Source organism: Nesoenas mayeri, assembly GCF_963082525.1.
Source record: "Nesoenas mayeri genome assembly, chromosome: Z".
Lineage (NCBI taxonomy): Eukaryota > Metazoa > Chordata > Aves > Columbiformes > Columbidae > Nesoenas > Nesoenas mayeri.
This window is the reverse complement of record NC_137542.1, coordinates 2551838-2623926: the sequence shown is the minus strand read 5'-3', so window position 1 is coordinate 2623926 and position 72089 is coordinate 2551838.

Sequence of the window (72089 nt, the reverse complement as noted above, 5' to 3'; positions counted from 1 at the left end):
CTTCTAAAGCATTTCATTTATACTCACTTTTACTTAAGTTCAGTGCTGCTGTCTCAATTTAGACCGGTTCAGGGTCTGGCTCACAGTTAAGTCACCTTGCAAAGAGACTAGCTGGAAAAGTTCACAGAGGTCCTGAAAATATCTATAATTGGTAGATCCGCAGAGTCAGGGTAACACCACTGTGAAAATCATGGGCAGTGACATTCTGCCATCGACCTCAATAGCATTTCCCAGCTCTGAGATGATAGGACTCAAGGTGTATTTCCCTTTACTGTTATAGCCTTCTGTACTAGAGATATATAAACCATCCACAGATATTAAGGATGATGTAGTAATTGAAATTCATGTTGAATCTTACAGTATTTGTCCACTTTTTTCTTTTTTTTTTCTGTTTAACATCATGGTGTTTTCGCTTCAGAAACGCGGACAGTGTGGTACCCATGGAGAGAGGAGAAAGACACTGTGATTTGCAGGCTGGGGTGAACCATAAACTACAGCCCCATCCCTTCCGAAAAATCTTCTGTAGGACATTGACTTCTGGCAAAACACCTTGGGCCATAACCAATCGTATGTGAAATAAAGCATATTTATTCTACACAACAAGTCACCAAGACGTTACTAAAACACAGGCCATAAAAGAGCCAAAAATGAGGAGTGTAAGCTCTACAGTAAGCCTTGATCTATCTCCTTACAGGCAGAGGTAAAAACACATTTTAGCAGGGCTAAAGTTAGAAGTATGGTCTTTTTAGGTGAAGTGTAGCTCAATTTTTTTTTTATTTTTTATTTTTTTTTAGTATAATACCTTTTCTAACGTGACCTGCACATGTTAAGAACCATAGCTAATTTAGCCATTCTTGTTGTTTTCCATGGGCAGTTACATAGCATACAAGGTACGCTACATAAAAAGGTTACCCTGGGTTCCTTTGCTGCTGGATATAAATGTACATTATAATGCACTGAATAGGCTAATTAGGAATTAAATATTCCTTTAAAATCATTTTAAACTCAAATTATGCTGACAACTGAATTTTTTTTAGCTCTTTCTCTAATAGTTGTGTTAGACATTGAAGAGCTGTGCTCCAAGTCTTGACACATTGTTCTGACTTATGCTCAATAGCAAAGCATGGCTCTAGGGAATAGTTTTGAACCAAAGTACCTGCTTGTGACAGGTGAACTCCAGTTCTCCCGGTTTTTAACTACAAGACCAGTATTCTTTTCCAGAGTTTTCAAACCCTTCCCCCGCCCTTTTCCCTGTAAAATCTGAGACTCCCCAGGAGTTTAGTGCAGTAATAGAAAAGGTGACAACCTTACATCTAAAATTTTTTTCCCTGCACTTTGCTAGATGTGAATTAACTGACAAAATTATCAAATGAATGTTGAGCAGTCGTACTAAGTGAGCATCGGATGAAAAGCAGAGGTTAAATGGGTAAATAAAAACTGATTTTACGGCCATCTCCAGTAATCCTATATATAATATTTCAGATGAAGATTAAAAGCACTAGCTGAAGAGAAAACATTTTCAGTGTCAGTGAAGTTAAAACATGTCAGCAGCATTTTCTTCTGTGTATATTGTCTCACATACAAGAAAGGATGGATTGAATTCCTATCTGAAACAAGACAAGATTTTCCATCTGACCTCATTATGTGTTTCTCTGGAGTGCATCCCCGGTTTTCTGCCTGGACTAAAATGCGTGTGGTGAAAAGCGAATACAAAGCAGCTCTGCACTGCTGTTACCAAATCATTTTAATAAGATGGAGGTATTTATTGTTTTGCCACAGTCATATCTTAATTCTAAGAGTCATTAGCACACACTAGATCCCTTTGTTAAAGCAATCCTTGTAAGCGGAGGCGTGAACTAATGAGGGGCTTTATGCGTTCCAGCGCAGTTGGCAGCAGAGATGAAGTAGCATTACAGTATATCAGAGAGATTTATACTGAGAATTCTTAATAGAAAGATTTTTGGGAACTTGGCCGTCATCTCCTTATAAATAATTAAAATTAACAAATTATCATTGTAGTAATTCAGGCAGTTTTGCTTTCTGTCAGCATCCACAGTATAGTCAAGGTTATTTTTCCTTTGTTGTAATTTGCAGGATTTTTCATCTTCTCGGAATATTTGTCCTTCGTACCTGCAGCCTTTTCAGAGGTCAAAACCCAGTGTAGATGCTGCTCTTGCAGTGGCAGAGTTTTTAAATACTTAAACCTTTTCCACTAGGCGTAATGATGATGTCATCAAGCATTTTTAAAAAATTTGTAGTTTAGTGTAGCTCAGAATAACACTTTTTGCTCCTGCTGCTGTGATACCACATTAATGCCCCCTTACCTCCACTTCACAGAACATAAACAAAGTGTTGAAATTATTCATTTCCAAACTGTGCATGCCTTCATCTATCCCTATATATTAAAATTACATTTTGAAGCTGCATAATTTTTCTTTCCTCAAATGTGCCGGACGGCTACAATTAATGTTTAAGTCAGATTAGAAGGGAGTCATCAAATGGTAATTCTCCATCAATCGTGGCACACCGTAATTTGTTCATGATTTTTTTTCTCTTTGTATTTAATTGATATTACCAAGTGTACTAATAAAACTGGAGACAGTTTTCAAAACCACCTGGCTGACTTCTGAGAGTCCACAGGTAAAGAAAGTCTTTATGTAACTCCACCTCACTTTTCCCAAAATATATATATCCAAGAGTGGAATAGCTTGTTCTTATACATCAGAAGATATAAATAACATGATGTATTCCAATTTCTTATCCTGAACCTAGCTAAGGTTTGTTCTGTTGTAACTAGCTCAGTTAAAAACACCATTATCCCTAACAAAATAGTTATACCTGAATAGCAAGCGGCATCCAATTCTTTTAGGAGTCTATGTCTCAACAACCTACAGTGGCTTTGGCTTTCCAGTGCTTAGCGCATGTTTAAAATTTTAAAATCATAACCACATCACAGTGTTATTAGAGAATAATATTAATGATAATAATATCCAGTACCAAGCTACAGCACGCCAATAAATTGATATTTAAAACCAAGGAAAAGATGGAAAGACATTTCAGAGGGAGGTGGAGAGGAAAAGTTTCACCCTGACAAAGGAGACTCTAACAAAGACCTATAGGTGCCCTCAATAGAATTTACACAACGAGGACTCAAAAATTGTTAGATTTCAGATATAGGAAACAGGGAGGGGGCTGAAATTGATCCCAGTATTTAAATATTTGGGAGAAAAACAAAAAAAAACAACAAAAAAAAAGAGAATAATAAGTTTGTTTAATTAAATAATCAGCTGTTCCCTGAACAATGAGGTGGCAAGAGTCATAAATCAAACCATAGCCATAGTACATGTGGTAAGAGTCTCTATCTCGATCTTTGATCATGATGTGGGATCAGAATTTCTGCAGGAAACCACAACTGAGGAGTTGTTCAGGTGACATAATATTTCTTTTCCTTCTTAACTTAGGCAAGAAAGTCTTAATTATCATAAAACTGAAGAAATTCCGTTTTCTTGCTTTTCCTCCATAATTCTTATTAAAAAATAATAAATTTGAGCAATTTTCCTGCTGTTTTACTAAAAAGACTTGTCGGTTCCTTGGAATAGGAACTTCATGCTGAAGAACTGAATCAGTGTAAAAGGACCTAAGTTATCTAATGAAGATGTGTTGAAGAAAAGGGTCTGAAATCTCATTCTTTACCATCAAAGTCGAGCTCATTAGCAGCTGAAGAGACTGAAGCACAAGTTGCTTAGGTCCCACATGCGCAGCTGCTATACCGTTTAACACATGTATCCTCTTAACTTAGTTTTAAGCTCTGAAGTTGTATTAAAGCACTTTCTTTGGGACACAAATTAAGTGACTATTTTGTGACCAGAAATTCCCTTTTATTTTGGCACAAGTCCCACTTAAAAGGGTTAAAACATCTGAGAAGGTGTGAGATTAGGCTAGTTGTCCTGAATTCACAAATTCTGAGGAAAAGATGAGCCTGAATCAAAGTTTGGTGAGAGCACCTCCAAGATCAAGAGACTTTTACTTTGAGATAAGATTAGGAATTGTTTTCAGAATGAATAGCAATCCACTATTTAACACTTTCCTCCTTTGAATATTGTTGGGATGTGGATTTTTACTTCTGTTTTACAATTAAATTAATCTCATGCAAATGACTGAACTCCTGACATGAATGTTTTCACCAATGCTGATGTCTCTCAACAGCGGGTGATCTTACAGTTTATATTGTGTGTGCTGTGGTCCCAGTAGAGATAGGTAAGCTGAGGACAGAGAAGCGAGCCTAAATTTGAAATACTCGTGCCTTTTTTTCTGCTTAAACCAGAGCTTTAACTTCACCTTATGCCAGCGTTTTTGTGTTTATAGCTGTTGGCGAACTTGGTGTTGTAGGAGAAAACCTTCTTCTCACTTCTATTAGGAGCAAGCAGGTTAAATTAGGTGCATCAAAATGCATTGCTACTCTACTCAGGGCCCGGGCAGGGCCACAAAACAATAGCACGAGGGGAGTGAATGCTTATCAAGAGAAAGTTTACTTTCGGCGTTAAGAATTAATTTAGCCGAATTGGTGCAGTGGAAGTGGTAAACACAATCCCCCTCGCTGTTGTTTGTCAGGGTGTATTATATCACCTTGGATTGCTTTGTCAATAATCTGCCCGGCCTGCAAGCTACAAATCTAAGATTGCCAGGATGAGTGACAGGCTGGAGATAGCTGATAATTCTAAGGAATTGGAGGTGTAAAATCTTTAAGGACCATGTCTACAGTATAAATGCCAGGGTATCTCCACATCACTCTGTACTTACAAAGGCAACAGCATTGTTAATGGCAGCCTGTCTGTCCATCAAGTTTGCTACAGGAGGATTTATCCCTTTTTCACTCCTTATCTTTCCTTACTGTGTTTATTTCTAAACCAGCTGCAGAATAAATTGCCTCTTGTCTTCACCTCCTACACTGAGTACAATGATATGTTCTGTAAAGCCTTAAACCATGGTGTTTTTCAAGCATTTCTTTTTCAGAACAGCAATTTCTAAATTTGTTTGTGTACAAGTACACTCAGGCCTTTCCATTTTAGGCACTGTAAACACAGGTTGTTTGTGGGTTTTTTCCCCCTCTTTTTACTTTACTACTTTCAAGATTCATAAATCTGTGCTTTATTGCTAAGATGTTTGAAATACAGAAGGGAAGGCATAATAGAACTGGTTCAGCTGATTAATATGATGTGGATGTAATATAGCAAAAGCAATTCTTTTGTACAACACAAAATATATTCAGAAAAATGACTGTAAAGATATCCTGACATTTCATGTTTGTTGTGTCTCAGTGACTTCTTTCTCAAGTAGGTACTTTGTAAATAAAACAAATGTTTTTTCTACCTGTCAGCCTCTTGAATAGAATCTGAAAGTCAAGTTACAAAGCTGGTGGCCATGTAGTCATACTAAATGTTCCAGATTTGGCTAATTAGTCCATTGATTAGGGCACAAGACACAGTGTTAAAATGCTGTCTCTTACTTCTGCTATAAAATGTGCTGAAAAGTATTTTGTAATCATAAGGCTACTAAGGTCAGAGGTTTTTTAAGTAAGATGTCATTTACAGAATCTCTATTTATCATAGCAGCTAGTGCACACACTGACCTGGAGATGGTTTCGATTGCCTCAGCATCTGCTTAAAACCAAATTAATAATATAATTAATATATAATAATTAATAATTATTATTAATAATAATTTAATTTAAAGGCTACTAGTTGGAAATGCTGGGTTATATTATTTTGCCTATTTTTTGATATTTCCAGACATACAAGGTTTTTCTGTCTAGTGCTCCTAATTAAGATCAAAACTAGAAATTGAAGAACCAGAACATGAAGAGGAGGATATTGTCATTAAAACTTGGTTTAATCAGATGCAAAGATTAAATCATGAAGTTTTTTATTAACAGATTTCACCAATATTATGTAATAAATAGCTGTTCGTTTGCTTAGTTAAAACCTTTAAAACTGTAAATAATAACCTCTCAGAAAACAAAACAAAACAAAACCACAAACACCACACCACAGAACTTAGCATTCCAGTGTATTGTGTTGGCAATATTAAACTATATTTGTTTGTTAAATCTACTTGGCTAAGCTATGATAAATAAACATGAATTATATCTCTGTTTCGCCTTAACATTCATTCTTCCATGAATACCTATATTCTTCTGCTACATTTTCTCATTCAATGAAAAATGGTAATTGTCAACAAAGCCCTTATTTTCAGTTCCTACAATGAAAACAAAATAGTTAATTGATAATTGCTGAATAAAATCCTATTAGCCAGACATACACATGGAGGTGGGCTTTTTATTTCTTCTGAAATTCATCACCGAACTCTGTGGTCAGAATTTATTTCTGACAACATAGTTGTGTGTTTACAGGATGCAGAGTGAGGCAACAGTCAGATGAACCTTTTGAGAAAGTGTAAGCGGTCATAGGGCCAAAAAAAATAACAAAACAATCCTGTCCTCCCATTACTCCTCATTTCCACCTCTATAGTGCTTTTACAGGTATTTTGCAGTCTTAGAGTGGACAGGACTGAGGAATTACTGGGAATTACCTGAATTAACCTAGAGGTGGTTGTTGCTGTTTTAATTATTTCATTATTCTTCTTACTTAATAACAGCCTATTATTTACTAACAATAACAATGACAATTAATAGTATTATTATTAGTAATAACTGTAAAAATAACTGGTTTTTTTTAATTAATTTTTTGTTTTGTTTCACACAGACTGTTTCACTGACCTAGCTCAGCAAGTGGTCACCAAAGCTCATGTACCCGCCAAAGGGAATGGATTATGAAAAGGTGACAGATCAGCCAGAAACAGGGTTAAAGACTAAGCTGCTTCTTTTGATAGTGATCTCAGTTTATGTTGGCATAAATTGCTTATCAGACTGTATTCTAAGATGCTCATATCTCACTCATTTGTTCTAAATGTAGTATTAGATGGTAGCCCAGCAGCTAGACTGGAAATTGTTATCTTTTATACCTATATTTCATGGAGACATAAAAGATGCTTAACACAAATAAAGTATATCTGAGGACCTGTGTCAGTAACATACTGAACATCAGTGTTAGATTTCATACCGGTCAATCATTTATTCAGTGGCTGTGGTATGGTCCATTGACGACATCATCACTGATGACATCATGACAGCAGTATCAAGTAGCACAATTCAGTTGATCATTATTAAAAAGTATTTTGAAAGGTAAGGTGTTGAATTTGCGAAACACATCCAAAGTGCCATAGATCTTGACTCAAAAAAAAAGGTTTATTTACCACAGTCCAGCTATTCATATATAACACCAGCTTAACCATCTCTTTGTAAGAGTACGTCTCTTTCAGGATTCAGGTTGGAATAAAATATAGCAGTAATCTCACTAGAGTATTTGTATCTACGATGTATTTATACCTATTGGCTCAAAGTTGCATGTTTATGAGAATTTACAGGCATATATAAAATTAACACAACATCTAAAGCATTTAACATCCCTTGATTCAAGGTCATAAGCATAGTTAAGAAGAAAAGGATCTTTTTTTTTTTCTCTATAGATACAGTTTAATTTAAATTGAGCTTTGAGAAGCCAATAGTGTGTTTGTTGGCACCCTCTCTTTTACTGAAAATGATTTTCAACTCTTTTTTTTTTTTTTGTAGCAAGCATTTATTCTTTTCTGGAATAGGGTTTCCTCCACTAGTGTGACTACATTCCCAGTGAGCTGAGCTTGGTCTCAGAAAAACCTTCGGTAGAGTTAGTTGCTTGCAACTCTTTATTATAACTTTTTCTTGCTATTTCTTCTACTTGGCTATTGCATTTACCCTCCATCTGCCTCTCTGCAGAGGTTTGTGCATTGTGCAGCATCTGATGCTCTTTTTCCTCAGAGGATGTATTTGTTGCCTCTTTTGTGTGCCAGGACCTCCTCTTGATGTTGTGCCAATGACTGTAAGTCACATTCTCGAATGCAAAAATGTCTTGTCTTCAGATCACAGCTCCTGCCTCTTCTCCCCGCTCATGATGCACCATGAAAGACAGGAGGTGAAGTGTTCGCAAGTCACTGAAGTTAAACAGAAGGGCTTTCCAAAATTAAATAAGTCCTTGATTTGAAAGGTAGGATTCATAACTACATCAGTTATAAATAATGCAGTTTAGGATTTTTGCTGAAAATACTTCTAATCCCATAACATGGAAATAAGATGTGTGTCCTTTGTTGTTAAGTCAAAATACAACCTATGTTTTATCTAACTTCTGATATATAACATGATTGTCCACTATATCTTTGTAAGACCCCACCTAAAAAGGAAGCAGTGAAAACTATTTTTTTTGGCAAAAACTCTCGAGTTACTGCCCAAATTTGGAGCTTACAGTCATGCTGACGATGTATGGTTTTAGTCCCACTAAGAACTCTGTGGAACAATACTAGAACTATAGCAGCATTGTGAGTAAAAGTGAAAACATCAGCAACTCCCCAACATCCAGCACGTTCTTCAGGTGCAGTGAGCTGCAGGGGCCAAGCATGTGTTATTTTTCCCCTTTATTTCTGAGAATACAGAGAAAAGAGTGTTCACCAAGAGTTTTCACAGACCTTGAACTATATGCACAACCCTTCCCAAGTCATATGGTGCCTCAGAGGATATATATTCACATCGTTTTCCCTGCATATTTGGATCTGTAGGAAATTTTTTTGACCTATGTTTTCACTTCAGTCAAAAAGTAATAGATTACAGTGTTCAAGGAAAACTGCAAAAATGGCAACTATAAGGTTTATAGAAAGAAAGATGATGGTCATTTAGATAAAACTTCTGTATAACTGTTTTTATGTGAAATAAATTCCACCAGCTGAGTAAGTCTTTTGTGAGACATTTGACTCCAAAGCAGAACAACCATCATCAGTCTAAGGAAGCGTTGCTGCAGATGAGGGCATTTATATGTAGCTGAGATCCAAATACAAGATGGATTTGAAGTGACACATCTTTGAGCAGGCAAGCTATTAACAAGATTGTACTTTATCGAGGACATTCAATAACCAGATCATCTATAACAAGATAATCTTGTGTGAGAGATAAACTCAGCATTTGTCCCATGATGAAACAGTCCAGAAAAAGTAATAAAACACTGAGGAAAAACTGTGAACAGATCAGAATGGGAGTACTGGATAAAAGCACAATAAAGGCCCACTGAGTACCTGTGCTTTTGGTTTCTTCTTGTGTTTATTGCTCAGACACATTCAGAGCTTGACAGTTTTGGAGGGGATTCTATTGTTAAATAGAAAATTGAGACAGAAAACTAGGTTTGCAAGATGCTCATGTTTGGAGGTAGCATCAAAAGATTTATTCGGTTTAAATGTGCCTTTGTTATAAAGTTTTCTGTTCTCCTAAACAATGTAATTTGTGTCTGCTGAAGCAAAATCTTTGTGGTGTATCTACATCTGTATCAGATTCATCCACAGCAATAATTTTGAGAGCTAAATATGTATTGTATTTCTTACAGCAAGAGTTGTTGTCGTGGAGGTTCTCTCTCTGCAAATGCTGGGGAAACAGGAAATCTGGAAACTGTCATATAGATTAACATTCCGTGACTTTTCTAAAAAATATGTAACAATCTGTGTCATAACAATGGTCAGCATCTGATGCTCTAATATTGTTATAACACAGTGGACTTTTATGGGTTTACATTTCACTATCAAAGTGCTCTAAAAAGATTATCAAAACCAATCATTTGAAGATCCAAAAGAGGTAGATAATCATTGTTTCTGTGATAGAGATAACTCAAATGATCGGCCCATGGCTGTGGAAGGAGTCAGTGTCCAAAACAGTTACAGAAATCAGAATTTCCTATTTCCCAAGTTCGGTTTGGTTTGGGTTTTTTTTTGATATTAAAATTTGAAATGTGTTTTCTTCTTCAGAAGGTAGTCAGTTTGTCATAAACATGAATATTGGTGTCCCTTGTAATTTTATTCTAATGATACTCTTTATTGAAATAATCCTTTAGAAATCAGCATTTGCCACAATAATATTCTGTAGCAGGGAATGCCACAGATTAATGATGTCTTTATATAAGTCAATATGAGAGTAATGAGGAGCTATCGCTTCTTTATATGGACATTCTTTTTTTATTTCAATAAACCTGTTATTTTATGTTACTACAATTGCAACTACCATGCAACAAGATTTTTCTCTTCCTGGCAAATCCCAAATGAAGAGTTTTCTTCGCCCTTTTTGATTTGATTTCTTTGTTTTGTATCTTTACTAAAACTGAGAATGATTATCATGGCTTGGGTCAACCCTATGCCAGAGAAAACTGTTGCTAAAGCAGTAATATATGTGCTGAGAAAAAATCATTATAAAATTGATTTAGGAATAGCTGGACACATTAACTCCTGTTTCTACTCCGTTGGCTTTTTGTTGGGTGCTGGCATGCATGTGTTAATCTATAATTTAAACATTGTGCTTACAGAGAGTGGCTTGCAAGGTGATGAGGAAGAAGAGAGGGATTAGGAGGAAGAGACCTTCTTTCCATACAGAACGCAGGAGTAGGAACTTCCTTGCTGACTTCAGTGCAGGTTGTACCTCAAAGCAATGCAAGACTGGAGACAGCAAACAAAAGACAAGACCTGGTCAGCTACAGGGTGGGAAAGATCCTGAAAAAACAAGCCTAATGACACTAGAAAATGGAGTGACAGAAATTTCCTGGTGGAAAAAATTATTGTGCTGGAAAATGCTGTTTTGAGGAAATTTAAATATTCTTTGGAAACATGAAGATTTTCTCATATTTTCTGACAGAACCCAGCACTATTGCTGCCAGCTCACCCACCTCCCCAACAGCTTGCCTGGCAGCCCTGGGAGACCCAGCATCTCCAGGCTGCAGATGCAAGAGGTTTGGAGGGGACCTGATTGCTGGTGTTGCCAAGCTCCCAGTTGTATGGCAGAGAGCCTTGGAGCAGGTTCTCAGCTCTCTGGGCAACCTGAGCAGGTTTAGGGGGATCCTGCCCCTCTGCTCTGCTCTGGTGAGACCCTCCTGCAGTGCTGGTCCAGCTCTGGGTCCTCAGTACAGGACACACATGGAGCTGCTGGAGAGGGGCCAGAGGAGCCCCAGGAATGATCCGAGGCTGGAACAGCTCTGCTGGGGACAGGCTGAGAGAGTTGGGCTGTTCAGCTGCAGAAGAGAAGGCTCCAGGGACACCTCAGTGCAGCCTTTCAGGGGCCCATGAGAAAGATGGGACAGACTTTTGAGCAGGGCCTGTTGTGACAGGACAAGTGGTGATGGTTTTAAACTAAAGGAGGGAGATTCAGGCTGGACATGAGGAAGAAATTGTTGCCCCTGAGGGTGGTGAGAGCCTGTGCCAGGTACCCAGAGAGGTGGTGGATGAACCATCCCTGAAGACATCCCAGGCCAGGCTGGACAGGGCTCTGAGCACCCTGAGCTGGTAAAGATGTCCCTGCTCATGGCACTAGATGAGCTTTGAAGGTCCCTTCAACCCAAGACAAGTGATTCTGTTATCCTGTGACTGATTTATGCTGAAATATCAAATTGATAGGGTTGGGTTTGGTCCCCGCGTTTGTGCTCATTGGTTTGTTTGGGGATTTTTTGTTGGTGGTTGTTTCCCACAACCTTAGATTCTTAGAGAAGATTTAAAAATTCTCATACCCTGGAATTTTTTATTCAGTGCTGGATTTTGACTCTGCTTTAGAGTTTCAGGCTTTCCTGCAGAGCTAGAAATGCAGGTTCTGATCTGCCCTGAACCTACTCATTTCTCACCAGGAGAGATTTTACTTTCCACCTGTGGAAAATCAGGCTCCTACCAGAGAAAGAAATTACTATATCTCAGTGCAATGATTTATTCAAGAATCTCAGAGGGGCAAGAGGAGAGTATTACTAAGAGGAAAAATGCTTTGTGGGACTGTAATACTTCAGGATGAGAAAGCTACATTGGCATGCCAAGAGGAAATATTTTTGTTATATTTTGGTTTTATCACTACATGTGTGTGGGTGGATGGAAGCAGCTCAGCAGTTCTGTTGCCGTCATATTTTCTACTTTATGTTTATTTTTTATTTAAAATTTTGGTGTTTAGTTCAGAAGCCTGGAGAGGGAGACATCCAAGAGCAAGGGGTTCATGATATTGATCTTTTCAGGTTGCTTTTCTTCTTCTCACCTCTCTTGCTATTGGGTTGGTAAGGATGTGAAAGTGTTGTCATAAGCTGCTGGGACAAGTCACCACATTTTCAGCTGTAAAAGTCAAGACTTTGTTTTGAGTTGTAAGTTCATAACAAATGAGAGCCAGGTGTTCAGTCTTTGATTTGGCCACTGCTCAGGGCTTTTTGCCTGTATTTTATTTGTACAATGGTGAGATTAACTTGGCTATGGAGTCAGTACAATACCATGGACTATATTTCTTTGGTTTCCTTCTGAGTCCTTAATAAAGGCAAGAAATAAAGGGAAATATACAAGTAGCTCCCAAATGTGAGAAAGACAGAGCCTCACTTAATGCAGAGTTATTCTAGTTTCAATATGTCTTCCTTTCACACTATCTCTCCTCTTTCATCCTTTTCCTCTAACATTACCAGCCATCTGATTTTCATATCCATATCTTTGTAGCTGATTCAAGGCTCTAATAATTCCCAGGGCAAACATTAAATGTTACTAATGGGATAATCCTGATCTCAGATTCCTGCTGATTTCTCACACATTAAACATTCCCAACATTGGGCAGTATTTTTATGAATTGTTTTCTGCAGCACATGTAAAGAGAACTTTTGGTAGCTCTACTTAGATACAAGGAGGAGAATAGCCAATCTTAATAGTTCTCTGTAGGAGAAATGCATTGAATACTCTGTTCACATCTGAACTGCCCTTTGTAAGCTGCATTCCATGCAGAAGCAGGTAGTGCTACCGGTCACACACAGCAGCCCCACTTAAACCACCTTTTACAGGCCGTAGAAATGGTCTTTGGAGGTTTAGGAATTCTGGCCATTACTGGAGGATTCCTGAAGCCGTGATTTGCCCTTGTCATCTCCTTGTCTTGGAGGGAGGTTTGAGAAGATGCCCAGGAGGGATACACGCAGGTTCATTGAGGAGCAAGGAGATGCAGCTGCCCAACCTTTTGGAAATCAGGAAGACAGCCACATAGATTTTTTTCCAGCTCCATGCACCTTGTTGATGTACATGAGAACTGGGCACAGTCTGACCACAGGTATAAGAGACCGGTAATATAAGGAGAACTACCCTCAAACATCCACTGACCCCCATTTGCCCGGCCTCAAACGTGGTATTAGCATGTCAATGAATTCCTGTTATTTTAATCTACACGTTTTGTAAGATCAGTGCAGCTTTTCTCGGATCTGCAAAACAAAAAGAGCCTGTGCTTGGAATATTAGTAGGAGTGTTAAAGATAAAGATTTAGTTGCTCTGGCAGAGACATGTGGAAAATCTTGCACAATGCCTGCCTGAGCTTTGTCTGGCTCTAGATAATGCTATTAGTCTCCCACATACATGAGCATTAAATTCATTTATGAATATTTAAAATAAAAATAAAAATGTTGGCAGTTAAGTAGGAGAAATTATTTGTCATCTACACAATTTTTCATTAATCAAATAAAAGATCCGGGAGGAAAAGATAAAGGAGCAACAGAATGATGCTAGCTGATTTTTTCTTTTGTTTTCTTTCCCACAGCAAATTTCAAAACCTGTTGAACCTGTCCTCGTCACGCACTCTTCAGCTGCTCTCTTCCATTTATCATTTGTAGCACTGAGAAAAGATATTTCTAAGCTATTTCCCAATGGTAGTTAACATTTCTTAGGTGTGAAGTTTATTTCATTATACTGTCTGTTGAGGAAACCTCAGCATGAACACACCAAAGGGAAGAGCCATTCCCTGGGCAGTAGAGTTAGTGAGGTTTTGTCTAATTCTTGGTACTTTTGCCACCCCATAAACCCCTGATCTGTTTTCTAAGCCTGAACTCGCCTCTTCCAACCAACCAAGCAAACAAAAAACCTTAAAAGCTATAAATAGAATAGAATAGAATAGAATAGAATAGAATAGAATAGAATAGAATAGAATAGAATAGAATAGAATAGAATAGAATAGAATAGAATAGAATAGAATAGAATAGAATAGAATAGAATAGAATAGAGAGATAGAGAGAGATATAGGTAGGTAGGTAGGTAGGTAGTTAGGTAGGTAGGTAGATAGATAGATAGATAAATTAGTACCTGCTTCCCTGGGGACCAAAGAGGGGAAGGTCACAGTAACTTGCTGGTTTACACAGTTGGCTGTCTTCCAATTGCAAACAGTAATATAAGTGATGGCTATTTAGTCCCTGGAAAAACAGAATCTTCTGTGTTCTAGCTTATCCTGCAGTATGATACTATGGTTTAGCCATTTCTTTTTTATCTCTGAGTAAGAAGAAAGGATTTAGAATGGAAATGCACTCTCTTACCTTTCACTTACTGCAACACTTAAACTTGCAGTCTTATGCAAACATACACTGAGCTATTTCCTCCATAGCTGAAAACTATGCAATGTGATTTCATTGGGACTGTACAAAGCAGAGAACTTTTACCCAGCCCATTTGCTCATATGTAGTGCGATATTTTGAGTGGTCGCTTCGCAAAATACAACAAGGTGGCACAATTCTGTGGCCACTCAATTAGTGGCCATACAGCATCAGCAGGCACAGTTCAACAGAAACTGTTATTTCTGAGAATAGGTGTACAGGCGAAGAGTATTCAACATTATTGCCTCTGGTTTGGGTTCCATCTTCAATCTCTCACATCTTCATGCTGTGCTAAGTATCTCCAGTTAGAGGTTTGAATTAAATAGTCTTATTGCTTGAAAAAACATTGATCATTCCTCCTAAATCGTGTGAAGCTAAAGATCCTTTCCATTTATTGTCAGAGGGATCTGTATAGGGAACGTTTTCCTTTTAATTATTCCTCAATGTTTTTTATTAAGATGTTTCTGTACTAATACAAAAACGAGGGAGAAAGGGAAATTCTCACCAGTACACTTTGAATGGTTTCATAAATCAAAGTTTGTATAGCAATGAAATTGAGGATGAATGAAGGTATGAAAGAATGAAAATAATTTTCAACAAGTTGGAGTCGTAACACACTTTTTTACATGAATACTTGCACCACTGAATGTATAAAAACTGCTAATGAGATGACAGCGGTATCTTCCATATATCAGGGCCACACAAAATCATATTGTAGCTTCAAACACATCTCTGGAGGTCAGCTGGTCCAACCCTCTTCTCAAACGAGAGCCAATTTAGATCAGGTTGCTTGGGGACTTGTCCAATCATGTTTTGATTAGTGCCAAGGATGGATATTCAACAGCCTCTCTGGACAGCCTTATATCCAGATTAGCATTTTATTTTACATTTGGAAGTGTGCTTTTGAAGTGTATCTGTTAATCAGACCCACTTTCTGCACTTGGATTTGCTTTGTGGGGTGGTCTCGGGAGCACAAACCAGATTCTTATTCACTGGAAATTAAATGGAAATCAGGCTTCAGGAGAACATCTAAACTACTGTCATGACTAACAGAAATTCAATCCATAACAGTCCAGTCTGAGCTAAACACATATCGTGTGTATCTTGGTTCCTCAGCATCAGGAGGTTCACATTCTGGATCCTTCCCTGTTGTGTCACATTATTACTTTTATCAGTACAGACCAATTTCTATAGTAAATCTGGAGGAAAAAAGAAAGCTGTCCTGGAACAAGTCCCACTACCCAGTTTGGTTCTTCAGCCGTTCTGAATCCTGGTTTCAAAGTTACAGTAACACTTAATTTTGTATCTTTTTAAAGCAGGTAACTATTTTGCTGTTATTTTCCTTAGTTGGAAACTAGGATACATGCAAAGTTACATAGCAAGTTATGTCCAGTCTAGGAATTTTGTTATCCAGGATCCTTTATTTCCACATTTACACTTTCTATGTAATGTTACAAAACACACTTTAAATATTTGACTTTTCTCATGCACATAAAGAAAAATAATTTCATTTACATATCTAGCATTTTTACATCTGGTTATGGCTTATTGAGGGATTTGATTGTTCATTTTTCTGTTGTTTTGTTTTATTTTGTTTTTTTTTAATTTTTGTTATGGTAATGAGAGCAAACATAAGGAATGGAAATTCTTTCTTAAGTTGGAGACAAATGAGGGAGAAACATGACGTTGAGTTATGTTTCTGTAGCCTCCAAAAGTCCCAGAAACCTCACATTGGTTGCTCCATGATTTTTGAGCTTTCTGTGTAGCAGATCAAGATGGATCTGAACAGCCAGTATTGGAGGGTACACTGCTAGAATGAAACATGAAGGTCTTTATTCAGGTCTTCTTTTTTGGGGTGAGAAGAGATGATATCAGGCAGAATGACTGTGCTACTGAAAAAAGTCAAGGGAGACTCCCTTGGGGATCTTAAGTCCCTGAAAAGAATGTACATGGTCCTATATCATGCAGGTTACTAAACTAAAATGTGTGTGAGGAAAAATAGTCTGGAAGGAAAGAAAACACTCTATAAACTGTTGTGACAGGTCCTATTCCTGTGTTGCATAGGGACCCTTGTGAAACTGCGTTGCACATGAGCTATTTGGCACTGTGTGTGTATTTGCTGTTCATCTCTTTACAGATGTTTAGATACATTGGAAAAAAATGCACCTTTCTAGTAATCTCTGTCTTTGGTAGAAAGATGATCGTCACAGATAACACTGAAAAGTAAGGTGGCATAAATTTGGGCCTGAAAGTCTAAGTTCTGTCCTAGAGGTGAAGAGACCAAGTGTCTTGTCTCCAGTGGAGCTGCATGTTTTTAAGAGCAAACATAAAATTTTTACTGCTCCAGATAGTATTGAATCAGTAAACTGAATGGGACTTAATGCAGCAGGAAAGATAACACAGAAAAGAAGAACCACACTAAACTAAGACAGTGGTAACATTAGTGGCAATCAGAAACGAGAAATTGGATGACAGCACAGTGACTGTTAAAGCATAAGTTAAACAATGAATGGATGTATTTTCTTTTCAATATGAGTATGTAAGTTCTTTTAATGTTAATGGGAGATATACATGCAATGAGAAAAAAACACTCCTTGAGGAGGCGGGGCAATTTCATTCTTAGTACATTTTATAGGACTCCTGGAAAAAGTGGAGTAGGAAATGCTATATTCATGAAGAGCGCTGTAAAAGAGCCAAATCTTTGATAATGACGAAAAATTATAACTAGGATTTTAAGGGTTTGGGGGCAGGTATTATGGACTGAAGAGGCAAGTTCTGAGAGCTTGCCTTTTCCAACTGGCATTAATTTTCCTGGGTTCAGCCTTAGCCAGCTGCTCTTCATCCAGGTGCTGATTTTGGCTGGAGCATTAGGAGGATAAACGCTATATCCTGTAAAGCATGAAGAGAATATTTGCATACTCTTTTATGTTTCCCAGAGAATTCAAAATATATGGTGGAAAATAATGACAGTATCATGTCAATCAACACACTAAGTGTCAGAAAATCTGCAGCGTCATTGACTTTCTTTGTCAAGAGAAGAACTCTTGACATTACGATCCAGTTGGTTCTTTGTTTGGCTGAATTATTTAGGAATGCTGTTTTGTATCTAATACCAAGAGTAATGAACCTCACTAGACTTCCTGATCATCAGAGCTAGACTGTGGTTTCCATGATAAGCCTATCAAAAATTAAACATTACCTGAGAATTAGTGCCTGACATCCCAGAAGAACAGTCATTCACTAAAACATATTTTCAGGAGAAATGCAGTGCTGCAGCTTACAGCTAAGCCAGCTCTCTGTTGTCTCTCATCTACATTCCTTATGGAATTTGTATTTTTTTTTTTTTTTTTAATACATACAAAATCTCTTACCAAGAACTCCTGTCTCTCAGTGAATATATAGTTGAGATTAAGACTATCATTGAGACCATGAGGAAGTGTATACTGATATATCTGTATACAAAATCTTTTTTTTTTTTTTCCTGGAGAATGCATCTACACTAAAGAGTAGACATAACTGACTCTGAAGCTTTTAATTAATACCTATTTCTGTGGTAATTCATTCATTTTAAGGACCTGACATAAGTCTACCAAGAAAACAGACTAGCATGCAAAATTCACTCAGGCTAAATAAACTGCTACATTCCCATTGATAACTGAGACAGTGGTAAATCAATCTGGATATGTATGTGTCCTATAATATGATAGTTTTAGCTAGGAACAATAAAACTCTCCATGAGAGGTGTCCTCAAGATCGATCGATCGATCGATCTATCTATCTATCTATCTATCTATCTATCTATCTATCTATCTATCTACCTACCTACCTACCTACCTACCTGTAATTTTTTTCAAGCTCTGTGTCTTTTCTATTACTTTGTATATTATTCTAATAATGGTAGCTGGTCCCTATTACAGTATTTTTCACACTTCCTTCCAATATTACCATTTTTTATAAAGAACAGTTTCCTAGAACCAAATAGTTTCCTAAAAATCACACGGTACTTGCCAGAAAACTCCTCTCATCAGCCACAGGTTAGAAGGTGACAACAGTAAAGGAATGAAATTTCTGTAAAGCTTCCAGTAGAGTCATGTGCCACCTATGCACATAACAAAATATCTTGTCAGACCTTGTAATAAACTCAAATGCTCAAAACCAGTTTTGTTCTGAATGGTCAGCAGGTTGTTCATTGTAAATTGGAAAGTCAGTCTGTAAATTCCAAAATAAATAATTTCCCTTGCTAAGAACAGATAAAATTGGGAGAGCAAGTAATGGAGTATCCATAATGTAATAACACCTCTAGAGGAGAGGGAGTTGATGTCAACAGATTCTCTGGTTGCTATCAAATATTATAGAAAAAATATTGTGGAGAAGATATGTAGAGTTATCACATATGCTCATTATCCCTATGTTCTTTATATGGTACTCTTTGGACATTGCTGTTACATGACAATGAAATTACAAATAAAATACTCTGGACTCCTTTAGCTATGACTTATTTGAAAATCTAAGTCACTAATACTCTTTAAAGACAGTAGTTATTAGATCATAAAATCATAGAATGTCCTGAGTTGGAAGGGACTCACAAGGGTCATCGAGTCCAACTCCTCCCAACATAGGGTACTAAGTTCCTACTGATAAGTAGAAATTATATTTTTGGGGACAACACTCAGTACAAACATTCCTGAATGCAGTACATCAGTAACATCACTGGTATTAGTGATTAATCCAGTCCTAGAATTTTCTAAAATTATTTATTTAAGTGAATGAAAGAAATAATGATTCTACAAGTTTCTCCATTCACTCATAAAATTACCTTACGTAAAATTTCTCACACGGTCCCTACAGTGAGTGTAGTTGACTCATTTGTGCATTTTCAATCAGCACTGATCTGTCTTCCTATCTAGATGATCTCACCTTCCAGTAGCCATACCTTGAAAAATATCTACACATTTCCTGCTGTGGAGAAGTACTATTATCAACCAATAAATATGAACATCAATTATAAAGGAAAACAACACATATAATCTCAAAAATTTAGCTGTTTTTCTGAAGGGAAGAAAGTAATAAGGTGAGGGGTTTAACCTATGAATCTAAAATAATCTGTGGGTAATGAGCCAAAATCAAACATACATATTAAATAGTCACCATACTATAGTATAAGAACTAGCAAGAGATTTAACACATATTGTCAAAAATAATAATAATGAAATCTCTTCAATACAGAGTCCATGGCTGAGCAGTTGGTTGGTAAAAGAACTTCTAAAAGGTGTCACCAACAAAGGATTCAGGACAGTTCAGCAACAGCTATGTATAAAACATCATTTTTTTTTACCATCTTTCCACCTTACTTTAAAGATGATGCTTTGGGGGACAACTGAAATGATTTCCTGTTTTAAGAATATTGTGACAAGTGCCTGAAAGGTTTATCATGAGAAACATGTTCTTTTCAGTGAACATAAAATTCTGAGATGATAATACAGGGGAAAAGGCAAAAAAAAAAAAAAAAAAAAAAAGTGAAGGAGTTTCATTAGGTGAGAAAAAATAGTGGCACATTTTTTTTACAGTGGAAGGGTGAAAACACACACTTGGAATTTAACGCTAAAAGCTGGGAAATCAGGCAGAATTATTTACTAATGTCAGAGCTGTAAGTATGTGAAGCAGTTGCCAAGCTGGATCATCATAGCAAGCATAAGAAAATGCAAGAGACAGCTAGATATTTTTATGAAAGGAGAGGACACTGAAGTGACAAAGCAGCAAACAGGTTTTTTGAGCCAGGAAGCTTCTTCCTGTCCAGCAAATCTCTATGTCCTGTAACATTCCTTTGTATTATGATTCAGGGACATTATTACCTTCATTTTCCTCAGTCCGTTAAAGCTAGCTGGGTTTTTCTTCATCTTGCCAGTTACTGATGTAAGGTGTCTCCAAGTTCAATTACGTTATCTTGATATCTCTCTAAGAGCACTGTCACCACTGCTGGCAGCTAAAAATTTAGTTCCCCTTAAAGAAAATAAATCTTAGGTTGTGTCCCTGGAAGATGGCTCTAATATACTGTTATACAAAAACTTTTAATAAGCTGTTCTATTTTTCAGGATGCATATGTGGAGGTTTTTGCACAAAAGAAATAAAATGACATTTTTTTTCCTTAGATGCTGCTGATAATTACCTTCCACTGGGGCAAAAATGTCTGGAGACACTATTTGCTGATAAAGTTCCTTCAGTTTTATAGTGGAAAAAGGGGCAGCTTGCAACAGGATTTTCAAATGCTGGTATCAGTGTGACTTTCATAAGTCCTTTAAGACCTCATCACTTTCCGTATCGACGTCCAGTAGTTTCAGATCAAGGGACATATTTTCTGTGTCTTCGACAAGCATGATAGAAACATAATTCAAAATATATTTATGACTTAAAACCAGGAAGTTTTGGTACTGAATAGCCTCACTGTCACCACCACAAATGCTTCTGAGATCTCAGGTAGTTCCAGGGTTGTTATTTTTTATTTCACTTACTACCTTCTCTGCTTTGTCCAGCCTGACCTTGTAAGAAATATATGTAGACCTGAACTGAATTACAACATTTTAGGATTTCAAATATAACACAGGAGTTTGGAAAAACTACTAAGTTTCTTTTAAGTAATGGGTGTAACAAACCAAATTATGTAAAATTGCCTGCTTTTGTGGAAGACTTTGTCTATTAATTGTATAATTCTAGAAGGTTAAAGAACTTGGTAGTCTTCCCCTTCCAGAGCTTATTTGATTGTTTCGTTTGTGGTGGCATTGCAGTAATTGATATAATTCTTTAATAATAGACAAGGATATGCTTGGTCATGTTAGTAAAGGCAGACTTCTGATAGACTTCAGTGATGATATCATAGGTACACCGAAGGCTCTAACAAAATGTCATGACAAATAACTCTCCTAAAATAAGTGAGCAAATACAATACAAGCTACTATTCATGTCATATTATCAACTTTCTGTAGTTCTTATTAGGACCTTGTGTAAATCAAGAGGAAAGATGACAGATTTCACACATTAGTCATGGTAAAATGGTAGATTTCACAATTAGTCATAGACTATTAGAAAACGATCTAGAAATCTAGTTAAAGTCATCTTTATCGTTAAAGAGCTACTTAATATTGTCTTTACTTCATAATGAACTGGAATGTAAGCATAGAATTTCACCTTATAATCAACACTTGAATTTTTAATTTCAATATCATACATAAAGTACATATTTTTCAAGCATTTCAGATATATATTTCTGAAAATAAATTTGATTTTCCTATATACATGCCAGTTTGCAGCAGTGCCAGAAGTCCTATTACTATATTAAAATCTGCATTCTTTAATCTTATAACAAAATACATAATAACAAATTTGGACGCTTGATGCAGTTTTGTTTATACTTGACCTTAAAAAGGCCTTGAATTTTATGCTTATGTATCATACAGATTTTGAAATGACCTAAAAAAAATATAGTTATTTCATCAGTTCTGTGTGGAAACAAGGGTTTCCTAGCCTTCAATTTACTTTACCGTTTGTGTCACTAGATCATTTGTTGTCCAATCTGTAACTTGGAAAGATCAAAAACTACTGACCTTCAGCATCTTTTTTCAGTGCATTGACTATGCCCATGGCATACACTGGAAGTAGAACAGAAGATCTTCTGCAGCCTTCTCCTTTACCCTGGACCTTTTTTCAGCTCATTCTTCTTGACAGTGTGGGTCTGTGCCATCCGTTTATGACAACCTTGGTTAGTGTCATTATGTGCATGTACAAATAACGTTGAGAAACATGATGCAATTTTGGTTGGTTTGGCTTTCAGACAGTGATGACCTACAAGGATCCATAGAGTAATCAGACTTTTCCATTCCAGCTGCACAGAGATTCATAGCTTGACATATAGAGGAGCATAAAGCAAACATGGGTCACTTGGTTTTGTCCATCATAAAAATCTAGGACTACTCGTTATCGAGTACTATTTTCTAATACATTTCTAAAAATCTACAGCAGCTACTCACTGTCATGTGCTGTTGCATTTTCAAGGTGTTCCTCTTGTTTTTGAAATTAGTGTAGTTTGAATATGTGATATCTAAAAAGCACTACAATAAAGTATTTACAGACCCTAAAAAGTGGCAATATTGGATGTTCATCTCAATTTCAGCTGAAGTTTATTTTGCAGTATATACATTTATAACTGCCAAGGTTTAGCTTCTCCCATCAGGAAATTTTTCACTGAAAAAAGGTTATCCATGAGGAAACAGCTAAGAAATTAAAAGCAACTCTGAGATGACTCAGTTTGTGAGACTTTCTGATTTAGGAATTTAAATTGTGACACAAAATACCCTTAATTCACCTGTTAATGTGTTCAGTGATAGAAGTTTCAGTGACTACAACCTCTTCATCAAATAGAGTGAAGGATCTCCTCTTAAGACTTCAGGCTGATGTTTGCTAGTGTTGCTGCCTAAGAAAATAAAAATAGAAATAGTCTTAAATTGTAAACAGTAATCCATACAAATACAGTAAACGGATCCCTTTTGGAAGTTGATTTTCTTGTTATACTCCTTTGTACCGGCCTTAGGTTAGAGGGAGTGAGACAAGTCCCTCAGCTTCTAGTTTGGTTCAAAATTTATAAATCTCTCTGATATTTTATTTCTGTTTCATCACTGACCAGACCTATTCATTCTCTCATCTCTACTTTTCATGAGATTTGGGTTTTTTCTTTAGTATCTCCCATACTATGGGTCGACAGTTGCTGCTGTAAAGGAGGCAAAACCAGTTGCCTATGTTGGAGGGCAGATACAGTAAACATTAAGTAGCAGTCCATGCTGTCTTACTATACTTTTATGAACTTAGATTAAGTGCTAAATACAAGCTGACTTTTCACTAGGGGTGGAAGCAATAGCCCACTAAATCTCTCCACCTTTGTGTCAATGATCTTGTAAACAAACAAGAAAATAATTCATGTTACTACTCCTTTCTACATTTATAAACTTCTAATTTTATCCTGTCCTTACAATTTTCTCACTTGTGCTCTGACTTACGTTGCACTAAGAAGAACTTCTGGTTTAGAGTGAGTGAGAATCATACCAAGGTTTAAAACTATTTTTACAGTTGTCTAAGAAACAGAATAAAGTAATATTATCTACAATGTTGAGGAAAAAAAATGGCAATTAATTGAATGTAGATGTATGTAACCTAATGTGAAGCATTGTAATTCCAGGAGACCACTTTTCACATTGATTAGAATTTAATTTGCTACATGGTGCATTTCCAATGCATTGGCCTTCTCTAATTAGTTGCAGATGATAAATTTGTACACTTGTATTTTGAGAATTGAATTATCACAAGTACGTCTGACAGCAGTAGTTGGAAAGTTAGACTAGATTAGTCTTTCACTTATAAATGCTTTGCTTTTATAATCAGGGGTAATTACAATGAAGTATTTTTTTATTATATATATATGTCATATCTATTAGAACCTTTTGCGATTCTGCTTTTTTCATGAGACTTAAAACATCCATCAGTATAAAACATGCATTCTGTTTTGCTGCTTGTTCAAGAGATTCTTACCCACTTACCTTTTACATTAGAGAAAATGTCAAGTTTTTAATTTAGGAAATAAATTTCACTTTTTAAATTTGTTTGCAGGTTACACAGGTTTTGTGGGCTGTGATTAGGGACCTGCATCCCAGTCTAGTAATTAACTGAAATATCATCTTACCTTCTTATAGAGAAAAAACTGAGCTATATTTAGTAATTTAAAATGTAACAAAATTTATATAGGTGTTTACATGCACGTATGTAATTAAAATGTCAAATAAACAAACAATGTGAAATCTTCTTTTTAAAAGCTTCCAGCACTTCTGCTTTCCTTTTGCACTTGAGAGCTAGCTGCTTTATTGCAAATGGAGAAAACAAGACTAGTAGGCAGCAAAAAGGCAAAGGAATAGCATGACAATACCTCAACAGAATGAAAAAAAGAAGAAAGAAAAAAAAAACATATAACTTTTTCATACTAGTTCTGGAATAGGCCTTACTACCTTAGGGCATTAATTACTGTTTTAAGAGATGATCTTCACATAGGAGATGCAGTAGCAGCAATAATTGTTATTGACAATTTCTTCACAATCAAAAGTTTCTACCTCAGCTTAATCACGAGGGGGTTACCCTTAGGAGGTAAATTGAACTGGAAGGAAGAGGAAACACCCTGGAAAAATCTCCTTCAAAATGAGAAGAGGGAGAACCATTGCTTTGTCTTAACTCAGATGAATCCTCAAGTCCCTGAATAGCAGATCTCCCGTTTCTCCAAAGTAAGAGAGTTGCTTTAAAAGAAAAAAAAAAAAAATAATAAATAAATAAATAAATAAACAAACAAAGCAAAAGAAGCAATCAATCAAAAATATCCTTAGCTGATGGAACTTGACCCTAACACGAACCAATCTGCTCCTCACCTGGCCCTGAAGGTCAGGGTTGAGGTGAGGGCCAGCGTTCACTGTTGCTGTCTCATCTCTACCGGTTCTGTGGATAAATACATTCTCCAGAGCTGTCAATCAGGAATTTCTCATGCACTCTGAATTCGCTCAAAAGTAGCCCAGCAGTTCTGGAGCACACGGGAGGAAAGATGTTTTGCCCAGCTGTACTACTTTAACATGCATCTCCTAAGAAGATGATAAAACCATCAAATATAACAGATTATTAAAGCTGAATCACTCTGTTGTTCACTTTTCTCTGCAGATTAATACACAGTCTCTGGTTTTGTAGTGATTCATTTTTTTCTTTTTCTCTGTTTTACAGTAAAATGCATGCAAGGTTCATCATGTAATGCCCAAACAGGGTGAAAAACTGTGGCCTGGTATTTGCCAGCTTGGCTTTTCCACATGTAGGAGTTGCAATGTGCTGTCGTCACCCATTGATCCAACCTCCCTTGTTTTTCACTCCCAGTTTGCACTCTAACGGGAAGGGAAATATCCCAGCGGGTGTTTGAACAGCTTGAGCTTTGTTGACCTGGGAACTATTTTTCAGTGATCTAAACATTACCTTGGGGTTTAAACATTTCTGTAGCTGCAGATTCAACATCACCTGTAGAACTCCAAGGCTCTGTTTTCATCAGCTGCACTCATTAGATACTCAGCTGTTGAAGGGTTTTTTATGTTTCCTTTCCAGGATGCTGGCAGTAAAAGTAAAAAGGGGAAGAAGGAAGAAGTAATGTTTTTGAACTATACTTTAAAGTGGCATGTGGCAGCCTACGCTTAGATATTCTCCCCACAACCCCTGACAATATTTCTACTGCAAATGTTATGCCAAATACTAAGATTTTTATTTATTTTTTTTTTTTAATTTGTATTTGTATTTGTTTGTTGGGTTTTTTGGGGGAGGATGAAGGTAATAAATTACTATGAATTCAGAGTTTCCACATAGAGGGTAATTCAAATCACCTGCTCTTTGCCAAATACCTGCCAAGAGCAAGAATTCAAACAAGGCCCTTATGAACTATTCACAGGGCAACTGGTAAATTATTAAGCTGTGTGCTATCTAAAATGTTAAATCAAACTAGCTTTGAATCCTTTGGGGAATTCAAAAATTCTGTGGTTTTTTGTCCTTTCTTACCTTTTTTGTCTGAAATGCGAGCCTCTTGTTCAGACAAGACTAGCTCATTTTCCTTCTCCCTCCATTGGTTCTCACAGGGTTGATTCAGCTGAGACCAGGAGGTGCTAAAACCAGAACAAGGACTAGAATATTCTGGTTTCCAGCTCATTTTTTGTTCTCACATCTCCCTCATTGTGATTTGTGCACAATAAGCTTCAAACAGTTGGCTGTTCTTAAAGTACTGGCTACTTTTCCTTTAAATGCAAATGGAAAAAGACCAGCTAAACTGTTTGCTTCTTCCTGACAGAAATTTGATGTCACCAATGAGCAACAAAAGTGCAAAATTACTCTTGGGGATCAGATGTAGCAGCAAAGCTATGAGATGGAAAACTCTTCAGGGGGATGAATAGAGTATTTGCAATTTTTGTGGCCTTCTATGGCAAATTTGGTGAAGGACTTTGTCACTCCCTCTGCCGTCCATTCTTATCCCTCTGCCATGTGTGGTGACACAGGAGATCTCATATTATAAATAACATTGTTGAAATAAACTGGGTAAAATAAAATAAGATATTTTTGGAGGGTTAATCCAGGGCTATTTAATTGATGTGGTTTACCAAGTGGCCCCACGCAGCTGTGTCAGCACGGTCCGGGGCCTGCTCTGAAAGCCTCCAGATTTGTGGTTTTTGCTAAAAATCCCATGTTTTCTGGCCAATTGTTTCTTTCCACAAGGAAAGGAACTCCAGCACGGTCATGGCAGGCCCAGTTAGTAATGTAATGGGTGAGGGGAGGAAGAGGAGTTCAAGGAAAACAGGAACACGTAGAAGGATGAAAGTGAGTGCTGGGAAATCTGAAATTTTTCTTAAATTACTGTTGTGGTTTTCATACATGAACTTTAGGAAATCAATTATAACCAAATTTCTTCTTTGTAAAATGATGTATTAGGGAATAAAAAAAAAAATAAACAAAAGGTTTCTTTGTTCAATATGGCTAGTTAAAGGGGAATAGACCTGTTACTGCTTCATGCTGACTGTGAGTCAGTGGTAATTAAAAAATATATATAAAAAAATAATTTTAAAAAGTTAAAAATGGGCCAAAGTTATCATTGATTATTTTTAACAAAAAAGCTTTCCACTACTTGTCACACTAACAGCATCCCTGATAGGTGCCTACTGCTTTTGCATATCAAGAGTTCTTGCCTCAGAAATTTAGTTGTAAGTGGCTTTTGCATCTCTGAATGGGAAGAGAGAGCAGTTCTTCCTTTTATTTTTTCTGGGTTGTAATAAAGCTTTAGCATGGCTGGAGGAGAGGGTAGCTCAGATTAACGGCATAAAAATGTGGGCTATTTTTGTACTCATTCAAATATTGTTGATTTAAAATCCAGACCCACACACTCCGTCTTTGATATATTTTTTAATCAGCTTAATGTTGGTAATGAAGTATCGATTCTGGGTTTGTATGCCTTTTAAGACTAAAAACAAGAAACACAATAAATAAATAAATAAATAAAAGCTATAAAAATCTAAAGAGTGGATGAACAAAGAAAAATAGGTTAAGCATGTGGCAAAAAGGATCAGACAGAAAGGAGAGATAAATATTCTAATGAAAATGTAGATACCATACATATGCATGCCACCTAGTTGTGCCAGTTTAGATTTGGTGAGTGTGTTTTTTCTTCGAGTCTTTACAGATGTTCTGGACTGCCTTTAAACTGGAAAAAAAAAAAAACATAGTTTGAGTAAAATCTCTCTCAAATAACAAATAACCAAAGCAGTGGTTTTAATTAGTATTTAAAAAGGACCACAAACAGTCAAGGCCAAAAAGTAGTGGAGACGTTATAAAAGAGACAATCTCTGTAACTTGGAAGAGGAATGCAATTTTAAATCTATGTACAAGTTTATTTTAAGAAAGAAATTACTGAAATATTGGCTCACCTATTTGCTATGTCGATTGACTATGAAAAAGGAACCCAAAATATCTTTAGTGAATGCAGGGATAACCAGAATTAGAACATCGGTTTCTCTGTTAAAGCCCAGACACCACAGGGGCACCCAAAGATAAAACGTCTCCTTGATCCAGCAATGCCATGGCTCGCAATGTCCTTCTGCTGCATAGATGCTGCTTCATAGATCTGATGGAACATTTTGCATGGATGATGTTTCATCATCTGTGTCCTAATGAGCTTTTCATCGTCTTATTAACAACGGGAGAATCAAAGTACAGAGACTGTGCACATCATTGTGTGTACTACCCTATGCACATACGCAACTCTTATGGCTTAAGATTTCCCATGTTTACATGTCTTCTGTCCCTGATTTCATGTCTTGGATCACAATATACATTTAAGCTCTAGTGTTAGGATAGGTGTTCCTCTATATCTTCTGGGACTGTTTTCTTTCTTGTCAATATTTAATGGAGAGATGCTTAGTTTGTGCAGAAGATGGAGTTCTTCCACTTCAGGAATGTGTTTCACCCAATTGCCCAAATACCAAAAACCCACAGAGATGTTTGTTGGCTTGTTTACTACTCATTTTTGTCAGCATTTGTAAAACCTGGGACTTTCTTAGAAGTCCTCTTTCCTTGATTTGTGTTATTAGAGAGCAGTACAGTTTCCATGTTGGAAAAAAATAAATGTCTTGTGGTTTAAAAGTGTTGGGAATGTGGTAAATCCTCCATAGGTGTTCAGCATTACACACCTGTTGGTGGGGTTTTTAAATTTTACTTCTGAAATTAGAATGCAATGAGTATTCTGGAGTACTCCAAAGTGTTACAATAAAGTGCAAAGTGTTCCTGTCACATAAAATCCTCTAAAATAATTCAGGCTTTTACCATTTTTTAAAAATCCGTAGCTTAAAAATCTTCTGAAAAAAACAATTAATTACATGTGATAACTGGCAATTTACCCTGACATATTTGAGTCATGCCCAATTATGCAAGTAAATGTACGAGGACAGATCTTTGTATCTAAACAGAGTACCATTGATCTCAGCAGAGTACTGACACATTAAAAAATATTATTAATTTATTTTAATGTCTTGACTTCCAGGATTCCAGATTTTTTCTGACTTCTTCCCTCTTCTGTTTTCTTTGAGTTTGAGCCTAAGAACTCTTGCTTATACCACTGTTGATATAAATAATTATTATCTCCTCCAAACCAGGCTTAATGCATTTAAAGCAGAATCAGATAAGATTAAATCTGCACTGAATCTTCACGAACCTCAGATCTCTGAGTATGTCAAATTTGATCACAGAATTCATTATCAGTAGAAAAAATATCTCATCCGTAGATTTATTTTTTGTTGGCTTTCTGAGTTGCGTACATTTCCAAGAGTTCACATATTTCAAGGTTAACTTGTGGTCATGATGTTTCTTTTTCAGGGAAATAAGATGTGGTATAAACCAATCTGTTTGAAGAAAGTTAGATTGCTGTTTCCTTTTTTTTTTTTCCTTTTTTTTTTTTCTTTTCTTTTTTTTTAATCAACACAATTGTTTCTGCTCATTGGTGTCTCCCTCCCACTCTTTTAGCAGCTGCTTTACTGTGACAACTTACCTCCAGCAAAGTGGGAAGATGAGCAGCTGCTTGCAGAACCAAAGCCAATCTTCTGCCTGGGATCAGTTGGCAAGGGTTTCTGTGAAAGAAGCGAGGATGCAGTAAATGATATGTGCTGAATTAATTGTACCTACTACCAGCCTGTCTCCAAAACTTGCTGGGAAATGTATCCATCCATTTGTGCAACAGCAACAACAACAACAACAAAAATGACTCCCTAATCATCTTTGAAGGTTAAAGACATTTAACAAATCAGATCAGTGTATTCATGGGAACTATAGCAGGGTTGATGAGTTTTTTAAAAAATTCAAATTACGTTTATTTCTTTTCAAATTGCTCTCAATCAGGTTTTTCAGTAAGGATGTGTGTATGTATGCAATTTCTTGGTGTGAGAGAAGGGCTTTATTTTTTTATTTACTGTTATCGTGGTGTTTTGGAGGTTGAGTCATCTGGTGATTCACTCTGTTCAGCTACATAAATAATATTGCAAATACTGACAGAGGACCAAGTTGACATCCTGTAATATTTTTTTGCTTTAGACTTCCAGGTATGGTAAGATTGTTGCAAATACTTTATTTTCTATGGCAGAAATGGTTTGTGTTCCTTCCAGCCAGGAGGTGGAAATTAAAAGATCCCCTTTCCTCATGTTCTTGTGTTTGGTCTGAACTTATATGTTACATGTCTGCCAAGGTAAAGAAAATACAACTCTATGTACTGCAGTATGCACATAGGGTTTCTGTGAAAGATCGGGACTTTAGATGGAACTTAGCTAAATTAAAAGTAAGGACGAGACTAGTTTTTTTTTCTTTTTCAGAATAACTCTGAACTTCCTAGAACAACATTTCAAAAGAGTATATTGGAAGCATAATGGTCATCTAGGGCAAAGTAATCAAGTCAAGGATTATGGAAGAGATTTTCTGGGAGCTGTTGAGAAAACCCATTTGCTTTGTGAAAAATGATGTTACCTATGTCATCTACCAGAAGGCAGATGTAGTTTTACTGGTATTCTTGCCCTTTCTAATTCAGGAGTTTGGAATTTGGCCACTGTATGAAAATGCTACATATTGTGCACTCCTGAGGTAGGTGTTGGATCTGATGGTTCAGGAGATCCTTCTCCATAGTGTTTTCCCCCTCTTACATTGCATTTCCAGCCAAAGAGAAGATGGGGAGGATCAATAGAAGAACATATCTCCAAAGTAAGGAGAGACACATAGAACGTGGGAATTTGGCACTGTGTTAATGTAACTGAGAAATCACTGATTCTTTGCCCAGGAGCATAGAGACTGTCAAGAAATACCTATTTGATTTCTTCAGGCTTATTTTGAATTGAATTCTCTCCCAGCCCAAGCCTTAAGGGCATCCCTGTCTTACTATTATAGAATTATTTTTTTGGGATTCCTGCTGCTGCATGGTAGATAAAGTGTCTTATTTTCCTATAATCTTAACCTGCAGAAATAAGGCGACTAAGCTCCCCTCATGGCCATCTTGTGGACGGAAAGCAAGCCAGTAATCTATCCTTGAAGATTTGGGGACAGATTAAGTGGTAGAGAGCTATCAGATCACCTTGTCTTACACAAAATCCTGAGTTAGGTCCAGATGAATGAGGAGAGTCTGGAGCCTATTACAGCAAGGCTGGGAGTAGATATTGCAGAAGAAAGGTGTGTTGGGTTTGGTTTTCTTTTTTTTCCTCTCCCTTTTATTTTCTGCACAGCATTAAGGGGAATGATGTTCTCTTTCCTATCTGCATGATGCCATCATATCACTGGCACTCTAGGGTGGTGTTTTGGCTCCTCGAGTGGTCAGAGGGTGGGTTGCCAACTCCTGGAGGAAACTTATAACCCTCTGACTTGTGCTTGAGGTCTGGAGAAGGTGCTGGTCTGGAGTCCAGGCTGAGCAGCTGCTATGGCAGCAGTCTGGATGGGCGAGTTTGCATCTCCAACCGTACAAAATCAGCTGAAAATTATTTTGCAGGAGTGAGATGGCCAAACAACGTTAGAGTTTGCGTTGCTCAGCAATTTCTTTTCATTGCATTCCCTCCTGTCTAGCTGCAAAATATGCTATGGTTTAGAGGACAGCACATAGAAGACTGGGTTTCAGAAAAACAAAACAAAACAAAACAAAACAAAACAAAACAAAAAGGAATGTCTTTGAAATCATGGAATCACAGAATGTTAGGGATTGGAAATACTGAGCTAGAAGTTATTTGTCACAAAGTGATTTGAACTTAGTTTTCAAAGAGGTTTCTATCCTAGTCACAAAGGTTCCTTCGATGATTTTGGCAGCGATACATGGGAAAGGTTGTTTCAAGACAAAAAGATAATTTGTAATTCCTGAAATTCTGGAGAAAAAAAAAAGGAAATTTGGAATACATTTTGCAACACTGGCAATTTCGGGAAACTATTTTTTGTTTTGTTTTCAATCATAATGCTGTTTTTTGCACCTGATATCCTATCAAACAAAACACAATATATTGTTGCCATGTCATTTTTAAGTCTTCATGCCTATGTTGGCCTTGAGACTGGATAAACATGCCACTTCCTATTGTGTGACCACTATTTTTGACAGTGAAGTGAGTTATCACCGAATGTTAATGCCTCTCATGTTCTCTTCATTATACATGCTCATTTTCATGACAAAGAGTGTAAAGGGAACAGAAAATGGTGCAAAATTATTATGTTCTCCTGACAATCTGGAGACAGCATTGCACAATCTTACACAGAAGGCACAGCTGGGGACTTTGACAACTGCAAGTGCACAGCTGCTTCTTCTACAAAGTTCAAAAGATTTTCCATGTAGTTTTGTTCATATGTATGCACGTGTATGCATGTGTATGCATGGATTCATGTGTGTCACTGTATGGACACCCACGTAAGTTAACCACGGCTATAATTTAAGTCTAAACTGCATTTGATTTTAAGCCTAAACTACATTGATTTATCTGGATTGTGACTTGTAAAGTTTCCTAACTTCATAGAGTACACCTGAGAGAAGACATAGAATCAAACAATATGTAGATAAATAGTTTAGGACAGGAGCTTGTCTCCAAGTATTGTATTTAATACTCCATTGTGTCATATTGTTGTTATCATCCTCGTCATTGTCTATGGGCAGCTGATATTGGTACAGTAAATGTATTTTGATATCTATATTTTAAGTTCCAAAGAACAGGCTTGATTAGACAACTAACACATTAAACTTTACCATCACTTTTGCACCCCCAAACAATATTTGTCTGCATAAAAATTTATACAGGAGAAATCCAAGAACAAAAGAAAGTGTACAGGATTGTACTTACCCTTTGGAAATAAAGATCCTGCTTTGCAGATGTACTTCTGATCCATATCTCTTGCCATTCAAAATCCTGGCCTATGTTAGTGGATAAATTACAAGAAGAAGTACTTAGGAGACTTATTGTGAGATTAATTTTTTTATAATCTCTGTGTTTCAGAAATTTCCTGCTTCATCCAAATCTGTGAGAGAAAAAAATATAATAATCTATATATACCTCATAATAATGCCAAGTTTTCATGGCTGAGATTGCCAATAGAAGTTCTCTGGGTAAATATTTAAAGGTTGTTTTTGAGATGAAAAAAATGGGGGAAAAAAAAAGAATCCTTTGTATTTTCAGAACTGTACATCTCTTCTTAAAACTATTTAATGCAGAACAGCTGAATGCATGCCTGAAATCTGAGCTTGGGATTTCCCCAGAAGATCCCACTATATGTATTTCTTAAGGTAATGATAGAGCTGAATTTATAGATAAAGCCAGACCCTCTCCCCAAATAATTACTGTAAAAATAAAAATGTATGCTTCATTTTTAAGATGCTGGGCTTTTGAGGAAATTTAGATAATCAAAGACCTCCACAGATTTCTGATATGGTTTGTTTTTGGTTTTTTTCTAGAGAAACTGTTTGATATTGAATTTGAGAAGGTAAACTGTTTCTTTATAATTGTGGCAAATCTTCAGCTCAAATCAAAAACATACTTCAAATGTGTATAGATTCAACCAGAAATGTGATAAATAGCAAAAAAAAAAAAAACAAAAACCCAAAACAAAAACAAACAAACAAACAAACAACAACAACAACAAAACCTCTGGTTTATCTGCAAAACTTCCATTGTCTTTAACAGAAGTGGATATATAACAACTCAAGAGTGAAATCCAGTTTTAGATTAAATAAAGTTATTTTGTAGCTGTACATGACTGTGCTTTAATTTCTGTGTGTTTCCTAGTGCTGTTACACTTTATGAAGACCTTGGAGTACTGTAAAGATAGCACATTCATAATGTCAGAGGCAAGAGAGTAGATGGTGTTATGAAATAGTGTTGTTACTTCCCAAATTCTGGCAATCTTTCCTCTAAAGTAAGATAGAAGATGAGTCATAAGAAAGCTCTGTAGGTACAGAGTAACGGGACAAAAAAGGTTCATGTAGGGTAAGATTAGAACTTGCCAGGAATATTTTAGAGAGTAAAAATGGAGGAAAAAGTAGAGAATTTCTAGGTCAGGTCAATATCCAAGTGTCAAGAAAAAATTCTGGGATATAGAAAGAAATGGTAATCGTACTCTCCCTTCTTCCATTTCTACCATCAAATGCCTCTTTAAAAGATATTAAGAAGCTGATAAATTACAGTGTCTTTGAGTGTCCTAATTTATACCTCCCTACAGCTAAAGGTGAATTTTTTAAATAGTAAAGAAATGAAAGACACAAGTTTTAAATTGCCTGAGAGCCAAATGAAGAAGACAAAAAAATGTTCTCTTTGTGACCTGAAAGGACAAGCAGTAGATAAAAGATGTTTTTTCACATAGAATCGAAGGGAAAGGGAGTAGCTGAGCATATAGCTTGTGATCAATAAACGGTAGCATGCTGATTCATAATGCCACAGCAGACTTCAGATGATGACGCCTTCAGAAACTGAAAGACAAGGAGAAAAAATGGTGAGAAAAGATGAGGAACCATTACACAAAGTGATAGCTCTGAAGAGACAAGTGTTACATCATGGCCTTACATGATGCGGAGAATATAACACGAACATGCATTATAGTAATATAGTTCATTGCAAAATACATCTGCAATATATTTAGTAAATTAGAATAACATGGAGAAATTGTCTGAAGAGTCTAATAAAAATATACACTTTGATTTTAGCAAGCCTCTTCTACATATTTTTTTCTGAGAATGTTTGGTTTTATGGTTAATGGGGTGAGACAGAGGTGTGTCTGTAGGGGGTAGGTTTTGTTTGTTTGGGTTTTTTTTTGTTTGATTAGTTGGTTGGTTGGTTTTGGTTTTGTTTTTAATAGTCTGATCATTGTCTTGGACTTCCTCGGTGATTGTGTTACCACGGGCATGCAATATATGTGTTCCGTATGGTTTCATGCATTATGTGTGTGGGTTGTGGTTGTTGCTTGAGTTCCCATGGTTATTTAGTGAGGAAGTTGCGTATAATTCCTGGCAGCGTGGTAGTTTATCCATTAGTTTAAAGAACAGCTCATATTTCAAAATGTTTTTCTAAGAGCATTACAAAAATAAAAAACAAATGGCAAGGATATCAGCTCTTGTTACCAATTGCCCAGCAAATGTAAAAACACTAAAAATAGCCACAGGAAGCAATAACTTCAATGACAAATTATAGAGCTGTTTACTTAGTGTGCTAAGTTATATATTTTTGATCAAAGATAAACAGTTTTAAAAGTTGAATTTGTTTTGCTGTAGAGGAAAAAGGAAATTGCTATTCCCTGCAGGCTGATGTACCTTGTAAAGCAATCTGTCTTCAAACTCAGAATGAAAGAGAGCCAAAAAGGAAAAAATCCCTGAATTACATGACAAGGCCCTTGAGATGTTGCTAGTTGTTCTCTGTTTCTGAAGACCACAAATGTCTCATATTGTGGGTCATATTGAGCATTTTCTGTTTTGTTTTTGTTTTAGTGGGGTAGAAGGGAAGGGGGGAGCTTGTTTTTTTTTGTTATTGTTGTTGGTTTGGGGTTTTTTCCATTAAAAAAAAAAATCAGTTTAGTTTTATACGTGTCAGGTGGATACAGTTGTTTGAGTACTCAATACTGTCCGCTCAGTACAGCTCCATTTCAGTAAAAGATATTTCTTTTAAACTTTCATTTGGTCTTAAGCAAGTGCCCAGGTTCCTTACTGAAAAAAACCACTAATAAAGATAAGTATGTGTTTTACTGAACTTGCACTTCTAGGATAAACCTGGCTTCACTGAAATCCTTAGAACTGGAATTGCTGGGAAATATGAACTGCTGAATTTTAATCTTAGGAAAAAATCCAGCATCTACACTTCACTGGAGATGGTAAGATAATTACTATGTATACTTTAATTTTGGGGGAAGATTCTGTAGGGCTGTGTGGATGCATAGCACAGAACTTACAGAACAGAATTAGAAGGGGGTGATCAGTAGGTCAGAGAGGTTTTCCTGCCCCTCTGCTCTGCCCTGGGGAGACCACACCTGGAATCTTGTGTCCAGTTGTGGCCCCTCAGTTCCAGCAGGACAGGGAACTGCTGGAGAGAGTCCAGCGCAGCCACCAAGATGCTGCAGGGAGTGGAGCATCTCCCGTGTGAGGAAAGGCTGAGGGAGCTGGGGCTCTGGAGCTGGACAAGAGGACACTGAGGGGGGACTCATTCCTGGGGATCAATATGGAAAGGGGGAGTGTCAGGAGGATGGAGCCAGGCTCTTCTCGGTGACAACCAGTGATAGGACCAGGGACAATGGGTGCAAACTGGAACACAGGAGGTTCCACTTAAATTTGAGAAGAAACTTCTTCCCAGTGAGGGTGTCAGAGCCTGGCCCAGGCTGCCCAGGGGGGTTGTGGAGTCTCCTTCTCTGCAGACATTCCAACCCGCCTGGACACCTTCCTGTGTAACCTCATCTGGGTGTTCCTGCTCCGTGGGGGGATTGCACTGGATGAGCTTTCCAGGTCCCTTCCAATCCCTCATATTCTGTGATTCTGTGAACAGGGGGAAGGGAGGAAAATGTGGCTTTCAGTATTTGTGTTCTTTCTTTGGCCTTAAGCTTCTTCTGTCTCAAGGTTGCTTAAAACAAAACACATAGCTAAAATTGTTTGTGCCTTGGAATTTGAACATCCCTTCATAATATCTATCCCTTGACCCATTATGCAGAAGTAAACATTGAAATATTGGAGTATTTCTATAGATGTCTTCTACAAGGGCTCTGCTGAGGTTGTATTATCTCTCCTGGGAAGGGACTTTAGAGCTTCTTTACAAATTTCTTTTTCCTTTTGAAATATAACATTTAAACAACTTCTGTCTTCTGATTCCCAAACTACAAATGTGGTGAGTGAAAAATAATCATGTATAAGGACTATCAAAATATAACACAGAGAACTCGATATATGCAAAAGCACATGATGGGCTTTGAATTCACTACAGCCATAGTGAGCGCACTGACCAAAGCAAATTAGAAACTTTCCTAAAATAAATTAATCTTAGTGAGGCACTACTTGCTTTGAGACAAGTGGGAAAAGTTGGATTTGTAGTTTAGGCTGAGGTCATACACTATAGCAGTAAAGAAAAAACGTATTCTGTTTTCTTAATTTTGAAAAAGATGCCATAATGCCCTGGGAAGTATTATAATATTTTAGTAATCAGCTGCAATGCTCATTAGCTTGCCTATTATATCTGAAGCACTAGTATTTGTTGAAGTAGCAGCAGCTGAGATAAAAGAAATTTGAAAGTGAAATCATTACAAATTTGAGTCAGTGCCTTTTTCAAACTGGAAGCTTGCAATATTACCCTTAATGAGCTGATGCCCCAAACTCCAAAAAATGGATTCATATTTTCCAGCCTCTTTTGAACTTCTTATTAGAAATTACTTGATGATCTGAATTTATGAAGCGATAGTATTTTCTGTTTACTGACTTCTTTCTTCTAAAAAAAAAAGAGGGGGATGGGGGAGGTTGCTAACTAGTTCACGAACCAAACTTCATTTCTCAAAGTAGAATACAAATCACTTGATAGAAGAGAAAGTAAACGGAGGTAGATTTACACTGACACAAACAGAACCATAGTTTTATAGCCAAATAAATTTAAATTAATGTCTGTCAGCTGAACCTATATGCATCCTCAGAGTGTTATATTTTAAATGAACTAAGAATTTGATTATTTAAAAATAGCAACTGGAAGGGAAAAGGTGGAGGCTTGCATATCTTATGAACTAATCCTGAGAGGAGTGCAGATGGAAGACTGCTTAAGGCAAAGCAGTTCATCTGCATATGGCAGATTTCAGGAACTGGGCCTGGATTAATCAGGGCCAAACATGGAAGGAAATCACATAGAAATTGTTTGTGTTTGCAGAGTTTCAATTTTTTTTTTCAAATAAATTGAGCAAGTCATTTTTAAAAGGAGATTGTTATTGGTTTAATTATGAATAAATGGATTTTTTTATTACAAATCCATTTTTGTGTATGTAATGAACAGAAATACATGGTAGCCAAACACTTGCATTTTAAAACAGAGTAGAAGGAAAACATCACTCTTAATTAGGCAATTTGAAAGTGATATGTAGTGCTGTAGGAAAAGTACCACATCACAAGTAATGAAAACATTTATGTTTTAATTGTTTCCTTTTGGTGACCTTAATTATACAACTTGTATTTGATGAAGTATGACAGGTACTGGAGAGTTAAATGATCAATGTATTCATTATTTAAAGAATAACATTTTTGTAACAATAATCCTGGATACATTCAAGAAATAACCTTGTTCATGCAAGGTTTACAGCTTTTGTGTGACGTCACACAACAGTTCAAAACTACATGACTTTTCTGGACCAAAGGTTAGGATAAAATAATGACAATTCTGGTAAAAGAATTTTGTAAATTGTTCCATTTTTTTTTTCTATCTGTGAAAATACTTCGGAATGTAGGTCTACATTTTCATCACTGTGCTATTTATTTTTTGATAGAATGTACTCAATCTTTGCAGCAGATTGTCTTTTTACTCTGGATAGAAACCTGTAGAAGGGACCACGGAAGGCCAAAGAGTACAACGTTGTTGAAAATTGTCTGTCAAGGGCTGTTAAGCTGACAATATGCATGAAAACGATTCTTTTTAAAATTCTTTTTATCAAAGAAAATTCTAACTGCTCTTTGTAAACAGAGAAGTAATTTCCACCTTAAAAACAAATAAATAAATAAATGAATAAATAAAGTATTTGGAGATGAGGAAGACAGGGAAGGTCTGTGTTGGAATGTGACCATAAGGAACTGTAAGACTGTACAGCTGGACTTCATCTTTCCAAACCTGAGCTAAGAGTTAGGCATTTGACCTCAGCTGATGACCTCAGTTCTTTAGCGAAAAGCAGAGTGAAAACAGCCCTTAAAGGCAGTACCTCTTCTATGTCTGTAGAGGTGCCTATCTCTCTTCAGCAGCTATGGAACTGAAATAAGCAATTTGAATTAAACACAGGTAAAATTAATTCTATTGCAGGCCAGAGTCATTTGCTTGGATTACAGTTGACACTTCCATTTACACTTTGATAAAATTCTGTATTTACTTCTGTATTTAGAGGATGTGGCACACTTTTGCAAGGCATATTTTGTTTCTGGGGATAGATTAAGTGACTCTTAGCAACAAAGTTTGTTAAACTGTTATTAAAAGAATATTTTGACATGTATGGACCCATTGACAGATTAAGAGCTCCACCCAAAACCTCTTTATAATCCCTTATGTAATAGCACTTGGCAAAAATCTCACTGAACTCATACAACATTTTCTCATGGTTTTGGAAGAGGGATCTTCCTGCTAAAAAAAAGATCTATATTTCAGGTAGAATTGGCATTGCTTCTTCTTGGTGAAATCTTATTTTTGTCATGGTAAATGAGGAACGAAGCCTCAAGACTAGAGACATACATTCCACTTCCCATTTGTCCTGCTGGGTTTCTTTGATGAACTGAACCTGTGAAACAAAATAATGCCTCCTGACCTTTCCCGTTACTGACGTACGAACCTAAGCCTGGTAGCTAATTAACAACCTTGGCACATGTGATGTTTAAAAGCACATGACAAGTTACCATACTGTGGTGTTCAACACACTGCCCATACTACTTGTTATAAATAGACTTCATAAAGTACCTCCACTGGTAATTTTTACTAAGTACTGTCTTCTTAACAATGTCTACCATATAATAGCAGATGTTGTTACTAATGTAAAAATTATCCAAGCTCTTTTCTCATCTAAATGCAGTATTGGATTGAGTAAATAGATCTGCTTATTGTTTCTCTCCAATGGCAGTTCCTGCTATGTTGCAGGACACATATTTGGCCAACGCTGATTATGTATTTTCATGTTTAGATCCAGTTCTAACCCAAGCGTTTGCTGGGTGGAAAATAAATTTTCATTTCATTTAAATGGCTTTGATTTTATTAAACTTATTCCTTGTGAAGGAACCCAGAATTGCAGATGTTTTTCAGTTACTACACTCAATTTCCTTGCTTGCTGTATTTGCCATGTTTTTTTTTCCCCGGTAGTGTGATACCTGCCAGGAAGATCACATGAGAGGAGGGATTCTTCCACAATGATTTTTCTCTTTTTTTACACTGCCTCCAAATCAGAACCAAAGATAAAACGGTTCATGACTTCCTCGTATTTGAAGGTTTGCGGTAAAATACAAAAACAGGCACATTTACTATCACAAGGTTAAGGTTTGACTTTCTTTTTCTTAATGTCTTGTGTGAAGAAATGTAGCCAGATACTAATAGTAGGCTTTTTTAACCAATAATTGATGTTGGTAATAAGGGCTGAGCTGGTGGCCAGCTGTGCTACTGCCCTGAGTCCTGCGGTGAGGAAGGGGAAAGGAGTCTGCTAGTGATTACGAATTTCAAGTATTTCTGGCAGTCAAGATTTCATTTAAAAAAATTAGTAAAATACCTTTTTACTTTTGAAAATATTTCCTATGTTTGAGGAAAAAAAAAGAAGGGGAAGGGGTGAGGTCTATATGAAGACTTTAGAAGAGAACCGCTGCGAACTGCACAAATCAAGGGTATTGCCCAGTTGGGCTGCCGGCCTACGTTGTAGACTTAGTCTTTAGTAAAAACTCTTCTCTTCCCAATTAAAGAATAAAGGTTGAGGAGCCTGCAGGCCTTTCCAGTGTGTTTGATGTGACTTTTAACCCCTCATTTTACCCTCTTTATATGGCTCTTCTTTATACCACACTCTCTGATATGTCAGTGGCGCCCAGTAGTGCTGTGGTGGGTCAGTCTGGGTTATCACTTTTGTTACAGATTTTACTTCCTGGGGATTTGTAAGTCAGCTGTAGATATTAATCACAAATTAGAGTTTCATGTACATGTTTTTACACACAGATAATTTTCTATGTTTTTCCCAATTTAGTTTCCCGCAATACGGTACACAATCATAAAAAAAGTTGGTGAAGGTATTGTGGGATTTGGGTGTAGATGAGCAATATGAGTGAGAAGAAAACACAAACAGCAAGAGCCTTTGTTACACTCTTATGTCCTGGTCCTATCATCATTATTTTTTACCCATATAAAATCTTTCATGTAATTATTTTCCAAGCATGGCATAACTCTTACCTTCCTGCTAAATCATCATGGCACTGTTGATTTTTATATCTGTTGTGGTGAATAAGCCAAGTACAGTGAGGTCTACCTATGTAGAGTCTTTAGCCAAGAGTCATTTGGTTTTCCTATTATGCATTTTATCAAGAAATTAAACATTCTTTTACAGAGCATCTGAGACAAGTGGAAGCTTGGGTGGTTCTCTGAGATCCTTGAGGAGAACTCATTTGTTTGAAGTCTGTTTTACCTGTTAGTAATTGTTTCTGATAATCTATTACTGCATGTACAGGAAATAATGTATTTTATATTTTTTTTTTTTCTGGCTGTTCATTACACAATGAGAGAAGCCATTATAGTCTCTTAGGAAAACAGATGACATTTTATATCTGTCTAGATTAAAAGCCTGCTTAACCTCGTATTTATTGTTGAGTAGGAGACCTTATGCATATACTTCCCCACAGATGCCTTCTGCATGACAAGTCTAGTTTTTTAAGTTGTGGCTATGGAAGAATCTTGGACACTTTAAAACTTCATCAATTCTATAGAGGAGAAACAATGAAATTTTTTTCTAGAACAAAGTGAGAAAAAATTAATACATGCAGTATATATATGTCTATATATAACAATACTGGGGAACAGAGGATAATAGAATAACTGATTTTTTTGAGAGACAATAAGATTTTGAACTGATTCTACTACTTAGCTTAAAAGCCTGGAAATAGTAAAAGTAAGAATGGGAAAATAATGAAAATGTTGAAAATTTATAAGAGAAGTGTACTAATATTATTTATAGCACATACTTTGTTAATAATTTCTTTGAGCCACATCTTCAACTTAAAAGAGTATTGCAGAAAAAAAGCTAAACCTGAGAAAAGAATGATAAAGACATTAATTTTAAGAATGTTTACATAAACTTTGGTGTTACTGGAAACAGAGGTAATGGACAACAGCTTACAAGTACAACAATGAACTGGAATTAGAGTGAGAAATTACAGGAAGACCAAAGCATCCAAATCCTAAATCTAGAAATATCTTATCTCCTAAAATGTTTTTTTAAAAAGCATTTTCTGATATTTTTAAATGACAAAGAGATGTTTTTATTTAGAATAAGTTTAGGCTTTTAAAAAAAAAAGCTGTAAAAAGCTGTAGGCCCTACATGTAATATACTTCATAAAAAGTGGAAAGGAAGGCTTACAGTATTTTTGCTGGATCTGTAAATGCAGAAAATAATAATAAAAAAAATGTGTGTACCAAATTTCTAGCAAAATGAGGGTATAAACATATAATGTAATATACTCATTTTGTATGCTTTGTGTTGACGAGAAATTTTTAATATTTGAAAATATTTCTTGTGACAATTAACAAATTAGCAGTTTGTCTGGATGACAGGAATGAAAAAATAAAAATAAAAAGACAACTTCAAGTTACTGGCTTACAAAGTGAATTGTTCTGCAGCTGCAAAATCAAGTGCCTTAGCTGAGTTAATGCTTTTCATTTCTTTTGCATGTGTCAGCATTAATGGAGGCAGGCTTCTATAAAGCCTTGCATGTGAAGATGGTGCTGAGCAGACTAGATTCAGTTCTGTTGAATGCTTTTCGCTTTTTTTTTTTTTTTTTTTGGAATAACGCACAAAGGGAGACTTCAAATCAGGCTGAACTTCAAGCAAAAGTTAATGCTATTCTCTTTTGGGTTCAACCACCCACTTTGCTTAAGGTCACTAGTTGAGGCTAATGCTGCACAGAGGGGCTGCAGCAAACTTGGCATCTCCTTGATTAGGCTCCCTGCTGATCTAATACACATACCAGCTCACTTGCCAAGTCAAATAACACATTTAGTGAATTGGAAATAAGATTTAAGTGAGCCAGCACAATGCGGCTTGCCCTCTCATCTTTTTACCGAATCCTTCTCTTTGTATGCTAGACTGTGAAAACTGCTCTTGTTAGAGGACTTAATCTTCATTTTTTCCTGTAGATTATTTGGAAACAGGTCAATTGAATGTTGGAGCTGCTAACTCCTCCTACCAAAGAAAGAAACCGCTTGTGGCATACTGATTGCATCATTTAAATGAAAGGCTGTTATTATTAAAAAGAAAATACTGTAGTATAAGATTCTCTTGGAATGGAAAAAAAAACCAAGTATTAAATGCAACCCATTTTTAAATAATGTGTTTATTCCTTTGTCTTCAAGTCTCTTTTCTCAAGAGTGCTTTGCATTAACTGCTGGTGAGTAGTAATTGATGGGGTTGATCACATCAGTACATATATTCATCTCTTGTGGCCATACTACAGTAGTTAATTCTTAAATACAGTGAGATACAATACAGTGACATTTCTATAGGACATTTATATAATGTCTTTCATAAAAGCAAAGTAAATCACATCACATAGGGTTTGACTTTGAACTATTCTGTATTTTAATGACAGAAAATCAGGATTAAAGTTAAACCTTCACAGTTTGTTCTCAGTTTGTTTTTAGAAGAACAGAGGTTAATGTGTGAAGTATAATTTGAGATTTAGCATAGATTTGTCACAGACTTTAACGTCATTTATGCTGTAATAATCTGTAACTGTCCCATATCTCTGTGTTAGGTGTTCAGGGTTATGATGCGTATTGACTTTTTTATGGTCTTCTTATCTCTTCTGGTTATACAGATTTATGTGCATCTCTTCCTCATCTAACTCCTGAAATAAGAGTTTGCTTTCTGAGGTGTTCTTGTGTTTTCCTTTATTTTCTCCTTTTTTTTTTTTCCCTTTTTTTTTTTTTTTTATGAAATACAAACATACCACAATACTGAGTAGAAAATGGAGAAAAGTGACATTTGTAACATCTCAGCAAAGACAGGAGAATTTAAGTACTACATTAAAAAAGTAAAAATTTATCTGTGTGACCTACAACTGCAGGATAAAATCATTCCTTTTCTTCCAGAGTAATGACCAGTGCACTTGACTTCTAATGAATTCACTTACTACATTTTAATCTCCTGTTAGGGATTTAGAGGTATTGGCAAAACATCTCGCCATATTTTTTGTTACCATCGGTGTACTTTCAGTCTGGCTTTTAAAAGCCAAGCGGTTCTTGACCTTGTAGCAGATGTTTGTTGGGAGCTCAGGCAAACAGGATGGCATAAAGAATCTGCTTATTTGTCTCTGCAACCTATTCCAGCAAAGTAGAGGGAAGGAAACCTGTTATGCTGTCAGATCCTCCTGCAAAGATGTGGTAGAGAAGATGCCTTCCCTTGCCATTGACCCCAGAGAGGAGAAACTGCTGAGTTACTGGGATGGGATCCATAGGGAATTGGGGGAGGAAATAAATCTGTGTTCCTTATGGAGTCCTTAATAGGCTTTAGGCCAAGTGACAGAAAATGAATAGCTAGGAAAAAGAGCCAATTCTTTGCTGCTCTAAGAATCATTCAAACGAAAGTAGTATTTGTCATTCTAAGCTTCGTATGTGTCATTTCAGATTCGTATTAGTTGTCCAACCTGAACCAACAAAGAAGAAAACTGCGTGTTTCAGGCCTCATGCTGAATACTGTAAAAGTTACAGTTAAATTGTTTAGTATTTCCCAAGATCGCACATGAAAAAATGTAGTGGTTTGTCAGTAGCTTAAACATTTAATTGGGAAAATATGTCCTCCATTATTTGAGGAAACAACTTGAAGCACATTTGAGAACCACCGTGAAGTCAGGGAGCTGCCTCCTCTTTCCATTAAGAAAATCCTCCAGCAGCAGCTTAAGACATTTTGCATCTGAAAATATGACGATGCACATATTCAGGAAACAATTGGTAGAAAGGGCAGCAAAATGCTTTGAAAACTCCATCTGCAACAATGGAGCCCACCAAGGAAAAACAAGAACTCTTTGCGTTTATTCTTTCTGAGAATGAGGTTGTTTCAGCATCCCAAGCACAAAAGGAGAAAGAAGATCAGATGTTACCTGGTCACAGAAGAGTCTGTCTCTGAAAATACATGCACACGTCCTAGCGTCTCTGTCCTATTATGTGTGCAGCTTGAAAAATGGACAAGCGAGGAGAAAGTCATTTGCCATGGTCCAGAGTTGGATCTGCCACTACTAAGTACTTTTCTTGTGATGCTGAGCAAGTCTCTTAAGCGACTGCTTCCAAGGTGGCTTTTAATTGCATATCCTCCAGTGTCACTGAGCCTCCCCCTCTCCCAATGGACACGGGTAGAAATTGTGTTTTGAATACATGCATGAAGTCCTACCAAAGGGATACATTCTGAAAACACATCTGTAGGTATTTTAAGCATGGCACTTGAAGTTAGCAGTCAGCTTTGGTGGTGCAAGCCTGGCCACCACTGTAAATACACAAAACCACTATCAGAAAAGAATTGCTGGTATTTGTAAAACATCCAGGTATTGTAACAGTGGGTGAAGTTTCCATGGGGAAGTAAAATCTCTACTCTGGACAACTTGCATTGAACTAGAGCAACCATTCCCTTGGTTTAATAAATTGTGGCATGTTCTTGACTTTTAGGTATTTAAGTTTATAAACTTTAACACGATTTTACATAATTTCGTACCTTTTGTATAATGTATTTATGTAAAACACTGCTCTCATTCAGACAGGTGCCATGCTTTATATTAGCTTTAGTAAATAAATTAAAGGAAAGAACAAGTTAAAGTTCACAGTTAGCATTTTCCTTACCTCTGCCATGGCACATTTTAAACTCATAAGTCTAATCTTTCAGTGGTTCAAGAATCCACATAAATCTCCCTCTTTTTTCTTTTGATAGATGTTAATATATTTTTGTGCTCATCTATCTTGCTATATTGCTCCATTATTATTACTTAATTGCACTGTTATGAAGCCCAGTGTCATTAACATCTAACCCTTCATGAAGAAAGCAAAGTTGAAGGGTTTCCAAAGTACATGCGGGTGACTGACCCGAATGTTCAATCTCGTTTCCCAGAAACTTATGTCTTGTTTGTTCCTTAATGCCATGCCACAGCTAACCCAACTGTAAAGTGTTAGAGCAATGAAGCATTTTCACCTCACTGTAGTCTGTCAGCAGAGGAATATAAAAGAAACATATTAATGTGTCTCTAGTTAGAGAGTTCAATTTCTCCACATTGATAGCTTTCCTCTGGTTGTCTTGCAACTGCGCAGAATGACTCCTACTGCATTAAGATTTTAATAATAGACAAGTTTTATTATTAACGGTCTTAAAAAGGACCTCCTGCTCTTCAGATTCAGTGAGCTACTCATCAAAGGGTAACGTGTGAGCTGAGAGCAGCTGATGTCCAAGAAGCAGCAAATGAGACACAGGTGTAAAATAAAAACACATTGGTACTGGGGGATTGTGACTTGGTGTTTTTCAGGTTTGGATCATTTCATTCCATCTGCCAAAATTCCCACAGTACTTTCCGTCAGACTGCTGTTACTTCTTTTTTTTCCAAGCTATACCTCACTGCTGTGCATACAGCTGCCACAGATATTGAATTTAATAATTTCACTGTGTTTCTGATATAGTGGTTAATACAGACGCATATTATTACATGTACAGACAATAGTGTGTTCAAAAGTAAAGCCAGTCATAAAAGGAATCATCAAATTAGTTTTCCTTCTATTTTATAATTATGCCTTTGTCTGTTTTTCCTTTTTCAGCTAGACTTGTATAAAATTTAATTTATAAATTGTTTCCAGATTTCATGTAAAAATCTGAAATGTCACAAATTTTACACTTTTCTAATGTATAAAACACTATAATATAACATATATATATTTTTTTTTTTCTTTTTGCTGCTGACTGAAAAACATTTCAAGTCTCTAACTCACACTGAAATGGTTTTGAAGTAGGTTTATGAATACCACTGTTGCCCATATAAATGAGTGTTTCTACGAGGAATCAAGAGGAAAACCAGTACCAATTTCTATGTGACTCGAGTACAAAGCCTTCATTGACTCAAAAATATGCAACTTAAATCTCAGTAATTCCTTGATGATTTATTTGTTTAATTTGCCTTATTTTTAAAATAAGAAATGCAGGTCTTATATCCGCAGTAGATCTATGCATATATGTTTAGATCTAAGTAGAAAAAACAGTCCTGAATAAATTTTACCCTCAAATTGCTTTATCGAGATATCATTTTTCTCCATTAGGTACTTGTTGATACATTTCAACAACTAATTGTTTTTAAAATAAGTTTGAAATGTACTCTAACAGAAATTAGCCTATCCTGTGGCCAAGACAAAAAAAACCCCGCTATATGAACAAAGTAGTTTTAATGTACTGTTCCACTGCATCAAGGTCAAAGAAAAGGACAATAGATAATATAGTCTCAATATATTCCTACCATCTTGTTGTTGTGAAATATAGATATTCAATAAGGAAGTCCGTGTAGTAGTGTAGTATTACCAAAAACAAACAAACAAACAAACAAAACACCTAAGACAACCTTCTTGAATCATTACTTTTGAATCAATAACCACGGGACTTTTTGAAAGATATCATAATTTCCATTCTTTCAGCCATTTGGTCCTCTAAGGATTTTCAAGGTTATTCCATGTGACACAAAATACTAATATTTCATTTAATAGCAGGAGTAGCACAGAGGTGGCATTGCTAATTAGTTTTGGCAAATTTCTATAATACAGTGATTTTTCCACCAGTGAAAGAGCTCATCCTGTGTCCACAGAGCACACTCCCCACATCCTAAACATCGTGTATTCAACTCTCTTCTGCAACCTGGGAGAATACAGGTAATATTTTGCATGCTACTGGTAAGTTTGAAGGCTCATTCTGATCAATAGTGTGGTTTAGGTCTATAAGTAATTTTGATACACTTGAAAGGTTTGACATAAAAAATGTGATTTTTAAAATAAAAAGTCTGATAGTTTGAACCATCATATGACCCAAATAGCTGGCCAAACGCTGCAGATGGCAAGATTTGTGGTGAAAAGCCTTGAAATTCGCTGCATTGGGAAGTAAAGCTTCAGTGTTTATTCCTGGTGGAGCTAAGAATCCATGGCTCTTTTTTGTGTTCTTGGTTTCACTGTGGTCATTAACATGTTATGGTTACAAAGAAGACAAGACAGGTCTCCACAGAAAAGGGATGCAACTTCCAGGGTTGTTTCCCACTGTGATTGTATGTACTTTAAGTAGCTTAAGACACATCTTACAAAGACTGCGTGAAAATGTTAAGCTTAAATTCAAACTTCACTCTAAAAATTTCATATATGCTCAGGGTGTGAAGTCTCATTTGAAGGAGAAGGTATGTTTCAACACATCTAAATGCATGTTGTCTTTAGGGTCAACACATAATACTATTCCACTCCTCTATGACAGCTAATGATTTTTTTTTCCTCTTCGAGAGCCTTTTTTTTATATCAAATCAACAGCAGAGAAAATGCAAAGAAATGGAAGATCTACTTTTTGGAAAGTTACCTGTACTCTACTGTACTATAACCACAAAAACGTAACCACGCATAGCCTAATAATGATACACAAACAGCTTCATGAAAATCTAATGCTGTAGCAGCTCAACTTCTCAAGTCAACATGCTTTTCTAATACGGACACAATAAAATAACACTGCAAAATAAAACTAGGGGTTCAAAACATAAGAAGAAGGTAGAAGAGAAAAATGCAGGATTATATCTTACTATATTTGCCTGCTGCTGCAGTGACCTGTGTACTCCTGCTGCATTTGCCTTTGAGTCTCAAATGTGAAATGGAGAGTTCCATAAAAACCAACAGTAAACAAAAACAGAGGAAAGTAGTATTTTTAGTAGTCTCATAATTTAGAACTTTTGCAAACTTAATATTTTTAAGCTTTTCCAATCATAATTTTTGTAACAGTTTATTGACATAAGAAACATGATCTGAAAATAAAACAAGGTAAGTTGCAAAAGAAGTGTATAATTAAAATGGTAAAGGTGTAACTTTGCTTATAGGAACAAAAGCTGCCTAGTACTCCTTAAAGGACTTATTTTCTATCAGTTTTACACTCCATTTGATTCGTGTTCTCTCACTATGCCTTCCTACAACACACATGCAACAATATTGAACTCATTTCAATTTTTACAACACTGTAAAATTGTTCCTGCATTTTCTTATTATCTGAGTTGATGGACTAATTAGAAGCAGTCAAGGTTATATCTAGGTGTCCCAATAAAAAATGGTTCTAATTGCCCTGAGACTGAGGATAATTCAATTACAAATCTTTTCAATTTGATTCATTCCTTTCTTCCTAAGGAAGGATTATGTTGATGGGTTTCAGGTAATGGAACTGGGTGGCTTAGGAGGGGCATTAAAACATCCTTACAGCTTTAACTAATGTGATTAAGTTTTATGAAGTTTGTTTTTCTTCTTAAAATCTTACAGAGGTCAAGTACTCATGTGATTCCCTTGGAGCAGTGGTTGAGAAGTTGGTTAAGTTGAGGACAAGGTAGTAATCTCTTGAAATGTGCTCATTAGTTGGAAAAAAGATTTGGAAAAGTTCTTTCCCACATCACACAATCTTAGTTAATAAATGAAAAAAAGGAGAAAAAGAAAAAAAAAAAGCATAATACTTTTCAAGTCCTTAATTAGTGATTCTTAGTGCAGCCTCTTCTTGGATAACACCCTGTTATCGGTTCACACTTCTGTGATTATTACTGAGTAGACAGTCAGGGTTGACAAATATTTTGAAGTTGGGTTCAAACCTTTGCCCTGTCAGTAATCTAAACTGAACTAGATACTTGCTGAGCTTGCAAGAAAAGATACCATCAGTAACTAGGACAGGACAGAGGAATTTTCATTTTTTAAAAAAAAATTCTCTACTTTACTGATGAAAAGTGTGTCTGTTACAGGTTTTGTTCATTTCTTATTTATATCTTTGCCTGTGTCTTCATGTTTTACACAATCAAAGTGGCAATTCATGTTAGAAATGTAGTAACTTAGGCCTTTAAAATATTGCTAAAATACTCTTCTTACTGTTAACCTGGTACTTGACACACCAGGAAAAGTGCCAAGTGAAGATTCAGTGTCCAAATAAATCATTCTGCGTCGTGAAATGTACTTTGGAACAAGAACAGTGTTAAAAACACCCTTGAGAACTTCCAAGCAAACAGTGGACAGATTCTTAACCTAATTTTTAGACCTGGATCTACCATTGCCACCACTGAAGGTGGTAACATACTGGAGGAATAGGGAATTCTTGCAGAGATCTCTGTAATTTCCACAAACACAACCATATTCAATTTGGGTTTCATTCATAGGCTTTGGTTCACATTTGCTTGGTTACTGGCATGCAAGTTATTAAATGTTTGAATTTTTGTTACCAAAATATTTAAGGAGCTTATTTTTTACAGATTAATAAGCATATATTGACAAAAATGTTTTCCTTAACATCAATTAAGCACTGATTTTAAATTCTTGGAGGCAGGGAAAGAGTTTTTTTTAAATCTGCTGGTATTCAGCATGAATGGAAAGGATATTGAAGTTCACACAAGCTGATGTCACCACGTGACAAGGGATGGCAGAGATTTCTTACTGTATCAGTTGTGAGGATGCAAGCCTGCTCAGACACAGATGGTTTCTGGAAGAGCCTCAAGCAGTGATGTAACCAACCCTCAGTGCTTCCTCTGCATTATTTCCCTCTGACAATTTTTCAACTGTACTCTTATAGATTCATTGCTATCAGGAAAAAAAAAATCAAAGCACAGAGAATGACAGCTCAGTAGCATTTACTAAAATAAAAAATAAAAATAAAAAATAAAAAATAAAAATAAAAATAATAATAATAATTAAAAAAATAATTAAAAATTCTCAGATTTCTCTGATATCTGCCAATTTAAAAAAAAAAAAAAAAATACCAGATTTGCATCAGATATTCAGTGCTTGGTATTGGAACCCATTTTATGTGTGGACTGTTTGAAAATATAAAACGGTTAGATTTGATCAACATTTTTAACACAAGGAATTGGTGAAGCAGATGTAGCCACAGTCTCATTCATTCTTTATCTTCTGTTATTTCCTGTCTGTCAAGATGTAAAGTTGTTTGCGTTTTTTTTAATCACAATGACACAATGTTTGCTGTTACTATAAGTAGGTACAACTTGTTTATTAGGCATGTTTTTTCTGCCTCTGAGCAAGAGGCACTAGTAGATATAACACATACTGGTAACACATGTTTTTTATGTTATTTTGCAACAGGGAGAGTGGCCTTTACACCTATGTGTACAGTGTAATGCTTTTCAGCATGTGTTAACTATTACTAAACCTCTCTAGAGTTTTTGCCTTACAGTAGACAACAATTAGGGGGATAAAATGTATTGATTTTGTGTATAACCACTTCTCTTGCCTTCTTTAGCATTCATAACAATGACTAATTTATTTTTTAACAAAAATATGAAGTACCTTTAATTTTCTTCCATGCAAGGTCCATTGCAAAAACAGATAATTCACCCCCCAGGGTTTTCTGTTGGAGAAGAAGATCAGATATCAAACTGGTCTTAGGACAGTGTTACAGGTTTGGAGGTACGTAAAATCTGGTGTAAGAACTAGATCAGCTTCGGAAATTACTAACTGAAGTGCATATCAACTTTTCTCAGTTGTTGCCAAATGTCACAGGCTAAAAAATCTCAGTTCACACAGTTTAAGCCAAATCAGGACCAAAGTGGTTTATTGGCAACACTTGCTTCATAAGTAAACAGTAAATTATGCATTTAGTATAAATACCAATAAGAGAGAAGATAAGCTTTTGTGAGAGAATTATAACAATAGTGGGGGAAAAAGATGTTTCTTCCAAAATAAATAGCTTAATATAAGACCTCCTACATGACTGAATATTAGTGCAATTTTAAACATTGTTTTCAGGTTTTGATTTGTTTGTTTTGTGTGGGTTGATCTTTGTTTTAAACATGTTAATTCACAAGTACCATTACAAATACAGAAAACTTGGGAAGCCAGCAAGTAAAAAGTGAGTATGATCCCCATATAACCACAAATGCTCATGAATGAGCTTTTTTTCTTCTTCTTCTCTTGTTGGGGAGCAAATTTTTTTCAGTTCAGGTAAGAAATTAAAGAACTAATAAGAAACGTATTGTAATTAAGTCATTTGCTTACCTCTTTGGTCCAAACAAAAATCCAGTTATGTTTAAAAAGCACTGACTTTTTAAGTAAATATTATTTTTATAAAGAAAAAAAAATGTAATTTTTCTATTTTATGTTAAAGCAAAATTCTCTTAACACATCTGCTTATGGTGCCTTTGCATTTTTTTATAATCTTATTCTTTGTCTTCAGAAGTGGGATTTTAAAAAGCAGTGCAGTCTTCTACTTGCAAAAAAACATTCCTGTTCCTTCAGAATAGTCTTGACCTAAGTCCTCAAAATATGCTTTTTATAGGCCTTGGTTTTGTTGTGTGAAACTTTTTTACCATGTCTGTTTTTTTAAATGAAGAGCTAAGAAATATCGGGTGAGATATCCCTTAGCTCTTACTCTCATTTAAATCTCAGGCTTACTCTAAATTTTTGTCAGAATAATGCATTTTACTGGAGTATTTTTTAAGTTGTGACTCTGATCATGAGCTTAAGCTCAGGGCCCAGTGAAGAGCATGGAAATGATGAAGCTTTAAGTAATAATTCTGGACCTCAGCTAAAATACATCTTGTAGTGATGCCGTGAGCAAGTTTCTCCCATCTTCCCATGAGCTTGTTCATTTTTATCTAAAAATTAGCCAGCTCATTGTAATGGACAAACCAGCCAAGTACTGCTATCTTTGCTTTATTATTCCTATCTAAGGAATTCATGCTTATGATCCATTTTGACTTATATAGAGTCTTTGCATTAATTAAATTCACTTCAAACTAAAGTTATTCTACTTGACTGTATAAATGTGCCTTAATTACATAAATAGAACTATAGCCAGATCCCTGAATCAGTGTGGATTAAAACATCATTTCACAGCCAAACAGAAACATGTTCCCAATCACTGCACTTGAATTATTGTTATGTAGCTTGGGGCTTGTATTAAAATCACTGAATAATTGCAATCAGATTATTATAATCAAGTACAGGAGCAGTAATTACAGGTTACAGTCATTTTAAGCTGCCCTGGAAGTCCCATATACTGATCATATGCATATTAAAAGTTTATGTTAGTGATAAAATTAATGAACAGGATTGTAAGCTCCTGTCTGTGAGATAGGTGTCACATATCTTACCATATAGGGAGATGTATTTTGCATAGCAAGGACATCCAGCCTATTTACATTCTTTTTTGTTGGTGGTGGTGGTTTTTTGTGCACACATCAGAAAGCTATCAACAAAGGAGAGAGAAAAAAATCCTGCAACTATTTGCAGAATAATCTGCTGCTTTCCTCCATCCAAACTTAAGTATGGCTTAAAGATGTTATCATCTTCCATTGAAAGACTTTGCCAGGAGCATGGTTTATACATATTTATTATAATCACTAATAACACAAAAAGAATTGTGCAAAAGACAGAAGGAATATTAAACTTTGTCAACATGAGAACATTAGAGAGACAAACATAAACTTTTATTTCTGGGGGCTGCTGGAGAACAGTGTGGAGAGGGAAATAATTTAGGATGGAGAAAAAGTATTAGAAGAGAACTTTTACAACCTGCTACATACGGCCTTGTTTTGGAGAGACCTTAAAGTAAATAGGTATTTCTGATATTCTAAGAGGTATATTAAAAGCGGAAATCTATGCCATCTTAGTATTCCATTTAAAAGACAAAAACCTTACTAGTTTGGCCATCATAATCTTGTTGTTTGAATCAAACTATGGATATGGAATATGAGATATGAACTGGATTGTGATCACCTGTGTCTAAAATCAGCCCCTGAAACTAGAAGAAGTGGGAGCCCTCTTGTTCCAGAGAAATGTCCTAGGAACATGTTTGCTAACCAGAAGGTGATTTCATTATGGTTTTGCAAGCAAAGGGAAACGTAAGTGCAAGAGGAAAACTAGCAAGGGTAAACACAGACAATGTGCAGAGGGCTCATGGGAAGAAACATGATAGAAAGGGTCCCATATCGTACAAGGTCGCAAAGGATAATAAAAATAATAATAATAATAATCATCATCATCATCGAGTCCAACCACAACCTAACCCTAGCACTAAACCATGTTCCTAAGAACCTCACCTATACATCCATTCAACCCCTCCAGGGATGATGGCTCCACCACTGCCCTGGGCAGCCTGTTCCAATGCCCAACAGCCCCTTGCAGAAGAAATTGTTCCAAGATCCAACCTCAACCTCCCCTGGCGCAACTTGAGGCCATTTCCTCTGGTCCTGGCGCTTGTTCCTGGGGAGCAGAGCCCGGACCCCCCCTGGCTCCAAGCTCCTTTCAGGCAGTTCAGAGATCAGAAGATCAGATCTCAGCTCCTGTTCTCCAGTTAAACCCCCAGGCTCCCTCAGATGCTCCTCTTAAGACCTGTTCTCCATGTAGCAGAGGATTAATTTACGACAATTTAACACAAATGAATAAGAAAAATGCCTTTGCAAGCACTAGATGGCCAACCGAACACTCAGCTGCTGCTGCTGGAGAATTACATGCTATGTCTCAGCATCTGGGCTGTAGGGCTTCCAAGCTCACCCCTTGGGTGCCCAGAGTGGTTGGCTCAGATGTTGGACCAGGGAGAAGGGGAGTGGGCAACATGGACAGGGCTGCAACACAGGCCCGAGGAGAGGGAAGTTCAGAGCCAAGAGAGTAGCAAATCATCAGGAACATGACAGCGGGGTTTAGAACTTGTAAAAATACCCACTGAAGTTTATAAACAAATTTTACAGATTCACTAAGCAGGAGATAGATATTTGTTTAATTTCTGAGGTCTAACAACGGGATCCAACAGTGTCATGTTCTGAGAGCTCAGAAGAGCTTCAGGAGTCTGGGAAACCTGGATCTCACCCATTCATGAGAGGGTTGTTGTGTTCAACTTCTTTGAGTGAAGAGGTTGGCTTGGGCATCAGGAAGGATTATGACCTTTCTATCTGGTGTGTAAAGAGACAATAAAACTGGATAAATTACACTGTCGACACACTTCACAGAATTCTTCTTTAAAAAATGGTGCCTAGCAAAAACTTAATGATACAGTGGTTTATAGTATCACCATTAATGAAACATGTCTCAGTGAAAAGGACAGATATATGGATTTTCACTTGCAAAGCATAATAAGATCAATTATTTACACAAAATTGCTGACATATACTTCACCTCATCCCCATAACACACATAAAAGTATTATGTTTTTCTCCAAGAAACTCACTGAGGAAAAATTATGACTGTAAGAACTTTGTTTGGGAAAAAAAGAAAAGATAAACCTAAAAGTCTAAACTGCCTGCAGAGGTCGAGAACACTCCCATAGTGCAAATAATCATGGTTTTAATAGCATTGAAGTGCACCTACAGCTACAGAGAAAAAGTATTGCTTTCCTCTCAAGTAGCATCAACAGCCTCTCTGGCCTCTCTCATTCCTGCGGATGCACAAGTGTGGGCGTCTTGAAGTGTTTTCAGCAAATCCACGGCACTTATTTGCCAAGCTCTGTGCATCTCCGTGCATGAGGAATTAAAAATCGAGACGTCATAGCTATATTTAGAGTGAGGAGAAGTCCAAAGGAGTTTAGTAGAGACATAAAAGTTTTTAGCAACAGGAAGGGAAGTCGTTTTGTTTTGTTTTGTTTTGTTTTCTCTCTCTTGCATGTTTTCTTTTAATGGCCTCTGGTTTACAGCATTCAGCGAAATTCATAAAAAATGACATTTTGTTGAGAAAACTGTCAAATGTGAAAGCTTCATTGATAGATATCAAGCTTGCCATTACTACAGTTTTGTCTACAGATTCTTTTTTTTTTTCCTTCATTTTTGCTTCCCTTAAGCACACTTTGCATGTATTTTCCATCCTCTAAAACACCCTTAATAGTAAATTCAAGATTTCAGACCAGAAAAATATTTTTCAGATGGCTTTGTTGATTCCAGTGCTTGCAGATTTTTAGAGGACCGAGAATGAAGGTCAGTGTTTACAGATATATAAAGGGTGAGTGTCAGGAGGATGGAGCCAGGCTCTTCTCGGTGACAACCAATGATAGGACAAGGGGTAATGGGTTCAAACTGGAACACAAGAGGTTCTACTTAAATTTAAGAAGAAACTTCTTCTCAGTGAGGGTGTCAGAGCCTGGCCCAGGCTGCCCAGGGAGGTTGTGGAGTCTCCTTCTGTGCAGGCATTCCAACCTGCCTGGACACCTTCCTGTGTAACCTCATCTGGGCGTTCCTGCTCCATGGGGGGATTGCACTGGATGAGCTTTCCAGGTCCCTTCCAATTCCTGACATTCTGGGATTCTGTGATCTGAAATGCTCAGACTGATCCATACAGAAAATGTTCAGTTCTGTGATTCTGTGATTCCATATTAATCCAAGTGGTTGCCAATACACGGAAAATCTAGCTAAATATTTTGTTACTCTGATCTTTTTTTTTTTTTTTTTCTTTTATTCTGGATATAACACAGAATGTTCTTGAAAATTGTAATATCTGAGCTTAACTTTTGTCACATTAAAGAAAAAACAGATGGAAACTTTATTGCAATGCATTTAATGAAAAAACAGCATTAGTAAGATTCCTTGCTACTTGAATGTTATACAGAATTCCTCAAGCAGTTCTTATTCAGATTACCTGAGGTTGAAGGGATAAATTCAGTTTGATCAAATTATGACATCATATTGTGATATCAAACCCAAAGTTTTCACTAGTGTTTGTAGAATCTTTGACTTCATAAATTTTATAGGGCTAAAATGAGTTGTATTGAAACTAGTATCAATAGACAAGACAAAGGTATCAGAGGCCCCAGGTCTGGAAGTGGTGTCTATCTATTCTGTTCCATCTGGGGTTATCAATTTGTCTTAGAGTGCAAAGTCTACTGTTGACCAGTGGTATTATTTCTTTAGTTTTAGAAAAAAGTATTTAAGACTGGGATACACTTATAATGTCATTACTTCCTTCAAGAATTAAAAAGAAATATTAATACCAAACAGTAGGCAAAAAGTGGATATTGAAATGCCACATACTGACTTATTCTTCTGCAGAATGTTACATCGGTGATCCCACGAGAATACTGAGATGCTGTGTTGTGATACATCTGAATCAAGGATACAACAGACTTCAATATGATATTATACAGCTTCCAAAATAAAACTGAATATTCAAACCAAATTCAATGAGCATGACTTATTTTTCATCAGATGTTCACGTAAATACCAGCCTCCCTTTAGACCTACTGCCTATGCAGTAACATTTATTTCATGGACTGTTATACACACAGGTTGAAATACAAACTAAAGGTCTAAGTTTAAAAGGCTCAGGGTTAAGGCTGTAAGACTAATGGGAATAATGTGAATGAGATGATTGAGTCTCAGGTGAACCTGAGCATTTAAAAGAACCAAGAATATTGTTAGGCTACCTTTAAGCTAGCATGATGAGCATGTTATCCATCTATCCATCCTATCTTCCTCTGGCGTCAGGCAACATTGCCATTTCTTTTGTAGGCATGCAAGGTAATCTGTGGTACCACATAGTACTTAAGGAGATGTTCCACTCCTGCACTGAGCTTTAGCTCTCAGCCTATGAGTGCCTCAGAAACATAGCTGAAAAAACTCTGGAATTCCTCTAGGATCGCATGGTCCTTGGTTTTGTAGTATACAGCTACCCATGCCTATTAAATTCTAAGTTTCTGCTAACCACATCTGTCTGTTGTGCATACCTTGGTATATAACATCTGAAGTAGGAGGCTTGGTCCATTGTGCTAGAGATAAATTGTGGAATCATGGAACAGTTTTTGTTGAAGGGACCTTCAAAGCTCATCCAGTGCCACCCCTGCCATGAGCAGGGACATCTTCACCAGCTCAGGTTGCTCAGAGACCCATCCAGCCTGGCCTGGGATCTCTCCAGGGATGGTTCATCCACCACCTCTCTGGCCAACCTGGCACAGGCTCTCACCACCCTCAGGGACAACAATTTCTTCCTCATGTCCAGCCTGAATCTCCCTCCTTTAGTTTAAAACCATCACCCCTTGTCCTGTCACAACAGGCCCTGCTCAAAGCTCTGTCCCCATCTTTCTTATCGGCCCCTTTTAATCACTGAAAGGCTGCACTAAGGTCTCCCAGAGCTTCTCTTCTGCAGCTGAACACCCCAACTCTCTCAGCCTGTCCTCAGCAGAGCTGTTCCAGCCTCAGGTCATTCCTGGGGCTCCTCTGGCCCCTCTCCAGCAGGTCCATGTGTGTCCTGTGCTGAGGACCCAGAGCTGGACCAGCACTGCAGGGGGGTCTCAGCAGAGCGGAGCAGAGGGGCAGGATCCCCCAAACCTGCTGCCCACAGGGCTGGCAATGTAGCCCAGGGCATCATTGGCTTCTGGGCTGCGAGTGCACATGGCGGCTCATGGCCGATCTCTCAGCCCGGTGCCCCCAAGTCCTTCTCCTGGGGCTGCTCTCCATCCCGCACCCCATCCGGGACTGATACTGGGGGCTGCCCTGACCCAGGTGCAGGACCTTGCACATGGTCTTGTTGAACCTCATGAGGGTCACACAGACCCACTTATCAAGTCTCTGTTTCTTCCATGGGGCTGTGGAATTTTCAGCACTGTGTCTGATAGCCGAGGCTGGAGAGGTACCTTCCTCTTAGCAGTGCAGCTGGGCTACCTATGAACCTTGGGAAGTCTGAATTTTAGTTAATTTGACAACTTCATTCTGCTCTCAAATCTATCTTGGTCTTATTGCTTTAAACTTTGTTTACATTCATTGTAAACTTCATGATTCTATTTATTACCTAGTTGCTAGCAACGAGTTAGAAGAAACTGACCATCATTTTTCTAGCTGTGAATTACTGAAAGATGAGAAAATAAAAGATCCTTTCCTCAGAGCAATTTTTTGTCCTCAGCACCGTAGCATGGACACATTCCACTTTTTCCAGCCTGAAGGTAAAGATAGCAGACCAGGCAGGTCAGCTGTGTTGTCACCTCTTTTGGCACTCCTAATGCAAAGATGGGTCATCCACACGCACAATTTTGAAGAGTTTGTTAGCACCCTCCTTCACCCCTTTCTTCCTTTTCCACTCATATCTAGCTATCTAGAGCTTTGCATCTATTAACCGTTGATAGTTCCCTGTTTCAGCAGGAGCTCCGGTGCTCCAGCATCTAGGTCGTGTTTAAAGGCATATTAGAACTTGCATTCAACAGTAGGCCCAAGCAATGTAGTTTCTTTAAAATGGAAAATTTCATCCGATTTCTATATCCTGATATAATGATGATCAGTCCATTTTCAAAGCTGAAATTGAAAACATCGTGAATATTTTTTTTTATCCTTTTCATCATTTTAAAAAAATTACATAGACATAGCTTTAGAAGGAGTCTAATCTGGATTTCACCAGCACTCTCCTGATAGATGATGGTGATCAGTTGTGATCTTAAATATAATGTGTCCTTTAGTACAATAATAAAAACGACTGAGAATCAGCTCTGCCACTCAAAAGAATGATGGGGGAGGGAAAGAGGAGGAACAACAGAATGAAGATCAGATTTTAGGGAACATATTAGAAAACATATCAGTGGTGTATTTCTAGTTGCTTTAGTCTTGTAATGTTTCACTCTGTCCTCATTCCAGTAAACAACTAACCGCTAAAATCAGTGCAATAATTTGGAAGTTATGGTATAAAGAGAACAAGTGGAAAAACTCTACAGAGCAGGGCTCCCAATGAATCTGAGTACTACTGATTAACACTAGTTTTTGAAATGTTAATTAGTTTTACACTTAACAGCTTGTCATTGTCTAAAAGGGCATAGGAGCAAACCTTCCAGAGTGAAGGCTGAGGAGTTTTTAACTCCTTGGTGACAGGAATTGGCGCACATTCCTTTGCTCTCAATAGCACCATGAGCAGACAAGAATTAATTAGCTTTGGTGATCAGTAAGATAAAAGAATGTAAGTATCTGAATTAGTTAGCAATGACAAGAGGGTGAAAGAAATATTAAGTAAATTAAGATGTACAGAGTAGTTACTGTCCATGGGGTAACTTGATCCCTATTATCTGGACTGAGAACTTTGCCAAAATATGAAATTATCTACCCATAACAATGATGTTTAACAATGTCTGCAATTGCTTTGTTCAGTTAAGTGCAACTTGATGGCACATTAAAGACTGCGATGTATGCAAAATTAAAAGAAGTAGAAGGGATTAGATAATGATGATGTAGGAATATGTTTATTCATTATCTGTTTTAATTCATATCATTACTTTGAAATCTTGGAAAATTTAGATAGGATGTGTCTCTAAACATATTTTCCTCATATTTTTCTTTATCTTCAACGAAGTAAAATCTGGCACAAAAGACCAAGTTTTGTGACTCAATAAGGTTTCCTCCTGTGCATGATACACAAACCATAATCTAGACTCAAATGTTAAGTTATAGATTTATAGGCCAGATGTGAAAAATCACAGATCAGGGAGGTAGAGCCAGCCTGGCTGACTTTTCTGCACAGTCCAGTGATGAGCTGAGCGCAAAATGATGATCCAAAATCACATCCCTGGAGCAGGCAGTGGAACAGGCTGTGTTGCTGCCTGGTTTGCATGTGTTTCAGCAGAGCAAATTTATTGCGCACTAAGTTCATGTATACATTTTCAGTTACCGGGGAAGTGCAAAAAAATGCCACAATAAATCTGAATGAGGCAAACCCATAAACACTCCATTTAGCTTTCAGGTTGGCCATAAAGCTCGGAGAATTTGGCAAAGCAAACGCGACATCTTCCCACTGTCTGTGCTATAGGAGTGGTATCCCTGTCGGTGGAAGTTGTCTTGACTTGTTCCTGTAGTTTTCTGAACACCTTTCTAGATTATTGCAATTTGCAGCATTTGACAGATCTAAGTAAAAAATAGAAATTCTTTTACTGGTTCAGGTTTCTGTGTGAAGACTTCAACCAATTTTGGGGTTTTGTTTGTTTGTTTGTTTGTTTTTTAAGAGGGATGCTCTGGTAGCGGTTACTTTAGGGAAAAATGCTACCTATCCTGTTAATTATTTTGCTTCTTTTGGTCATGTGTCTTTCTCCCTCCACAAGGATTTAAGACTAGTAAATTCCAGGTGAACTTTGACTAAATTTAAAATGCTTAATTACGGAACATGGTACATCTGAAAATCCTCTCAACTCAATTTCTCCCTTCCCCAGAAAAACTCTGCCAAGGGAAATGTGACATGTAACCTAAATCATATCAGGAGACTAAATATTTTTATTGAAAAAATAACCCTACTGTGTTCATAAACCTAAGAATTTCAGGTCTTTATTCTGTTGCACGCATGTTTTCAAGAGAAGAAAAATAAGCTGAAAATGTTTTTAGAAACTGCATAAACTGCATTATCTATGTACAATGTGGGTATAATACTACATTGGTCAGCAACTAAAATGTAAAAGGTAATGTGTAAGAGTTTTATAAGCTTCTCAGAACTATAAAGGAAGTGCGAGAGGATTTTAAACATTTTGATTAGCACCGCAAAGATTTTAATGCTTTATTTAAACAGTTTGCTATAGGGCAAACACATTTGGTAGACAAGTAAAATGAAAGCACAGGCATCAGTTTCTCTGTTTTCTATTAAGTAATGTTGCGAAGTAAGCAGAAGTTGGATTCAGATATCAGATAATTATCTCCACACTATGTGTCACAGTAAATAATTTTAATTGGTTTAACTTCAGGGACCATTACTGGCCTAATTAGAAACATGAAAAGGCTACAAGTATTAGGAAATATCCTGAAGGAATGAGAACATTAGCAATTCTGTCAAGCCATTTTTAAAATAGTACACAGTAGCAGTCACATTTCAGTAAAAGGCAGATTACTTGAAAGGTGCTTTTAGAAAAACAGTACTTGTGGGTTTGTAATAAGAGAAGTGGATGGGCAAGCATAAGGAGTTTTTTGTGGTTGGCATGTATTATCACTATGTTAAAGATACACTGATATTATCCTCATTGTTATTTTTAAAGACAGAGTTAACTTTGTGCTGCGCAGGAATTATGAGAGCTCAAGGGCAGTGAAGAAGCAGGAGGAATCCCCATGGCAAGGAAGTTCATTTGGTTAAGAGAAGCGGAAAAAAAGAAAAAAAGGAGGAAAAAAACTAAACCCAGATCATGTAGAGTTTGAAAGTTGGAAAACTCTCATCAAAAATATATATCAGATCCTTTGGAGTTCTGGTGGAGCTCTGTAAAAATGACTTTTGAGCTCTTCACTCTCCAGTTGTCTCAAGCTTTTGCATCTTCTATGCGTATCCACACTCCAGATGAGATCACGAGGCAGCAATTCTGTACTGAATGATACTGTCTGGTTTAAGCATTTCCGCAGCTTCTCGTGCTGTATTTTAGAACTGCCAAGACACTTTGGAAAGCCCCTGTGGCTTAGAGGTCTGCTCTTTGACTTGCCTGTCACCAAAAGCCAATAAGCAAGGCTTGGTGAGCTCAGAAGGAATTATTAAACAGAGCTCAGATCTTGGAATTTAGTTGTTCACTCCTACAAAAACCCAGACACAGACTATTCCTTCATTTGCACTGAGGTGCTTGCTGTAAACATAAAAAATTTGAATATGCCCAGTTGTTTAATGAGCATGTGTGCTCATCAAGCCACCATGCTTGATTTGTCAATTGTCCTAAGGGTTTATTAGTCACTTAATCCCTTTCCAGGGGTTACTCAGTTTTCAGATGTGACTGAGTACCACTGGATGAGTTGTAATTGTACATTTTTGAAGGCTGGAGTTGAGAGAAGTATGGAAAAATCCTAATGAATAAAAACTCTGAAGAATTGCTGAATAATCTGGATGAGTTGTTTTGACAAGTCATCATCCTCTCTACTGTAGGGTTTCATATAATATGCCTGAAGTGGTATAAGAAACACTATAGAGTAAAATCTTTATGACAATCTTATGGGAATGAGCATTCGATTAGAGTTATGTTCTACATTTGCCGGTAGAGACAGGGTAGACAATTGTAAAGGAGAAGTAGTGATGGGGACAGCCGACCACCTCAGATGTTTCACTGCTGGAGAGGAGCATCAAAGATTTAAGCAGCACATGCTGCTTGAACAGTTGATCAACACCCACCAACGCTACAGCAAGAGATGTTTTTTTTGATATTTATTTGAATACCTTAGAGTTACGCACATGTAATATATATGTACCAGCTTTTCAATATTAATCTCTGTTCTTCTGTTAACCTGTGGGAATTCCGCAATACACTCGCATAGCTGAAAATACATTCCTAGTGTTGTTCATCTAAATCTTAATAATATTCACAGTCAATTCATTCTATAGGCTGTGCACCATCTAATGAGATAACTCCTTTTGTATTTTTGTCTAGTTTCAGTGAACATTATTTTGTTCTTCTAGAAGTAGCTCTTAGTCTACCTTTTTTGTAAATCTGCTTTATCAGGTCTTTCCTGTCCATTAATTAAAAAAAAAATAAATTAAAATAAATAAAAAGGTGCAATACGTACAGACTCTCTGCACAATAGCTTGTTTCTCCCAAGTTTTTGAGGCGTCATCACAAAGTCAAATATACTGTATGAGGGTACATTTCCCACCGAACATTATTGTAAAGTTATACTCTGTTCCTCCTGTAGCATCACCTGATTTACATTTTTTAAGACCATTACCTATTGAACAACATTTCCCATTGATTTAGCAAGTGTTTTTTTCTGATGGAAGAGTGCTTACTATGCTTAAAATGTGAAAGAAGCCAATAGATCATGTATGAGATACAAACATAACTTCATCTAGTACATTGGTATGAACACAAGGAAGCAGTGAAACTGCTGAAACTGCTGAAAATGAGAGTTGCTTTAGGTAATGAATGCATATGTAAAGCCCTGATTTTGTCAAAATAATGAATATACCAGCATGGTCACATCAAACTTACAGAAAGGGATTTCAGTAAAATGGCTTTTTGTGACTGCTTAGCTCTCCAGCTATAATATATTTTCTGAAATGTTTAAATGATACCTAGTATCTTTTTCTACTTAACCTGAAAAGATATTGCAGAGTTTAGGAGCATACAAGAAAGCAATTTTGGACACATATAGTAAGAGTTTTCCTTTGATGGCCTCAGGTGAAAATTCACAGAGAGCAGAACATCCCAGTTGTGCACTGGACAGCAAATGGCATCACGGTGAGGTCTGCATGGTGCCCATGTGCCACACGCTAACCTTCATCTCCAACCTCATCCCACTGACCAGGGACATGGCTCTTGGCTGATATTCCACATGTTTTCCTACTGCTCCATGATGGACCAGGTTCCATGCTTAGAAACCGTCATACCTACCCAATCTCAGAGCAGCCTCTGACTGTCTCCCCACTTCCTTCACATGAGGCAGATGAAGACATACATTATGTATATATATAAAGATATACCTATCTTTATACTTATATAGAGACCTATAAATTAAACATAATACAGACAATAAGGGAATGCCCCAGAGGTTTTGCACAAAAGCGTACACAAACCAGAAGAGTCAGCCAATTGTTTGTGAGTCAGAAAACCTTATTTCAAGGTATGTTTCAGACACAAACAGTGAGTGGTGTGAAGCTCCCCTTGCCCAAGGTTGTCAGGAGCCTTCAGCTGCTGTAGGACCATTATACTTCCAGAAGACATGTGACTCAGTGGAAAAAAACGTCATCAGTTGTTTGTTTGAAAATCAAACTTACCATGAGCTTGTAATACTGCTGTTGAACTCTTCCTTGTTATATTAGTCTTTGTTGCAACTTCCTCTTGACCAAAAGAAGAGGAAAAGTGAAGGATACTTCTTGCAAATGCAGACAGATATTTTTTTTCCTAATGTGTTTCGCACTTAATCCGTGGTGGTTGAGTGCTAATCATGCTGGTGTCTGGCGAGGTTGTAGTTTTGTTAGTCCTGGCCTGCAGCGATGTCTAAGGCAGCAGTTTTTGACATGGCTTTATTGACTAACCAGTGTCTGTGAGATGTCTGTATGGCTTTCCCCTGCCTGTGAAAGTCATCTTCAACTCTTGCATCACTAACACTATTGCTTTCATCTCTGGTCACGTTTGTCATTAGTCTGGAGTTTCCTATTGCCAGTTCCACTAGAGATTCTCTTTATCCAAGGTTCTGTGGACATGAAACCAAAACCATTCATGAAAGGCTCTGGTGAGACATTATTTTGTCCTTTCAATACTTAAAACAGTCTTATAAGAAAGATGGGGACAGACTTTTGAGCAGGGCTTGTTGTGATAGGACAAGGGGTGATGGTTTTAAACTAAAGGAGGGAAGATTGACGCTGGACATGAGAAAGAAATTTTTCACTATTAGGCTAGTGAAACACTGTTCCAGGTTGGCCAGAGAGGTAGTAGATGCCCCATCCCTGGAGGCATCCCAGCCCAGGCTGGATGGGGCTCTGAGCAACCTGAGCTGGTGAAGATGTCCCTACTCATGGCAGGGGTGGCACTGGGGAAGCTGGGAAAGTGCCTTCCAATCCAAACTATTCTATGATTCTATAATCTATACTTGTGGCTGCATATTTTTTCCTGTCCTCAGGTGGAAATCTTTGTAGAAAGCGGCAGAAATCTCTTACTGGGTAGCTGTGGAAGGAGGGGAAGCCATTGCGCCATGCTCTGATCCTGCCTCATGTGGATCTAGGACTGTAAAAGGATAAAATACAATTAAGTATCCACCCTCCATAAACACAGGCAACCCCAGCGGGGTGCTCTTCCAGACTCTTGGATCTCTAACTTCGTATTACTGACCTTGTAGAAAGTTGCTAGTCTCTGCCATTGTGGCTGAGGACGAGAATCAGCATGGTCTGGTCTTCTTGCCTGGAGACAGCTTTGAGTCTCCATGGTCTGCTCCTGTCCCTGTCTCTGCTTGCATCTGTAAAAGAACGGATAAAATACAATGGAGCAACCACCCTCCATCACCAAGGGCAACCTCTGCCCAGCCCTCTGCCAGACTCTTGCATCCTTTGTGACAGTGTCCTTGGTAATGAATGTCTGTGTGTGTGACTAAGGATGGGAGTCTCCATGGTCTTGTCCTTTGTCTGGGCCTGTGACTGTAAAAGGCAGGATAAAATACAGTGAAGCAACCACTTTGGATCACCACACTAAACCCCTGCCAAGTGCTCAGCCAGACTCTTGAACCCTTGACTTTGTGTCACTGACCTTGCAGAAAGCAACAAATCTCCAGCTGCATGGCTGAGGACAGGAGTCTCCATGTTCCTGCCCGTGTCTGGTCCTGTGGGTCTAACAGGCAGGATAATATAAAAAAAAAGGGAGAACAACCACCCTCCATCACCAAAGTCTACCCCTGCCCAGGGCTCTGTCAGCCTCAATCAAAGCTGTCAGTCCTTCATCCCCCTACCAGCCTGGAAACACCTGTCCCATGGTGGCGTGGGCCACCATCACCCTGCTGCCTGATGGGATGGGGCTCATTACTGGGGTTGGTGCTCAGAGCTGCTGTCATTTTTTATTGCCTCACTTTCTGTGAGTGTCCTTGTAGAAGGCGGCAAATCTCTGGGTGCATGGCTGGTGACAAGCATTCACCGTGATCTGGTCCTGTCCTTATTTGATCTCCAACTCTGGAAGAAAAAGAAGGGGCAGATTCCATCTCTCATGTCATGGTCAACCTTTGCCTAGTTGCCCTGGCTTGACATTCCTCCCCTGCCATCGTCACTACCACCTCAGCCATCACTCACCCACCTGCTCAGCTCCAGTCTGGACCAGTTCACCCCCTAGCCAGTTCTCTGCCCATCCTGCTTGGCTGTAACACAGTTGTCTCCAACTTTCTTTTTGCTGTGACATTGCCACCACATCTCTGGGCAGAGTCAGGGCGGAAGGAAGGCCAAGCCCTTGGCTGCCCAGGCAAAAAGGGCTGTCGCACTTCAGCCTTGTTAAACTTAGTGGGATGGACAACTCTGTAACGCAGGCATGTGGGGTAAAAGGCTGACATGAAGAGCCCATTGTAACTCCTGTCCATGTAGGGACAGCCTCCTGACCTTGGGCTGCGGTCACCTCACTGCTCCTCACACTTCTGTCCCACCTGACATCCCTGTGCCTTCTCTTTGCTGTCAGAGCCAGTGAAGAGTGAAATGGAGCTCAGCATAAGGGTGTGAGCAAATGTATTTTAGAATCACAGATTCATTGAATTATTAAGTTTGGAAAAGACCATTAAGATCATTGAGTCCAGCTGTCAACCCAACACTGTCAAGTCAACCTCTAGCCCATGTCCCTAAGAACCTCATCTCCATCTGTCCAGCCCTCCAGGGCTGGTGACTCCAGCACTGCCCTGGGCAGCCTGTTCCAATGCCCCACAGCCCTTTGGGGAAGAAATTGTTCTAAGATCCAACCTCAACCTCCCCTGGCACAACGTGAGGCTGTTTCCTCTGCTCCTGGCACTTGTTCCTGGGGAGCAGAGCCCGACCCCCCCGGCTCCAAGCTCCTTTCAGGCAGTTCAGAGATCAGAAGGTCTCCCCTCAGCTCCTGTTCTCCAGCTGAACCCCCAGGTCCCTCAGCCGCTCCATCACACTTGTGCTCCAGCCCCTCACCAGCTCTGTTCTCTTCTCCCAACTCGCTCCAACACCTCAAGGTGTGTCTTGTCATGAGGTACCCAAAACTTAAGCCAGGATTAGAGGTACGGCTTCACCAGTGCCCAGTGCAGGGGCCCTGGTCCTGCTGGCCACACTAATTCTGGTACAAATATGAAGTCTAAACAGCAGGGAGCAAATCAGACATTTAACATATTGGCCTAATGCCACTTCTGTCTTAAAGCCTAACATCCTATGGATATATATGAAATGGGCAGATAGGACACAGGACTGGAGAAAAATGTGATTCAGGTGTCTGGAAATAGGCTCCATAATGTCACTTCAGGTGCTGTGAGGAGCTTCACCTGGTCTGTAGCCACTACACCACGACAGGGCAGAGCTGGTGTGGATGTGACACCGTGTTTCCTGAGGGTGTCAGGCACTATGGAGATCTCTCAAAGGGCACTGAGTATTGATCTGTTAGGAACTGAACATTTTCTGTACAGATCAGTTTGGGTATTTCAGATCACAGAATCCCAGAATGTCAGGGATTGGAAGGGACCTGTAAAGCTCATCCAGTGCAATCTCCCCATGGAGCAGGAACACCCAGATGAGGTTACACAGGAAGGTGTCCAGGTGGGTTGGAATGTCTGCAGAGAAGGAGACTCCACAACCTCCCTGGGCAGCCTGGGCCAGACTCTGGTACCTTCACTGAGAAGAAGTTTCTTCTCAAATTTAAGCAGAACCTCTTGTGTTCCAGCTTGAACCCATTATCCTTTGTCCTACCATTGGTTGTCACCAGAAGAGCCTGGCTCCATCCTCCTGACACTCCCTCTTTCCAATTGATCCCCAGGAATGAGTCCCCCCTCAGTGTCCTCTTGTCCAGCTCCAGAGCCCCAGCTCCCTCAGCCTTTCCTCACACGGGAGATGCTCCACTCCCTGCAGCATCTTGGTGGCTGCGCTGGACTCTCTCCAGCAGTTCCCTGTCCTGTTGGAACTGAGGGGCCACAACCGGACACAAGATTCCAGGTGTGGTCTCCTCAGGGCAGAGTAGACAGGCAAGAGAACCTCTCTGACCTACTGACCACTACCCTTCTAATCCACTCCAGGATGCCATCGGCCATATCCTAGTTATCCTAGGCTATCCCCAGAGGCCACTTCAAAGATGTCACATGGATCCTGTGTCAGAGAGCAGCTCTATATGTGTCTTTGAGAGTCTGTCATGTGGTTCTATAAAAACATTTAGACTTTTTAAAATAGAAGAGTTGTTCAGTGACAGCACAGTCCTTCTCTAAGAAGATAGCAAAATATCATGCACACGTGGTGATTGTGGGAACTGTTAAGGTATGATGAAACACAGAAAAAGAAACACGAGAGAATGTGATACCTTTCTCTCTTCAAATAACCGTGCCAAGTATCTTGGATTGTACTCTGTTGGAACATACTGGCCCTACCTTTAATTACACCATATCATTAAGAGACGCTGCTGCCCAAATGAAGATCCATAAAGAAAGAAATAAAAACTTAAATAAATAAATTAATGAATAAATAAAAATTCTTTCTTGGGAAAGAAGAAAATACTGTTTAAACAACTTTATAGATTTTGAACTATATGTAACACTGTAGCTCAACTTCTTAGAGTTTTTATTTTTTCCAAAAAAGCAGTAAGAATTTGCAGTCATTATTTTGTTTTCTGCCTTCTTGTCTAAGTTCCATTAATGTGGCATTCTTTATTTCGTTTCTGTGTGGCTGGTTTGCATCTGAAAGTGATTCTGCATTTTCAGACTAGCTTTTTCCAAACACGTTAGAGCTGAATCAGGGTTTATATCTGTGACTATCGCCAAGTTTCTTTATCTGTCCAAGGCAGCAGGTTTCTTATCTGACAGCCTTATAATTATGGAAGTAGCTGCATATTAATGATTCAGTGCTTACATAAACAACTGGCCTTGGAGAAATCTAATGAACTAACTTCCAGGATTTGATTTTGCCTAATTAAATGTAAATAATGTTTAATGTTGTATGTGACAGGATTTCTCCGGAAACTTATGGAGTTTTTTATGTAAGCAATGTGCTATTATGAATGCAGAGTGAGAGCCAGACTGAACATCATGAAATTGCATGTCATGTTTTGTTTTCAGTAGTTATTCGTCTGTCTCTTCAAGTAGCAAACAGAATATTTAATATCTGGTGCACCCTATGATACTGGGTATCAAGAGATGTTTGCACTACACATAACCACATGCTAACCTTTAACTGCTTCTCCTCTTTTTCTCAAAGCTGACAAACTATGAGCATGAACCATATTTTTCAATCTATCAGAATCACTTTAGTATCAACCAAAACCCTTTCTTCAATTCTTATATTTCTTCTTCCTCTCTACAGTGTTATGTATCTTCAGTCTGAAGTGTATTTGTTCATTAGACATAAACCAGGTAGAGCTGAATCATCAGATGCTGTGTCTCAGTTTCATTACAGAGGAATATTTTGTAAGTGAGATCCACAGTAAAACAGGGCATATTTTTTTTGCCAACAGTATGCTGATTTATCTGATTTGATTAATCTGCTTTAAAACTACAATATTTACCATGTATTGATGCATATACATGTTTGAAGGTACATATACATGCATGGGTATATATTAGCTTATTAGCATGATTGTGGTGTGCAATTTTAAAATAACTACAAATACTTTTACATAAGGATTTAAAACATTACCAAAAATAAGTAGTTTCATCTGAAATGAGAAGGTTCTGTAACATTGTACAGAAAACTTCTTACACATGCGTATGAATCTGTTTGTGATATGAGTGAGAATCCCAGAAAGATGGACCTAGTCACCTCTGGGGAAAGACTATAACAGCTATTTTATTCCAGTCTGAACTTCTCCATGCGGTGTCTGTGTAATTCAGGTAACTAAATCACAACAGGCCTGCCAGACTGTCTAGGAAGATGCACACCTGAATCTCCTTGTTTCTATAAGTACTTCTCAGAGAGAGAAAGGAGTTAAGACTTTGCTCTGGGATCAGAGCCCTGGAGAAGGTTAGGCTTCATTCAGCTGCCTGAACGATTTATCGATAATTGAATAATTCCATTACCTGAGGAAGACACCTTGGGTTAGGTAATGCAAAATGGCATCCAATGGACATTATCTTTTATCAGTGAACTTTTTCCCCACTTCTCTTCCCTGTCCATGGGAATCTTGAAGGGAAACCACACAACTATACCATGGGAAGATACTATACGGGAGAACAGGTGTAGTCACCCAGACAAGAAAAGGGTAAAATGTGTCATGTGTTCTCCATAGGACATGAATACGTTTGTCCTACATTTTTGTCCTACATCCCTACAGATTTATTTTTAATCCTGATACACAGAAAATGGTTTTGAATACATTATTCCATAGCTGTAAATTTGTCAGTATTTCCCTTACAAGGGTAAGTCCTCACAGAGCTGTACAAATGTGCTATCATTCCATGGGCAAGCTTTAAGAGTTAAAATCAGGGGAACAGTCAACAAGACTTTGCTCTAATACAGAACCTAGAAAAGGACAAGTTTTCAGAGTAGCTTCAGGAATGTGTGAAAATGTCACTGTTCGGAAAAAAACCTTTATTATTTTAAACCATGCTGCTTCTCAGTCAGGCCCGGCAAAGAACAGGTGCTTGATATGTGGGTCCTGTGTTCTGCCTTATGTCAGTGTGGCCCAAATAGACGTTTGGGTTTCATTTGCAATGTGCATACAATTGAACTTTTTTGATTTAAACAGATTTTATAGTAGTCATATATATACAAGAGATCAAAGTCAGGTTCCATGTATCTTTGTTTAGTCAATATGTACTCCCAGGTGTATTTTCTTCAGGCGTGATTGTTGAGATTAGGGGTGGTACTACTGTCTTTTTTTGTCTTTTGACTGTTGCAGCTGCTGCCACATTCTCTCATTTCTGTTGTTTTCTTTTCTTCTTGTGCTCCTGAAGGAAAATCTAGATCATCCTGTAATCGGTAGAAAAATTCTGACTCAATGATACTAATGACATTATATTAATGACTAATACTAATATGTGTTCTTTCACTAAGGAAAAGAGCTATGAAATATGGGGTGTGTTCATCTCTCATCATTGTGTTTCTGTGGTATCTTTTTTAATTATTTTTTCTTGGATATTTCTACCATTGTACTTTTTTTTGGCCCCCAGTTTTAGGACTATATTTTGACACGGAGTAATTTTCATATTTATTCTACAGAGTCACATTTTTTTTTAATTGTATTGTTTATACATCCGTTTCTACATAGACTTTCAAAACGAGATCTATTCTGACCCAGTTTTGGTGATTTGGCTCTATTTGTTTTTGTGTTTTCCTCCTCATTCCCACTTGAATGTGC